General features: G+C 41.3%; 1 protein-coding gene across 1 annotated transcript; it reads left to right on the top strand.

The window, feature by feature from the left end:
• Positions 1-1,932: 1,932 nt before the first annotated feature.
• On the top strand, positions 1,933-38,234 carry SPAG6 (sperm associated antigen 6). The gene is made up of 11 exons (XM_027751747.2): positions 1,933-2,030; positions 2,130-2,225; positions 12,896-13,062; positions 16,565-16,748; positions 23,312-23,517; positions 24,425-24,598; positions 26,964-27,116; positions 28,698-28,889; positions 30,091-30,207; positions 32,964-33,109; positions 35,311-38,234. The coding sequence occupies exons 1-11, from the start codon at positions 2,006-2,008 to the stop codon at positions 35,375-35,377; spliced, it is 1,527 nt and encodes a 508-aa protein (XP_027607548.1). The 5' UTR covers positions 1,933-2,005; the 3' UTR covers positions 35,378-38,234.
• The last annotated feature ends 33,855 nt before the right edge of the window (positions 38,235-72,089 follow it).

The raw sequence follows: 72,089 nt of genomic DNA on the forward strand, positions 1-72,089 counted from the left end.
TTAAGGTATGAGACAAAACTTTATACTGCCTATCAAATAACATGTTTGTATAGTGTCAGCCGTCTGATTTTGTACATTTTGAATTTTGCAGGACAAATTACTAGCCTATGAAATCTTGAAGCCACTGTGCGACCTAGAGTGGCTACAGAAAGGGACATTTTTTTATTGAATATTAACTCTGATTTTCTGTTGTGGATTACAATTTCACTTGGAGCTGCCTGATCGATAGCAGAGGTAACTATTACCTTCGTTCACAAGTATCCCGCGTCTTGGGAATCGCTCTCAAAAGATACTGGACGTGATGTAGAGTCTATTTCTATTCAAACCCTGATAACACTGATTTCATTTTCCTGTCCCACCGTTTGCATTAGTTGCTATACAGACCTCCAAGGTTGTGTTTACTGAGAGATACAACCATGTCTTTGCCGACTGGTTCTGAAGAGGATTATTCCTAATTAGTCCTTATGGCCGGACACCAAGATGGGAAAAGTGGAAGGCAGTGCCCAATTTATCTACCAGAATCATATACTGTTGGAAAAAAATATTTAAAAAATACTGTTATGGTGCAGTACTGTGCTTGGCAGAGTCAGAGGGCTGCTGCCGGACCATCCCTCATCGCTGTGCCCCTTCCCCCCCCGCTCTCTCTGCACGGAGAGAGCGGATGCTGCCCCCGGCCACCCGGGGCTGAGCGTGGCGGGGAGCTGGCGCCGCGCGGATCTTCTGCGCGGGTGGGTGCGCTCGGGCTGATCATTAACCGCGCCGGGTATGGACTGAGAGAAGCCTTCCCTTCCAGCGAGGGACGGCTCTTCTTCCGCCGTACTTCCCCCGCGGCTCCCGGCGGAGGCGGTGGCCGCAGCCCACGGGCTCGCCCTTAGGCGTCCGCGCTGTCCGCACCGCCCCGGCCGCCGATGGACGGGGGCTCCGCGGCCTCCCGTGGGGCAAGTTCATTCCCCGTGCGGCACGAAAACCCCCTGCGTAGGCCAGCGCGGCGGCGTCGGGCAAGAGCGGAGATCCCCGAGGAGCAATCGCATCGGTGGTGAGAAAGGAAAGGAAAAACTAAAATCAAAGTACCCGCCTCCCCGAAGAATAAAGGCGTGGCGGGGTCGAGCAGCTCCGGACTGCTCTCGTTTTTCTTAATTTTCCTTTTATTTCTCCCCCACCCAGGGAGCGGAGTGGAGCGGGAGCCCGACAGTCGGACCCCAGAGGAGCTGCCGGGCGATGCGCTGGACTCCGCTGGAGCGGCGGGGCTCTCCCTGCCTGCCCGCCGGGTCCTTGCCAGGTTGCGCAGCAGCGGAGCGGGACAAGGGACTCGCTCCCGGCGGAGCAGCGCGTCCCACCGGTGCGCACCGGCGGGGCGGCCGTGCCGCCCCTCCCCAGTGTCGGCGGGGGCGGGCAGGCCCCGGCCCGGCCGTCCGACACCCCCCTAAGCCTCCGCCGGGCGGGAACCGGGGCCGCGCCTCGGCTGCGCCCGGACACGTCCAGCGGGCGCTGCGCCTTCCCTGCCCGTGCCCGTCCTTTCCCGGCGCTCCTGGGGCAGCAGCTCCCGGTGAGAGGTGAGCGCACACAGCTCCCGCACACGTTTTTATGTCACGTCGTGTTCGCGCCCCCCACGGGAGCTGTGTGTGTGTGGCACAGCGGCGGTCCTCTCTCCGCGGGGCCGTCGGTCCGCACGGCCCGGGCACCTCCGTAGGTGCCGATACCCGCACCTGTACCGGCACTAGAGCGTGTGACGCGCGTGTGCGATCCGCCACCAGCCGGGCACAGCCCGGGGCCCCGCAGCCCATCCCCTCTCCTCCCGTCACCCCCGGGCTCGGGCCCGGCCGGCGGCACCGCGCGGAGCCCGCGGGGCGGAGCGGGAGCGGGAGCGGCAGCGGGAGCGGCGGGAGGGCGCGGTTGCGTCACGGGCGAGGCCCCGCCCCCCGCGGCTCCGCTTCCGCCCGGTTGCCGGGGAGACGCGTCTACAGCGCGGAAATCCCCGCGGGCGCGGAGCCCGCCCGGCGCCGCCATGAGCCAGCGCCAGGTCCTGCAAGGTAGGCCGGGGCCGGGGCTGGGATCGGGGCCGCGGGGCCGGGGGCCGGCGTGGCCCCCGCCCGGCGGCTGACCCGGCGCCCTGGCGCTGCCGCCCGCAGTGTTCGAGCAGTACCAGCGCGCCCGGACGCAGTTCGTGCAGGGGGTGGCCGACCTCGCCGCCCGCCCGCAGAGCATCGAGACCCTGCGGAGCGCAGGTACGCGGGGGCCAGCGGGGCCGGGCGGGGCGTGGCCGCGGGGGTTTGCGGGGTCCCGCGGGGCCGCCGGGGCCTTTCCTTGGTCTTCTTTTCTTTCTTCCCCTCCTCCTCCGCTGGCCACTCGGTTACCGAGGATTTATTTTCCAGATTTTTTTTTGCCGAGTCTCCCGCGGCGCGAGGGAAGTTGATTGTTCTGGTCAGCGGCGGGCGGGTGCCCCGCAGGTCTGTGCGGAGTGGGGTGTCTCTGGCTGTTATCTCGTGTTTACTTCAAGGAAAATTTCTCAGTATAACCCATTTCTTCATTTACTTCCTCTAGCTTCCAATGTAGCTTTATGTAAAGTACAGAACTTGGATTTCCCGATGAAACCAGCACTGAGTTGCCAAGGAAGTCCTACTTTAGATTAAACTATTTTGATACCGGCTTTAAAAGTTGTTCCTTAATTCTTCGATGCTTTCTGTCAGCAGATTTGTTCAGTTTGGGAGGGATTCGCTTTTGTTATATTGTTGTCGTGGGATGTCGTGAACCAAATTGAACATTTTTAGAAAGACGAGCTGCAGGAGCACTTCTACCAGCTGTTGTGCTGCTGGCATCTGGCAGACCCACTCTGCTCGGCCAAAGTTCCTGAGCTTAAAAGAGGAAAAAGAGGTGCTTGGTAATCGATTATCTGAATGACAGTTTGAAAATGTGGTATAGATCAATTGTTGGTTTGCCATGTGGTTTTCATGAATTGATTATTGTCTAGATTTTGGTTTTAATACTTGTTTCCCAGATCTAGTAAAACTGTCAGTCTTTTCTCAAATACAATGGTATCAAAAAAGCAAACAAAAAATGAAAGCCACTGGTGTAAATATTTACAACTTTCTGTTTTTGTATTTACAACTTTATTAAAATTGTTTTATTGAATATCTGTCACTTTAATTCTTGCTAAAGAAACATTTGTTTTGATTATGGGAGTGGCATGTCGACACCAAGCCTTTTGTATTACCTTGCTGTGGCTCTTGATTTTTTTTGGTTTTGTTTTGTTTGTAATCTCCCAGTGAGTTAATGCCACTGCTATAGTTTACACAAGTGATGCATGTTTACCAAAGGGACATATTGGCTATAGGAATAATTTATGTCTTATTTGTACGAAGAGGTCCCTCTCTGTCCCTTACAGTTCTGGTTTTACCAGCTCACAGAGAGAGATCCCATTTAGGCAGGCTTCTTGCAGCTCAGCATATTTAAAAATGCAGGAAGTTTCTATTTAAAGAAAGCAATCAAAGTGCCAAGCTAACTTCCATTGCATTGCATTTCTTCTTAAAATAATTATTTGATGTAATCTGGTTGGTAACTACTTCAGAACTGATGTCTTACTTGTGCAGAACAATTAATCAGTTCAGAGGCCCAAAACTTCCTTCTGCACATAGCTGGTGTTGGTCTGAAGGTTAATTTTACAGGGATCAGGCTCTGTGGAAATGTGCATTTGTGTAGATTATCCTTCTTGGCTCTTTCTGGTTCTGAGCTGCTTTTCCACAAGCTTTAGTTTTTCAGATGCTAGAAAAGAGGGGAGTGTCTGCAAATATGATGTTTCCTATTACAATTTGTTTGAATGGACCATAAATATTTTACCATCTTTCGCACCTGTGCCTTTAAAAATACTGTGTCGTTATATAGCTGTTAGTTTTCACCTTTTCTGGATGTGCTAGATACAGGTTTTAAAACCTCCTCCTAAATCAAATGTCATTAAGTGTTTTTTTTTTTTTAAACCTCCCACTAAATAAAAGTGATTTGGTCCTTTTATTAAAACCCTTGTACAAATATTTTGAGACATAGCTGTCTAGCACATCACTGATGTACCTTTTATGGTCTTGAGCACTGGAGCAATGATTTAAGAAAGATGTCTGTCTATACGTATATCTCTGTATAAATCCATACATAAAGTGATTGAGGGGCTTGTTTTTTATTCTGGTGAATAGGAATTCTAGCCATTCCTTATGGAGATCACTCTTTTAAGAAGATGAGGAAAGTCTTTGCTGTCATTTTATATTAGCTATAGGAGTTAGGGGCACCTTGCAGGGTTCTTTTGTTGGATCTCAAAAGTTGTCAGTGCTTAGTATTTTGCTGGCTGTCGCAGAGGGCAAGATTACAGTGACTTTTGAATTGGAACAAAATTGAGCCCTTAAGAATTCAGACTGGCAGCAGTGAAAGATCAGTGCTCAAGGAATAAAGCATCTGATCCCATTTTAGAAGTCCTCCTTATAAATACTTAATGTCTTGTAAGAAAAATAAATACTCGTTTGAGACCTTATTCTTTGTGGAGGTGTTCTGGACACCACGTTAACATCAGGAAAGATGGAAGTGTATTGAAAAAGTAATTCTCTACTACGCTATAAGCCCTGCTTCTGTGGTATTAGACCAGGTACAAGCAGTGGTATTGTTGCAAATTTGGAGACTGCAGCCTGGAGGGGAGCAAGTAGCCAGGATCAGAGGCAGGAGTTCCTTACACTGGCTTGGCTGTTGAGAAACCTTAAGGTACTGTTATTGTATGACCTGTAAAGAAAACGGCTGGGAGGCTGGAAAGAAGGTCGGAGAGGGCCGACAGGAAACCCACCTTTTTTCAGGGCATCTCTCTTGTCTCATCAAGTTCTGGAGCTGCTTTTCCCACTGAGCAGAAATCCTCAAAGTTGTTGTAAAGAGGGAACTGGAATCTGTCCCTGGACTTTGACACATTTACATGGCACTGGCTCTGTCCTGGTCAGGAATGTCCTGGGGGTTTAGTGCCTGGGAGCTTAACAGCTTTCTGGTGGCAGGGGTGTTCAAGGAATGATCAGAGAAATTCCTTTGTCTTGGAATTCATTCCAGTATGTTTTCCAACTCTCTGGCTGGCTTTGATAAAGTTGTTTCTTCTTATTAAATCCTACTATGAATAGTAATTACAGGGTTTGTCATTTGAACATTTAATTAGTGGATACTTTGAAAAAAAATCTCCTCCAAAACTTCTAAAACTTTTCCATTTACTAAATATACATGTGAAACAATGACAATCTTGTTTCTGGAGGCCTGTTGACTAATGGGAGAAGCTACTTTGATAGTAGCAGTTTTAAACATACACTTTAAAAATAAATCTATTCATTTGGCAGCTACTGCTCATGAAGTTTGGTACTGGAATGCATTATTCAGCTCCACGCCCCCTCATCCTTCCAAAATTTAAAATCCTAGAAACAGACTATTTTCAATTATAGTGGCAGAACTTGGGAAAATTTGAGTTCTCTTTCTTGCACTGAGATTTAGGCAGCTGTCTGTCTTTTAAAAGATGTAAGAGAAAACCTGAGCTGGTTCTAATATGTTTCTAAGAGTGGTAGTCACCGAGGGTCTAATTCTTCTTTGCCTTTTGAAATGCAGTGAAATCCATTGAAATAGCATTTTGTTTTGATTTTTTTTAGAGGCATTTACAATTAATGTTTAATACTTAGAGTAAGACTTGAATTACATCTGGGTATTCATTTTTGAATTATCTGACAGTACTGTTTTTTATTTATTTATTTTGCATTAGAATATATGGTGATGAGAATGTTGCTTTTAATATGTAAGTTATTTAAGGCCATCATTGTGATTAAGAAACAGTTTAGTCTTGCAATTTAGCCTTTGACTTTAAAGATATTACAAGATCAGCTCTTTAACCCCTTTCTTGGGGCTAATTACATTCTTAAGCATAATGGCTGTGGAAATCATAGGGAAAGCTGAGTATGGAATGTGGAAAAAGAACTCTGAAGCTGTGTGGTACAGCAGCCTGTGTGCTGGGGCCCCACACGCCTGGGTTCCCTTCTCTTTGCTGCTGCGGTGGTTTTATCATCTAGGGCAGATAACTTCAAATGTGGTTCCTCTGCCTTACCTACGTGCTGAGCAGTCTGCAGGGTTCCAAGACAGTTCCAAAATGTCAGTGTAAAGGAAGTTCCTTTCCCAGTGAGTCTCTTCCAGCAGTCCTTCCACTCCATCAGCCCACGACCCTGAGCCGAGGTCTCCTCTTCCTTACGCTTGGTATCAAGCTGCTTCTGAGGCCTTATACTCCAGGACTGAACCCTCTCCTCTCCTTACCTTTGAGCATTTTCTCTTGTATCTGTTCCTCACCATGTTGGCAAGAGGCTATAGCTTGGGGGCAGGGCTCATCTGAGTCAGACTGGGGCTCCACCACAAACCCTTGTGGCATGGCAGATTGTCCCCTACTTTGTGGTCTGTTTTTATGTAAGTAAAGCGTGATTGGCATCGGTGTTAGGTCTCTCACGCCTTCAGAGCTAACTGGTAACAGGTTTTAAGAGCTATATTTCCACGTCTTTGGAGTCATTTTAGGAGCCTTTATTATTGAGGACGGCTGTTCAAATCTATTTCCCCTCCTCCAACTGAGTCTTTCTGCCCATCAACTTTTCTTTCTAGTGTTCGTATCTTAAATGTACCATTTTTGAATGTGATAATTGGACACTTGGCCCTGTATAATTAGGATCAGACTCTGGGAAGCAATTTTAGGATATAGTTCCACATTTTGCATAATGTTAGAGAATGTGCTTTGATAGCACAGTACTTTATAGAAAGCTTACTGGGAACATTTGGACCTTGAAAGTGGATATGCATAACAGACTCCAGTGCCCCCATGTAGCCAGTTTCAACACTGGGGTTTGTGTCCTCTCTTGTGAAGGATGCATACAGGGTTTTTTGTTTGGGTTTTTTTTTGTTTTGTTTGTTTGTTTTGTTTTGGGGGGTTGTTTGTTTGGGTTTTTAAAATTATTTTTATTTGGAGTTAAAAGTTTTGCTGAGCATTGGTGACAGGAGAAGTGGGAGAGGACTATGCAATGTGGCAAGAAAGGCAAAAGGTTGTCTTGGGAGTTGTAGCATATCAGGTGTGGAGAGTGGCTTTCCCCAAGGCTTGATGACATGGTGGTACCTGATGAAAAGAAAAAGGAGGCTGTGTATTAAGGAAAGTACGAGAGAGATGGAAGGAGAAAGTAAATGCAACTGAAGCTGGAGGACGTGGCTTTTTCTGTAACTCAATGAAATGGAAGCTCAACTGCTCCAGGATTCCTCCTCTTCTCAGTCTCTTGTCCTGTTTGGAGATTTGCAAGTAAAATGTCAAAACTGGAATTTGTTAGAAACTTCAGTCTCATCTTAACAAGTGACCATTAAAAAGAAGCAGCTCCTTGTGACCACCTTGGTTTTGGTGTGTCTGTGTAGGATTGTGTGGTGGACACTAATACCCCCTTGAGAGGTTTTTTCAGAAATTCATCCTCTTGGAACAGGATTAGTTATGCTTCATTAATGTAGAAGCAGGGTCCGGCATCTAAGGAGGAGAAACTTACTGCTCCTCAGTCCTTCAGAAATCTCCAGTCATACTGTCAAACTGAATCTGCATTATGTCCCACACCATCTGGTAACTGCTGTACGAATTACTTGATTACCCAGAGTCTCTGTTACCAAACTGTATTCATGTTCCCTTTGATCTTTGAAGGATTGTAGTTGTGCTGTGCATGGAACTGTTGCAGTGAGGAGTCCTTTCTCATGGCGAGTCACACTTGAGGAGTCTGTACTTGAGACATGCATACTGTGTTGTCTCTGGAAGAGGCTGTGTCGAGATGAGTGAGTGTGAAAATTCTCTCTTACTACTCTTCTGAGAAATTTGTTTCAAGGAGGAGACTTAAAACTCACTGCTATGCTGCTTCTAACAAAGGGTAGTTGAAGATAGGGAGTTGGGGTGAGGCAGAAATAAATTTCCATTGTATTTCCTTGTTAAATCAGCTGAATTTGACATGAGGGGCTCTGAAAAATGAAGCTGATATGATAAATGTATGAGTGCCAGTGTTAGCTCAGTAAATGTTCTTAATGTAAGAGGTAGCAAACAAAAGTGATATGTTATCTTTGGTCCAAAACATAAATTAGAAGGACAGAATCTTCAAGACAAGAGGGAGTCCAGAAACAGCAGTAGTGTTGAATGACTTTACTCCACATTTTAAAACAGAAATAAACTTTCCTTCAAGGAAGGAGAATAGGGTAGGAGTGGTCATCTTCAGGTGTAGAAATGGAAAGAATTTCCAATGTAGTGACGTTTCTCTGTTTTGTGATTAGTCAAGTTTGACAAGGATTTGATGGGGATGGGAGGAGGGTAGAAGTATTCTGCATGGATTCCAGGTGATTTTCCCCAAGAAATCAAAATGACCAAGCAAAGATTGCTCTCTCCAGATTAGTGACTATTTGTTTGGCTACAGAAACTTCAAATTAAAAAAATTTGGAACCTGCTGCTGCCCTGAGTGATTTCTTTTTTCCCCAGATAGGCAGCAGCCAGCATTTACTTGCTAAAAGAAAGTACATCAGGCCTGTACATAACAGCTCCACTTGAGAAGTGTGTGATTCAGCTTCTAAAGTGTGTCATTCTTTAAAACAAATCTGAGTGGGAAACTGAGGATAGAAAGAGGAATCGTTCCTTGCCCGAGGTCAGCCAAGGTTCTGTGATGCAAGAGAGAATATTTGGCAGTAATTCTTTGTTACTCAGTTTCTGAGTGCTAGTGGGAACTCTTCCAAAACAAATCTTGTCCAGTGGTCTAAATGCCTTATTTTGTAGTTTACTATGCGTGTGGTTGCCTTTGAATTAGAGTTAATGAATTTTCTACTTCTGTCACAACAGACTTATTTGGAAGAAGACCTAAGAGTTCTAAAGTTTCAGCAGCAAGACACTGTTACTCCCTGATCTGTACGACCTTGTTCACTTGGGTGAATGGTAAAGTAAAAGGAAGTTGTTGGAAGGTTCTTGCCTATTTTCCCACTCTAAGATAATGTTACATACATTTGAATTTAATTAAAAAGGTTGATAGGATTCCTGGCTTGGACCTCTTTGGAGAAGAGGGGTAGACTTTGCTGTAGACAGGATAGTTGACAGGAAGAGATCAAATAGAGGAGCTCACCAAATACAGCTGTCTCTGGGAGAAAGAGCTGGGCTGGGGCCAGTGCTGGAAAGCTTCACCCTGTTTCAGACGCATCTGCCCTTTTCTGCACTATCTTCAAAAGTCATAGAAGGGATGGTGGATATCTTTCCTGTAGATGTTTTAGTGGAGACTATAGAATCTGTGTAGCTGTTTCCATGCTCTCAGAATTAATTCTTTTTTTTCTAAGTGCTGTAAAGAAAGAAATACTAGGTTTGCTAAAGATATAAAAATCATGACAATGATGAAAACTGCTCAAGCCTTTGGTCTTAAAGAGTAGTTGGAGATGATGGATAGCATTTCAACACAGAGGAAGAAAGTGGTTTTAAGAGAAGGTGGAAAGTAAAGGTAAAAGCTTTCAATTGTGTTCAATGTGCAGGCATAATCTAGGCCTATGCACTTCTCTCAGTTCTCAGTTAATCTGATGTCAGTATAAGGCTTGTACAACAACAGGAATTGATTTTTCTTTGTCTTGTTCCTCGAAAATTCTTGCTATGATAATTATTTGTCCACTGTCTCTTCTCACATTCAGACATCATTTTAAGAAAATATAGTCTCCTTGAGGATCAGCACAGTTGCTGTTATTTCTAAACCTGTTTTTTTTCCTAACCTTATTGTAGCCTCTTGTGCTCTTTCTTCAAACAGTAACTCCCATTTCACGTTTCATCTTTTTCCTCACTTTAAGCTGCACCAGCTAAAATAATTCGCAGTAGAACATTTTGTGCTGATGCTTAAATGTTATCACCCAACTTTACAAAGTCTATACTGCCATGAAATGAATGGTATTGGTGATGGGGAGGCATGCTGCATGGAAACATTTCCAGACTCAAGGCTTTTTACCCCGTTCTAAAAGTGAAATCTGTATCAACTAATCTTGAAAATACAAATTATATAAATCTCACATTTGGGACAACTTGAAGCATATGTATGTGTAAACTTTCTTGTATGTGGTTTTACATTTTGCAGTGTGTAGGTATGTCATTAAGACCGGAAACATGTCACATGGTCCGGACCTAGCTCTTGGGTAAAGTGATTCTAGTCTGTTTAAATTTCACTGGATTTCGAGACCATCACCAGAACTGACATTACCAGTTGGACACATCCTGGTTCAATGTCCCAGCCATCAGGCTCTTGGCTTTTTTAGGGTCAAGACACTGCACACTGAAGTGTTCCTTTCTGTCTCCATCAACCACTTCTAACAGTCTCTTTTGTATCAATAAAACGAAATATTTTCCTCCATTTTTTTAATTTATTAAATAATCTTGTTTCATACTATATCAAGTCAGGGGCTCAAATGTAATCTGTGTCCACTAAATGCAAATGAACTACTTCTAACTCTTCCTGCTTTACTGAAATACCTTTAATGTACACAGAGTCAGAACAGCAAGCATGAGGTTCCCTTAGGAATTTCAGCAGCTGTTTGACCATGCAACTGATGTTAGAGGGAAGGACAAGAAATGCCCTCCCACAGAGGGTGCAGATGACTTACGAGAAGGTAATAGATGATATACAGTGTTGGCCCCAACTCGTATGTTTGTTTTTACTTTTAATTTGTCATATAAAGTACTTAGTGCATTTTTTATATGAAGCATAACTTGCTAATGAGACCATACCTGCTATTTGGGGAGTTTGTGAGAAGATGTCAATATGATGACCACATTCTGAAGTAGTGACTTCTGTAAAGTGCTAAATGCATTCATGTTGATCTTACAATACTGGAGGATCTGTCTTTTGTCAGTTGTACACGGGAGGCCTCTTTCAGCTCCCAGTGGCTTTGACAGAAGTGTGAGCAGGTGCCAGCTACATTGCAGACCTGTTCCATAGGTACTACACGTACATGTTCAATTAATGCATATTACAGAGCCCTATTTGGTGCTTCTGTAGTGCTATTAGACATCACAATTTTATTTTACTTTTCTCTTTTTTCTTTTATTGTGTGCCCCCCTGAGACCTGTTTTATTTTGACTTGTGAACATGCTGGGAGGCTGTACCTCTCATGACAGTGCAGCTTTTGTCTGGAATATTGACTTTCCCACAAATTCATTAGTGGGCAGCATGGCCTCCACAGTTAGTTTTTCCACCTCTGCACTCCCAGCTCCTTCAGAGCCATGTATAGATTATTAGGTTATTTTCTTCTTTCTTGGAGCAATTGGCTTTGATGTAAAATAAAGGTGAGAATTATATTGCCGCTCAACTTACTTTTTTTTCCTTCCTTTTCCGTGTCCTTCTATATGGAAGTATGCTATGGGTGTAATTTCTTATAGCCTCCATCCCTTTGGACTATTCCCTGCTCTGAGGTCCTCAGCTTTTCTTTGTCTTGGTGTGCCTGTTGAACACCTGGGTGTTACTTTCCATTAGGCAATGATCCCCTGTTGTGGGACTGTCACACTGAAAGACCTTTGCTCACTGCTAATAACCACAAGAGCCCTTGGGGAGGGAAGTCTTGCTTTCCTCCACAGTCACCCAACTACATCTTTCCTTTTGTTACCAAAAAAATTGTAGTGGAAAGGACTGAGAAAGCTGATATGAAGATAATGCGTGTAGCTCTGAGAGTTCAGTATTCTGTTGTAGCACATCTGCGTTTTCAGAGAGCTCTGCTTTCTGGCTGAGGTATAAAGTTCTAAAGTGTTAATTCATGCAGCTGGCTGGTAGAGGGAGAACACATTTGAAGAATCACAATACAAGGGATTTTCCCTTCCCAGACCTTAGAAATCACATTTTTTATTTAACCAAGTGAATCTCATTTCTATCCTTATTGAAGAGCCTTAGTTTAACTGTAGAAGGAGCTTCCAGATACAGATTGGTCATCTTGGATCATCCTTGTTGCCTTTCACTGAACCTTTTTCAGTTCTGCTCTACTGGAGGGTATTAAATGTAGGATAGTGATGGTCTCTGCTTTGGCCTCTACCCCTTTCCAGATAATCCTGAGCACCCTGTGTACTTCTGTGGGTAAAGTTTCTTCTCTGCTACTGAGCAAGAGCTGGTATCTCCACATGTCTGCTCTCACATTGAGATCTTTCTTCCGGTTGGTAGTAATCTGTTTGGGGTCCATCACTGCATATAAAAGGTTGGGGTTGGGTTTCCTGTTTGAGCTCCATTTCACTTACCATTTTGTTATCCAGTAATTCAGTTTCTAGTTCCTTATAGTTCCCCTTGCTGGTACTTTCATATTCTTTATGCTTAACTGATACACTGTGAACTCATGAGTGGAAACACATCATAAAGATGATAAGAAAATCTTCGGCTCTTCTATCTGGAGTATAATATAGTGTGGATTTTGGTCTCCAAGTCATTGCTTATAACAGATGAAATGTAATTTGGTGCAATTCAATGAGAGGTTCTGCTGGCATGATAAATGAGTGACAAGACAATGTCTTCTCACCAGGACCTCTGGATGGAGTTTCCCATGAATATGTGAACATGTGCATTTTATATATGTTTAAATATACCTTATTTTCTTGTTTAAACTTTAAGACGTATTTTACAGATATTTGGATACAGCTTATTTCTACATATGACTTTTTTATATTTCAGAATTGTTTTGTACCTACGAAAAATGGTCAGAAACAGTCAGCAGTGCTATTCAAGTGCCAACTTCATTTCAGTGGAACACCTGGATTTCCTACATGTTCTTATTACCTGGAAGAGTAGGTTTTTACGAATAAAGGCAAATGTTTAGAAAAATTTCTGCTTACCAAATGGGTTCTTTTCTTCTTGCTGTAACTCAGGTGTAGTGTCTTTGCTGAGACCTCTTTTGCTGGATGTTGTCCCAAGTGTTCGACAGACTGCTGCCTTGGGTCTCGGGAGACTTGCTGATTATAATGTGGACTTGGCAGAGGCGGTTGTGAAGGCAGGCATTCTTCCACAGCTCGTGCGTTCATTGCCTGAGGAGAATGTAAGGCATGATTGTTTTCTTAAGTAATATTTTTTTTTTAACTATTGCACAGGGAAGGGGAAATCTTTCTGTATCAGCATCTGTTGTTATTCTAATATGACATTAAATGTACTGAAGTCAGAGCAGCATGTGTGTTTGAACCTCTGCGAGATCATTGTGTGCCTAAGTTTGACTTGAAATAAACTTGACTTTAAAATATCGTATTACTGTTTAATGCACTATAGGAAATACATTCATTGCACTGAAATGTTTTTAAAATGTTGAGTGATGCTTTGTAAAAGCTCTCTCTTTAAAAATGAGACAATTTGAAAGCTGGGGTGGTAATTGACTAGGATTTGTCAATAATACCAGACAATTGTAAAATACATATAAAAAGCCTGAACTTCTGTAATGAAATATTTGATATCTCCAAACATAGGCTTTTGGAAATCTGTAGCACGAGAAATATCAAACCACTGGCATAGAAAAATATACTAAAAGGCTTTCATTTTCATATTTGTCAAAACCAAACAAAATATAGTCACAATTGCAATGCAAATACATCTGGTGGTCTCTTTTACTCCCTTTTACACATTTTTCTTCAAGCTCCATGTCTCCTCCAGCTTTGATTTTCCAGTGATGCTAACCTAGATTAACAGAAATACTTTCTAGTAAGGTTCCTAAAAACTGGAGAGAGACAGCTGAGAGTTAAGTGCACTGATATCATGGCCATGCTAAGGTTGCACTTTTGATTTAGAAGAAGTAGGTTTTCAATGGAAATACAATTTGGAAAGCTATATATTTTCATTTTCAATCTTTTGAGGAAAACATAGATGTAAGTACTCATTGCATATTTTTTGTGCGTATAGAATCATTAATCATGGGGGAAAAAAACCCTAAAGAATAACTTTGATGGCAAGATACTGGTGTAGTATGGAAAGAAAGTTAAGGTTTTAATTAGACAAGTTTATAAGCATTTTGATTATTTTATTTCTATTTTTAAGGGAAGAAGCAGAACACAACTACTCTCTGTGTTGGTTTGGAAACTATCCCCCCGCTACAACTGAAACCTCTCACTAAATTAGCTGGAGTACCCTGATTTATCTCTTCCATGTTACTGCCCATGCTGTCACTACACTCAGATAGCTGTAATTCAGAATTACTTGGGGCAGCAGCAAGACTAGTTTGAGGTCATGGAAAGCATAATATGCCTTGGTGACTGAGAGCAAGTGAAACTCATTATCCAGTTCATGCAGAGTTTAGCAATGCATACAGTTTGCTACTTCCCATAGGCAAAAGAAAACATTTCCATTCCACTCAATCTTAATGTATCAACATCTATATTTAAGGATGAGGTTCTTGGAGCACACAATGAATACTATTTCTACTGATTTATGGTGAACAGTTACAGGGTCACATCCCAGATCAATGTTTTATCAATTAAACAGAGCAAAATCTGGTTTTACAGTGTGTTTTGACTGTTGCCTGTGAATATGATTTGTTTGTAAATAATGTGTTTTGAATAATAAAAACAAAGAAGTGTTTTTCTTTGCCAGGAGCATAATTAACAGAAATAACATACCCATATTTGCACAGACATAGACTGATATAAAACAACTATAACTCCATTGAGTTCATCAAAACTTGGGGGAGCTTAAATTATCTGGGAATTTCACCATTTTTCTGTTCTGTTTCCCTTAACTTCTGTTCCCCCTAAATGAGGTCTAATGCTTTGCTTGTAAATTATATTTAATGTACCTGCTTGTAGGCCTTAACTTAGAAGACTGGATTTTTGGCATTAAGGAATTGTATCATTACTGGTAAACTAAGGAAGGTAAGGCCATGTGTTTGAGCACTGGAAGATGACTGTGCTTGTTAATCATTAACAGGCTCTCTGATGTGGTTTTAGCCAATGCCAGCCATCAGACTACTCAACAATGCCTGGACATGGTTTAAAGATAACACAAGGCAGGGACAGTTTCCAGTAGCATAGACGAGGCCATTGTGCTTTGAGGAAAGAGGAGTTCAGGTGGATGAATGTGATATGCTGTGTCACCTTCCTTCAGGGCCAGGGAGTGGCCTGGGTCCATTTTGCTTCCTGTGGGGCCATTGCAGGTACTTCTTTGTTGCCATACCTTAGTGCTTTAGATCAGACTTTTGAAGGTGTTTGGGCACCTTACAGGATGTAAAAAAACACTGACGTGGTTCTTTGTTTTTCTGGACTTGATCCAAAAGGGATGTGGGCTTTGCATTGTTTAAATTTTGGGTATACTGACAGTAGGAATCTAGCACTATAAAGTGCCCAGGCTCCCTGTGCAGAGCAGGGGAGAATCGATCGTCTTGGGATGAGATCAAAGCTAGGTGGCATGTGGAGGGAGAGTCCTCTAGAGCTTGTCCATAGGGATGATCTGTCAATGGCCAGGCTGGAGACCATACTCTGGGCACATGGACATAGCAGTAGGTTACTTGTGTCCCTATGAATTTTGCCGTTCACGAGGGAGGAGAGCTGTCTCACAACACAGTTTTCTCTGGCTGGAGTACTTTAACCAGGCTCTAGATTTTGAAACTATAAGGCAGTGGAAGAAACTTAATGTTCGGCTTCCACACCCCAATGAGAGTTATGAAACTGCAAGAGGAGACTGAAATGTGACTTTTGGGGAAAGACTTTACCTGTGCTTTTAGAAGAAACTACAACTACTGCTGCAGTTTACATGGGAACCCCATGATTGTGCAGTGTCATATATTAAATATGCATGCTCAAAACATGTATTTGGTCCAGCACTGAGGAGGATGGACAGAACTGAGACGAGCTTAGACTTGCTTGCACTTATGACAGAGATGCTGAAGTGCTTAGTCCTGTACAAAATGAGCTGTTTCTGCACACATGCAGGAGTAAAATTGCAGGCTGCTTGGTCAAAACGTAGGGTCATTCAGTATTGGGTGTTGGAGGGATGGGTTTTCAGGATCTTAGCTGTGGACTTTAGGCAGTATTTAGGCATTTCAGGATTCAGATCCTAAACCCTTTTATTGGATCTAATGCTTTTAGTTTCCTGTTTGTAAATGTAAACATTGTTTTCTCATAGAGATGTTGTGAGGGTATCTGCATTAGAAATTGTGATACCTTGCTAGTATCACAGATGGGTAGAATTATTTTAGGAGCTTGCCCTGCATAACCTGTGTACTCTGGTTAAATATGTTAAGAGCTATTGTTTTTGCAGCTCTTGTCGTTCACTACTCACTTGAACAAACAGACTTATCTAGACTATTATCTTTTCCCCATATCCTCTTAGCTCTCTCATTTTTTCTGTTTGTTTATGCACTTACTGTAGATTTTAGATCGTGAGCTGTCTCAAAGAACTGTAGGTTTGTTGTTTGTGTGATGTCTAGTGGTCCTGATTTGGATTGGTATGAGATATTGCTGCTACTAAAAAAGTCTAATTTAGGCATGCCTGTACTGTATTATGCTTTGAACTACCTAATGTTAGTGAAAGTTTGTTTGTTTTGTTTTTTCTGATTTGTCTAGCGTTACTACAAGAAAACAGCTGCATTTGTGCTAAGAGCAATTGCTAAACATTCTCCACAGCTAGCTCAGGCAGTAGTTCAGAGTGGAGCACTGGAAACACTGGTGATTTGCTTGGAAGACTTTGACCCTGGAGTCAAAGAAGGTGCATGTTGGGCATTTGATTATATTGCCCGACACAATCCAGGTAACAAGTTTCACATGTTATCTTTCAGCTTAATGTTATATGATAATTACAATAAATTGCATGATTTTGATAAATAGAATAAGATGCTTTTTCTTCTGTTATAAAATTCTAAATTTGGGATGAAACCCTAATGTAACTGTACCATTCCTACAGTGCTGTACCTTTTGTGGGAAACTGGGATACCTGACACCAGGAGTGCCTGGTTGTGAGAAGTGCTCTAAGAGGAGATGTGTTTGGCCTGTGGCCAAGAAAGGACACTGCTTTATTCATCTTCATGAAGAAATTTCTGAATCTTTATGTATTGTGTGAGTGTTACTGCAGAACAAAGGTTCTTTTGCTTGACATTAGTTCTTACTTTCTATACATAGTGGAATGGACAAGCCTAGGGAGAAGCAAGTTTCATTCAGCTTACAGCAGCGTTTGCAGGATAAATAGGCCAAATTCATTGCAGTGACTATATTATCATTAGCTAGTAGACCACACTCCTCTCTGAGAGTCAGGAATAGATCCTAGGAATCCAATATTGAGCAGTTCACTGCTGTCTCACAGGCAGTTGTATAACGCACTGGCGGTGTCATGTTCCTATTTAAAAGCTGATCCACGTGGTTGATAGTTCTTTTACCAGCTATTTATATAGTTCAAGTAAAAGTTTAGAGCTATGAATCAAAGAACTGAGGGAAGAAACTGCTGTCTGGAAGGGGTGGGAGAAATGGCTAGGGTTCATATTGTTTAAAATTAAACTAATTCTAGGATCATAACATTAACTCATGGTTTTATACTTGGCTCTAAAATGTACATAGATTGCGAAAGTGATTTTATTTCTTTAATCAATACAGACTGTTGGACTGCAGAAGGCATGAGGGATTCCCCCTTCCCACTTAGAGGGTTAAAGTGCTGAGACAGTCTCCAAAGTTGTTAGGACCTTTCTAACAGACTGCATTTTCTGGGCAACAGATTAATTCTTGGGGCACCTCTCTGGTAAAGATCTTTTTGTCTTTTGGTCACCAGGATTGAATCCCACCCTTGGTGGAAAATAATTGTTCCTTCCATCTGAAATATTTAAATATCAAAAGTGTTCATTTGTGTAAATGTGTGTAGTGTGTCTGTGTCTGTGTTACTCTTAACATAAACATTTCTGCAGTTTTGTTATGTCAGTAAATCAATATTGACTCACTTCAATTACCCTTCATGCTATTCACTGCATGAATGCTGATGGATCTTTAGGGTGATCCAGTTCACTCTGTGACAGCATTGTTTGCAAAGATGGAGGTGATGTGGGGGTATTGAAGACAACAAATTCTTCGTACAAATTTTTATTCCATGGTTATGAATAATTTATTCACTGATGGTGAATGGGTGCATACCTTATGTCAATTTACGACAGCAATAAGAACAGCATTTTCAGAAATTAGGTTGAAAATGTGCTACCAAGCTGCAAGCATGAGGACATAGACAGATCACTAGATGCAATCAGTGGAAAAAAACCCAAGAAACCAACAAACGAAGCCCCAAAAAACCCCACCGAAAGATCCCTGGAAAAATTGTTCTTCCTCTGCCCAGCTACAGCTAATTTAGAGGATTTATTTATTTTATTTATAACACAGTCACAGGAAGTCTCTAATATGATTATTGAAAGTAGAGGCGTTCTACTGAGAAAAGATCACTCTCTGTATGGTATGTTTCTTACACTCCTACAAGCATGCCTTTGCAACAGGATATTGTTGGAGATGGGATACAGAGATAAGGGAACTTGTTCTTATCAACATCTGGTGTTTACTGTTCAAGAAACTCTGGATTAGACTCAAATGCTTGTGTTGACAAAATTTGGCAGTTATAATTTTTTGTCATTACCTTTCTGTGGACACATAATGCAGCTTAAAATAAAGCTGGGTGTGAAATGGTTTTCCCCACCTATAAAAGGTTTTTCAGTTTCAAAAATTGTTTCAGTTCCAAACTGGGATAATATTGAGACTTTTTTTCTCTCTCTTGAAAAAATTGGGGGATAGGGAGATTTATTTGGCCCAGCAAGAAAAGTTCAATAATTACAACATATCTCTGGGAAGTATGTGAAAGACAGATTAAAGTTCTGATCTGTGTTAGATAGGATGTGAACCTCTGTCTTCCTAAGTGCAATCAAAGGCTCCCAGCATTCAGCGATAACTGTTTGCAGTGGTGAGGGTCTCTCTGCTTTTAATCAGAAATTCCATCCATGATCTGGTAAATCTGCTGTCTAAGAACTACAATATATGTTCCATGAAAAGACTTCCATTTTGAGAAATCAAGGGTTTTCTTCTTTTTTTATTTTTCCTGATGGAAACATTCTCTGCCTAGCAAGTTCTGTACTGACTTCATCCAACAATCTCTTCGTTTCTGTGAACAGATGTCTCCCGAAGGCTTGTGAGATTTTAGGTCAAAACAAATATCTCATGAGATTTCAAGACACGAGAAATCCTGCCAGGTCAGATTCCAGAATTTAGGAACTGCTCTTGCAGTTCTCCTCATTCTTGAAGAGAAGAAGTTCATCTTTGAGATGAATTTCAGATGCTGATCTTAACTGCAAAGTGTACAGATCAGTGTGCTGTAATTTTGCCATTCATTCTTTCTAATATTTGTGTTTAAAAAGAAGTGTAAAGTGTTTGAAATACCATCAAGTCCAGGAAAAATATTTTGTGAACTTTACTTAGACCATACTCAGTTACTTTTAAAATGCAAAATTCTTTTGTTTGAAGTATGCAAATAATTTGACTTTCCATTTTCTTTGCCTACATTATAGGTGTAATTTATTAATTGTCTCACACCTGTTTCAGTATATTGTAAATTGGTAGGAAACCAAACAAACCCCACTATTTATACTCAATCATATTGCTGAGAGCAGAGTTTTGCTCATTTTCTCTCATACAGTGGTACACTTTGGATCATAGTATAGCTCAGCTTGGAAGGGACCTTGGGAGGTCTCCAGTCTAGCTTCCTGCTCTAAGCAGCGTCTGCTACAAGATTAGACCAGGTTGCTCAGCTCATCAGTGATTTGAGCCTAACCTCCATCCTTCTCCTGATGAAAGGTTTTCCCACTGGTTCCAGTGGAATCTTTAGCACTGTGGTTGTAGTGGCCTCCGTAAACTTGTGATTTGGAAGTGCAGCCTTTGGGCTACTTGTGGGGATTAGAGTCTTCCTATGTGGCCATTACATGGTCACACAGTCCTCAGAAAAATACGGTGTTGGTGGTTGATTTGGTTAAAACACGTTGTTTCCTGTGGATACACCTGCTACCACAGCGGGGTCTGTTTGAGAACCCTGATCTGAACTGAAACTTGCACTTGCTCCCAACCAAAGGTTTTGCTGCTGCTCCACTATATGAATGTGATATTGTTCAGAGCCAATTTTCCTTCTCTAGGACTACCTGCACATTCACTTTCTCACCCTCATCTTTTTTCCCTAATATTTTTTGCTTTATCCATACTATTATTGCCAACATATTAGCATTAGTTAAAGTTAGGTTGGTTTTTTTTTTTAACATCTTAAAACAGTTTAGAATAATCCTGTAAGACTTTCCATTGATTTCAGTGGGTATGTAGTTAGGATCTTCACTCCTCTTTGTTAGCTTTCCACTCGTCCTGATCACATAAACTCGTGACGAGGCCTCAACTTACTTTGAATTAATTTCGTAGTCCCTGATGAGTACTTTTGTATTGACACAAATCAGTGCAACCCTAGTACAACTTCTAGTTGAACTGGTGACATCTTAAACTCTAAAGACTGTCTTATCAGTCTTTCTTCTACATCCATTTCAGTCTTGTCTAGAGTGTCTCCATTTGCTAAAATCTTCTTTATTTTGATCTGGGCAAAATATGGTTGGTTTTGAACCTTAATTCTCTTGTTTCTCAGCACTTTCACTCATGGAGGGAGTTGAACTTTATCATCATGTAGTTGGACAGGTTCCTTGAGCTGTACTTCAAAATGAAGTTCCAAGCCTAGGATTTTCAAAACCTTCTGTGGAATTAAATGAGGTTCATACATTAGTTTTTCTCTGCTGCCTTTCTCCTCTTCAAGACTGTCAGTCTTGTCTCTGCCCTTATAATGCAGCCTTGGCATAGTATTTGGAAAAGTATTTTTGTAATTTGTTCCAAATTATAAAAATTTAATTTTTTTTGGCTGAATATTTGTTTTTAAAAATTTCTTGTTGACAACTTTGTTCTCTCCTCTAACTCCTCGGTCTTCATTTTTTTCGCCCACCTCTGTCTGTGTTTGTAATTGGATGGAAAAGTTCAATGAATCCTTTGGTGTATAGTCTGCATTAAAAATGTTCTACCAAGTAGCAAGGTTAATTGAGCCTTTTCTTGAGGAAAAAAAAGAAGAATTACAATTTATAATAGAATCATTAATACTTAGATATGTAATTTTGGGCTGAGTTTGCAGAGAAATGTCACGGGAAGTTCTATATTTTCTTTTTTTCTTTAGCTTTTCTGTTTTTCTGAGTCCATTTACAACCTGTCTGTCTTTTGACACATGGTCCAGCCCTCCATGTGGTAAGTTATTAGCCATGAACCTTATAAACACCACTGGAAGAACAACCATTTAATTACCCATGACCAACAATAACCATCAGTATTTAAATGATATCAGACTTCTAACAGCAACAGCTGATCTAAATTGAATCAGATTTAGTTAGCTCTTTTCAAATAACTTTTATGGCTACTTTTGCATGCCTGGATGTAGCTGTGACCTTAAAGTATTGCTTTTTCTCTCCCTGCTTGAACTTCATGATTTTAGCTCATAAGGCATCAAAGAAACCCATTCTTCTAATTAGCACCATGTCCCTCTTGACCTCATATTCTTGATATTAGCATCTCCTAGCAGACTGTAGGCAACTGAGTTGGTTGGTGTGAAGTTGCTTCTGAGGCACAGTCAGATGGATTAATCTGGACTGTTGGTCAGTAGATCACAATGTATTCCACTTGGTCAGTCTACCAAAACACATCAAAACACAGTCTGAAGAAACTGAGTATGGCTTTTTTCCATGAAAAGCTGACAGTGGCTAGTTTTTAGATTTGTTTTTACGTACATTTCAGGTACATCTCACTTCAAATTTGTAAAACCGAAGATACAACATTTGAGTTTTGTTGAAATCTTAAGGTTTGTATGTATTTTGAGGATGCACGTGCTAAATTTTTAGTCAAATAGTTATTTGAAAAGTGAACCTTTTAGGGTTAATTTTGTATTAGTCTAAAAATTACTGCATTATTTAATATAATGTTGTGATGTAATATTTATATTTTCTTTAAAATATCGTATCATAAAATAACATACATAGTGTAAATATTTGACTTATCACATGTGTTGCAATGTGTGGCTGTAACTCACTAATTGAAAACAAATCCGGTCTGGAATGTTATTTGGATATTAATGTAATGATGACATGACTTACAGATTTCATGAAAAACTATATTAGTCTATGTATATTTAATGAAGTATGCTGTATTTTTCTTAGTATGAAAATCTCTTTATGGATGGACTATAAATCAAAAGCTAAGTTAGAGTCTTGAAATACAACAGCCATATGTTGCCATGGTACTGTAAGTCAAGATAAATGTTAAAGATAATAATGGATATGCGTAATAAGGTGTAGCGAAACTGAATGAAGAACCTAATAGATTATTGAATCCCCTATGATTTTTACCACTTTTTCAACACTATTTTAAAATAGCACAGCTTGGTTATAATATAAATTTTGCTTCTGATATTCAGTAATTCTCATTTTAGGACTGTGATTAATGCTGCATACACAGAGAGAGCTAATGAATTTCTAATAGTGTAATTTTTGTCCATGTCAGCTAATCATATGCTCAGATTTTTTTTCCTTTTTTTTTTTTTTTTTAATATAAGGTGCAGTTAGTTAAGGATATTGTGCTAATCTCAGACACACAATATCTCACTGATGATATTTCTCATTTGTCTAATTGTTTCTGATAACATTTTCATGCCATTAAAGTATAAATTCTGTCTAATCCCATGTATGGTAGCAAAGACTAGTTTGATCAGCAAGTTCCATTTTCCCAATCTTTTATGAAAGATAAATCTTTTATGTATGTTTTTTGTATTTTTGTTTTTGGCATTTGATCTATGCTAATATCTGCTTATCATTTAAAGAGGGTAAAATGCTCTCTAATTAGGTGGTCGGTAAAATTTTGGTACTTTGGCTTTCTGTGTTGTTGTTAGCCATGCATAAAATGCTTTCCTATTGATCAGTGTAGAATAGCCAGGGTTTAAACAGCTGACATCTGCTTACTTTAAAAAAAGAAAAAGAAAACAGAATAACAAACCATTTCAGCCTAATCTACCTCAAATGTGTGCATGTAAATGGGGGTCCATCTATTGACCTGCATTCTTTTCAGTTGTGGATTGGTCCACACGGTTTATGAAACCAGGAGGGCTGATTTGAAATGCAGATGTCGAGACAGTGAACTACACCCTCCCCTTTTTCCTTTGCTGTATCTGTCAGGGTGAAAAATGGCTTGCACAAGGGTCAGTCACCCATACTCACTTAATTACTTTCCTTGGACCTACAGAACTGTCACAAGCTGTGGTGGAGGCAGGCGCTGTTCCTCTTTTAGTGCTCTGTATCCAGGAGCCAGAAATTGCTTTGAAAAGGATTGCTGCTTCAACTCTCAGTGATATTTCAAAGCATTCTCCAGAGTTAGCACAGACAGTAGTGGATGCAGGAGCTATCGCTCACTTAGCTCAGATGATCCCGAACCCTGATGCTAAACTGAAGGTACATTTAATTTTTTTTAAAATCTCCATTATACCAGTCGTTACTCAATACTGAATCAAAGACACTGATGTGCATATTTATTTAGAAGCTCTTGGTTTGGGTGTTAACAAAATGTAAGTACGTAGATGGTGACAAAGAGTTCTGGTCACATTCACAAATTTAGCTACTGGATAAAAACTGCAGCTCCGTAAGGAACAGCTAAACTAGTCTTTAAAGTGAATAGTGTGGGTTTTTTTAGAAATACATAGTATATAAAGAATGCAACAGATACTTTCAATAGATAAAATTTGCACATTTCAGTTACAAAAAAGGTTTTGCATACTTAAGATTATATGATAAAGCAGTTAATAGTAAATGTATTGTATTTTAGAATGTACCATCTAATGTGAATAGTTGTTGTCAAAGGTTTAATCACTAGAGTTTAATGGTTAAAAAAATTGTTTCTCAGTATAAATTTTCTGTCTAACAGAAACAGAAGGCAAAAATGCCACTTCAAACAAATGCCACTTCAAACAAATAGATAAAAAATGCCACTTCAAACAAATAGATAAAAAATCCTTAATATAAGATTTGACAGATTCAACTTTTGCAAATAAAGATATTTTCTGTAGATTTTACTAAATTTTAAATTAAAGTTTTAAATGGCATATATATATATATTTGCTTTTTTAATACATAGCAAGCTTGAATGGAATAAAACAAAAGAGAAACTTTTATTCAGGAACCAGCGAATGTTCTGTGCCATTATATTCGTGCATGAATTGACTCAGTGAATTGTAAAATAGCTGTAATTGTTTTCCCTATCCTGCTTTGTTTTCCTTGATGCAATAGATTTTTGTGTGCAGGGGGAGTGTGTGTTGTCGGATGTTTGTATACTATTGATTTTATAACAATTTTTATTTACTAGCGTCAGGTGCTGTCAGCTCTAAGCCAAATAGCAAAGCATTCAGTGGATCTTGCAGAGTTGGTGGTTGAAGCAGAAATTTTCCCAGTTGTGCTCACATGCCTGAAGGACTCAGATGAATATGTCAAGAAAAATGGTGCAACTTTAATTAGAGAGATAGCAAAGCATTCGCCTGAGGTAAAACCTTGAAAATGCAAATACAAGGTCATATCATTAGATTTTACACTTTAAATAAAATACAGGATTATTCTGTCATTTGCTTTTCGAAAGGGAGGGCAAATAGCTGTTTGGCATGTTCATTGGAAAATATGGAAATGCTTGCTGATATTATGAGATGTGTATTGAATATGAATTGGGTTAGGAAACTGGGAATCATAAAATGTATACCTACCTACTTCATTCTATGAGATATCTGCACAGAGTGGGAGTTCTAGGCTGACAGTATTGTCAGTCCTAGATATTAAAAATATCATGAGAAAAGCCTCACAGAAGTCAGGATACCAGCTAATAAATTGCGTGATCATCCTGTAACAATAATAGATGGTGTGTGTCTTTTTAAAAATCTTCTGGGGTGCTGGGATCACATTTTAATTATTTTTTCAATGACAGTGAAGGTCAAAAATTCTCTCATTTATTATTAAACTGATGGTAGTTTCTGTTATTAGCTTGAGTTTGTAATTTGAGTCTCAGCATTTGCACTGTTTTTGCCAATAGCTGATACAGGAAGGTCGGGATGTTTGGCAAAGTCAATACAAAATAAATAGAAAAACCAAATAATTATAACTATGTTAATCTGTCAGACCATAGAGATAATTAAAAGGCTCTAAATATGACTTTGGAATGAAATACAAGCAGTGTATTTGTAGAACACGCTAATGCTGAACACAGCCATTTCAAAATCATACTAGCTTAACAACTGAGAAGTGTTTAAACATGAATATTGTGCTGTTTCTTCAGCCTGCCACTCTTTAAGCTGGTGATTAAAGGTTACACTCCTGGCACATCTGCTTTCTCTCTGCACCTCATGGGCAATGCAACTTTACTTCCTCAAAAAGTGAAGAAATTATCATTATCAAAGGGGGACACTGGAGTCAGAAGCCAGAGACCAAACTCACAAGACTGCAGGTAGAGTCAGAAGAGCTGCTAGCACTGGATCCTCCATGCAAGGGGAATTGGCCATGCTAGCAGCTCTCCAGAGGAGCTGTAGGAAGTGACTCCCAGTGGAAAGTCACAATCTGTGTTTGACTTCAGAGTGACAGTGACCACTGTCCATCTCTGAGCAACTCTATTCAAGCAACACATGTTGCAGCAGAGGCACACTGGCAAATGATATTTCTAGAGGACTTGGCTGTGTCATTTGAGTCTCGTGGCTTTTGGATCCCAGCTCTCAATCTGCATATGCAGTAAAATTCATGTGAAGGTCATCACTGGGGGGACTTACAGCAAGGGCTGAGGGACAGAGCAGTGGGGAGCGTGCTCTGTGCGTCCAAGTGAACATGGCTGTGTCCAGACGTAAGACTTGGTTGCCACTGGCTGCAGTTCACAATCATGTGAACAGTTTTTCCTAAGTAATAACTGCAAATTTCGTCTGGCTGTTTCATGAATGAAACAATCCCCTTTTAAAGGCTCTGAGGAAAAGGTGAATTTCATGTTTATAGAAATCAGCTGGATTGGAAATTTACGTGCCTCAGTTTTGTTCATTTAATTTTGACTTTTAAGAACATATTTCTTTTGCTTTGGAATCTGTCGGGAAAATGGGATATACTTAACAATATGGAAGAAAATAATCATAATATGAAATAATTTCTATGCATTGTTGATATCATACATACTCTACTGCTGTCCCTCAAGTGATGTGAGAAGTGATACCGTTTGGAAAAAACCAAGGTGCATAGCTTGATTATCATTTATAAGTAAGGCTATATAATTTGGCATTCCGGGGCAGACTCCAATGCCCATCAAGTGTGTTCCCTGGACACTTCCCTCAGAGTACTCTAACATGGCAGAATGGTGCAGCCCAAGTCAGTTTTGCACATCCAGAACAGTTGTCCTTGGCTTCATGCCTCAGTGGGAGGATTCACAAAGGATTTTATGCTGCAGAGAATGCAGGTGAGAGGAAGAGTGGGCCTTTCCGTCTGTTGCTGCACAGAACATATGATGTTAGCTGGGGAATGAGTGGGCACTAATATGGAACTGGGTCAGTAGGTGCATCTTCATGATCATTCATGTATTAGGCTGTCATCTGCACATCTCTTCTGTGTATGATAATGGAGTTGAGAATATGTCATTCATGCTGTACAGCATAACGAATTCAGAATCCTGATTTCCTTGCAGTAAAGTCAATCAAAAACACTGTAGCAAATCAGCTTCATTCCTGAAAACTTCATGCTGCACTTAGTTGCCAACAGTCTGTATGATACATCGCTCTTATTCCAGCTTTATTTTGTAAATTAGGAGCAATACATTAAAAGACTTTTCTAATGTAGTGCTTTATGCCTGTTGATATTTCACAGTATCTAATCTCTTTTGTTTATCTTTTCAGCTTTCACAGCTTATAGTAAATTCAGGCGGAGTTGCTGCTGTGATTGATTGTATTGGCAGCTGCAGAGGGACTGTCAGACTGCCTGGCATCATGATGCTTGGTTATGTAGCAGCTCATTCGGAGAACCTGTCAATGGCAGTGATTGTCTCCAAGGTTAGCTATCACTTTGTTGTCTTTGTATAATTCTTCAGCAGTATTCTGAGGTAGAGATACAAATGAACATTGGCAGAGGATATATTTTGTGACAGAATCATATACTTGCTCTTGACGAATGCACTTTCTCCTAATATTGCCACTTGCTATGACCAAAATTATGTGGTAACCTGATCAAAGTGTGTCCTTATGATGTTGACCCTTTTATAAAATATCCTGGATTAGTTTGTATTACAATGCGTGATTTTTCTGTGTTGCAATTGCATGGGTACAGAAAATAAGTCAGTGAATTTCTATAGTCTGCTTCCTCTTAAAATGAATATTTGTGGCTACATCAAAACCTTTTTTGAATCAAGTATGTTTAATGGCATGTTCTTCATTGCACTAGCATGACTCTGCTAGTACCACTAGAGTATCTTGCAACAGAAATCTTCAAACTTGAAAAGACTTCAGTTTCTAGTGTTTGATTCAGTTGTGCAAGTAACATTTCAAATGAGTTAAGCTATACATTTTCAGGTTTAAATAAAATCTGCTGGGCCATGATATACAAGGGAGAGCATTTGCAATATTTGCAATAGGTGAAATTAGTGCCTGATATATTAGTCTGATGTAAATCATACTAACTAATGACAGAAGGAGGGAGATATTTTCACTAACATTTTTGGCCCATTTTCACACTATGTCAGTAATTTAAAATATACTGTATGAGTGGAAACAACAAAACAAAAATAGAGGAACAGAAATGTCTTCTAGTAGGAATGCAAATTAAAAATTGAAAATTGCTACAACATAACATATAGTATGCAAAAAAAACCCCAACCCAAACCAAATGAAAACCAGAAAAGTGTGCAGAAAACACTAGAAAAGATTCATGGGATGGAGAACAAGGTTTTTACAGTAGAGTTTTGGTAGCCTTGCCTTACCTGAAGTAGCATGAAATGTTTCCTGATGAAGAGTCTTGGCATAAAGTAAGTAGCTGTGGAGAAAGGATAAAGACTGTGATCCAAATCATAAGAACTTTAGTAACAACTGGATGTGCGATGGCATTCTCCATCTCCTGATGTCTTCAAGAGTCGAAACCTTTCTGCAAATGATTGGATGAGTCAAACATGAACTACTGGACTCGAGAAGAGGTTGATAACTTGAAATTTATTGCAGTAGATAATAAAAAAGAAAGACTCAATGATTGAGCCCTTATAGTCTTAAACAACTTTCCTAGAATCATAAGCACTCAACTTATTTTATTTTTAGTTTGACAAAACTGCAACTTTTACTCAGTACAGCCTGAACTGTGTCATGTATTCCTTTTATCCCTTAAATTTGCATGTTTGTTCAAACTGCCTTTTGACTTAGAACATTGAATCTGTTTCTCTTTCTTTAACTATATTCATTAAGATTTATTAAAAATTCTTGCTAGTCTTGATGATATAAAAATATTACACCACTAGCATGCATTATCTTACAGGGTTTTTTACAGGAAGAGTGTAAATAGAGAAACATTTTCTAACCAGCTGTATCGGTTCCACATTGTCCTTCCCTGGTCTACATTTGTAAAGGTTGTGCTTTTGATTAATGCTACAGGGAATACCACCACTGTGTGCCTGCTTGATAGAAGAACATGAAGATCATATTAAGGCAGCAGCTGCTTGGGCCTTGGGACAGATTGGAAGACACACTGCTGAGCATGCACGTCATGTTGCAGGAGCAAACGTGCTACCCACATTGCTTGATATCTATGTGGACACACGCAGTTCAGAAGATCTTAAAATGAAAGCAAGTATATTTGTAGTATTTTCAGGGTGATTAATTAATTGTAATTAAGCGATTTAAGTGCTTAAAAATTACTAAATGCTTTGTGTTTTTATTGATGTTCATCGAGTCACAGATTTCCGGGGTCCAGGGTATCTGAAGGCTGTGTGTCATTTATCAGGACCGGCTGGTTCCTAATGGGTGTGCATATGGTTCATACCAAATCATGTGGTACAGCCACTGCAGTCTAGTCCCTTATTTTTTTCCCAGTTTAGATGAGAGTTGCATATACTTATAAATGCTATAATTTCTTGTGACTTGTTTCTAATTATCTACTTCTTTTTGCAAGTATAAACTCTTGTAGAAAATATTATAGTTGCTGTAGTGGTGTTTCTTACATTTTTATTATTATAATTATAATAAAACTGTAACAGCTAATCAAAGCCCTGCTCTTGAAAATATGCAACTGTTCATGTTTAGGGCCTTCCTCATGTGGTAGCTAGTGGAGCTGTAATTTAGTAGTGTATTTTTGAGCAACAGTAAGTGAACCAACTGAAGAGTATAATACAATGGGATATGCTCTCCCATGTTGCACTATGCTTCTGTACATTCCACTGAAATATTGCATTCCAGATCTGTAAAATAACTTTTCTGTAGTAATTTTCGGTGGTCCCAAAAATACTAAGGCCAAATTAGCTGTACCTGTAATCCTGCCCAAGAAGGTCACTACTGCTTGTAGCAGCCAACATTGAGTCTGTTTTCAGAAACTAAGCACCAATGCACAATTGTTTCACTCTCTCTTTCCCTCCTTGCCTGGACAGTTCTGCACTTTGCTATCCCAGAGCAGCAGCTTCTCATAGTAAGCCACTTCTAAAATACAATCTTTTAAAATGTGTTTTGATTTAACTTTCTTATTATATTACATTACTTCAATTCACTTAAAGGGTCTACTCCAGCTTTTATTATAGTCAAAGGAAAATTGCCATTACTTTGACCGTAGATAACATAATATGATGCACTGTGGGGTTTGAGGCTTAATAAATCTAAGTAGAAAATTGATTCTTCATTAAGTGACCTGATAGATATCATAGTTTTTATTCAGAAAATGCTCATTGAAAATTCTGATCAATTTGCTTTTTTAATCAGACTTCAGTGATATATAACATGAATTCCTGTTGTTTTCATTGATGTCTTACTAGAGAAATTTTATTTTGCATTTCAATAGGCTAAAAAAGCCTTAAAGAACATTCTTCAGAAATGCACGCATCTTCCAGCACTTGAACCATTGCTGCATGATGCCCCTCCCAGTATTATGAAACATATTATTGGGCAGTTTAGTAAGGTAAGAAAAGGCTCTGCTTAATGAGTAATATGTTAATTTTTTCCCATTTAGCAAGGAACCTATCTTTCCAAAGATGAAGTCTCTAAAGTTATCAGTTGTTTTCTTTAACAGTTGTTTTCTTTAAGGATCCTCAAGCATTCCCTTCAAAAGCAGTTTGGAGCATCCTGTTCTTTTGTCTGATACAGCTGGATACTGTTTCATCTGGAATCTGCCATAATTCATTCTAAGAGTGGGAAAACAGTTGCTTATAAGCAAGGTGTTTTTTTCTTCCTTGCCTCTTGAGATTAAGTGGAATATTAACTCATGTGCAAATATTTTCACTGAGCCAATGTATCACATAAATCCCAGTCACATCTGTTTTAGATAAAGAACAAGCTGGCTGTACAGGAGTGACTTAAGTCAGGTATTTTACAATAATATAAAGGCTTCACTACTTTGATCCTCATTGATTTTCAGTCTCAAATAAATGTAAAAATCCCAAATTTTTTCTCATCTCTCTCGAAGTTTGAAAATTAGTTGTTATTACATTGTTGATTTGAATGCAGCATGTAGAAAGTGATACAATTTAATAAAAATATTTAAAATTATCTAAGTAATTGCTAACTAATCAGGAAATTTGCAATGTCTGCCGTGTTCACCAGCTGTTGGGAATCCTGCTCAGCTATACAATATCTTTGTGCAATACTCTGCAGTGTAACATGTTAGCAGAGAGTACCTGCTCAGTTGGTGAGATGTTCTTTCTGGAAATGACCAGGTAAAACATTCTTGATACTCAGTTCTGATTATTACAGATCTAGAAGCACTGCTGTTGGTAGTGCAGATTCCTGATTACATTGCCTTGCCACAGTTAGGTTTGTCCTGTCTTCTTGCTAAGTCTGTATGAAGACTGGAGATTTCCAGAATCCAGTCCTTTTTGCTTCTGCATGCTGACTGGAGCTATTAATGAGCCAAGTGCATAGCAATTGGTTATTCAGGGTATATTTGAATGTTGCTTGCTATTGAAGTGGTTTTGTGCCCTTCATATCAGCAGATGCTTTGTTTTGTTTTTCTTCTTTGTCTGTATGTTATTAAACAAACTATACTTGTTTACTCTTCTGAAGTATACTTTTAAAATCAAGTTCTCTGTAGTAAAAGTATTTTTCTCTCTTGTACCATAGCTTGGGAATTTCCTATTCTTAGAGTTGTGGGGTATTCTGTGGGTTTATTTATAGCACAGTAAAAGCCTTATTTCCAAGCTGTGCTTCAGAGTGGGATGTTATCCATTCTTGGTGCTGGACTGTGTCATTTTAGCATTGGAGTTTCCAGGATCTGTGCTATTCTGTGCTGCCTCGGTTTGGACTGGGGGAAGGGACTGTGTCTCAGAGGTGCTGTCTGTCTTCAGGGCCTCTTCCAAGAGTTTTCTGCTGTCTTATCCAGCCTCGTAGTCACAGTGTGGAGGAGGAAGGCAGGGAAAGGGCCATATCCTGTCTCCTTGCTAGCTCCTCCTTGGCAGTTCTTGTTGTGGAGATATGTGAAAAAAGATGTCTGTTTAGTTCCTACAACAAAAAGATCGTAGTTGTTCCTGACACTTCCATGTAACATATATTAGGGAGAAGTCTCTGTGCTCTCCTGTTTTTTCTTTACTTGTCTGTTGATTTTGTACAGCCCAGAGGGACCATGGAAATGAAGGCTGCTTGCCTGTATGCATGGAAGAAATCTTGTCCTTTTCCTTCATCCTTTTAGGCAATCCCTTCCTCATTTGAGTCTCTTGTTTTACTCTGAAATACAGTCAAATTTATGGCCTAATTTGTCTGACCAGTGTTAAAGCTTACAAGTGCTTTTGCCCTCATAGTCTGTAACTCTCAGAGTTGGTTTTAAACCCATCTGGTTTTGCTGTAGATGCAGCTGCTGTCTTGCATTATCTTTCTGTCTTTCTGTATTTTTTCCCTTTTTTTTTTTTTAATATTATTGCAGCCCTGTGGGGCTATGGACTACATGCTGTCATTCTCCCTTGCCTGGCCCAGCCCCCACCTTCCTCCTTCCCTCCCTCCCTCCAGTCCTCTGGACAGAGCTGCGTATTGGCATCACTCAGGGAGCACAGAATCTTATTATCTGATCATTTCTGCTTCTCATCCCCTTTGGCTGCAGAAACTTCACGTTTTTGCTTTGTGTGTGTGTGTTTGTAAAAGGCTTCCATGACTACACAGTGTGTTAAAGGATTTTAATATCTAGGAGTTTAATAGTAGCATGTAATGCTTCAAGGCTGCATTGTTCACTTGCAACAATTCTCAGTATTGTTTTCATGCACTAATCTATACTAGATCATTATAATGATATAAAATTCTACAATTAAACTGTGGGAATTGACATAAAAGACCTGAATAACTTGGTTTAAGTGGAACAGATGCTGTTGTTATTCCATGTTAGTATTCTGTTTTTATTATCTATTTAATCTCCACGATCTTATTGTCTCTGTAGGAATAATTCAAGAAATATTATTTATGTAAGGATAAATATTCAATTCATTATTTTATATATGTTATGTATTAAAGTACATGTTAAATTATGTTGTAACCATAAAGGGCTGGTTTATGTTTTTTTTTTCCCCGTACAACTGGGTGTTATAATACAGTAGTCATTACAGATGTTGTATCTCTGATTTTCCATTTTCTCTGTCCTCTGAATTAAAAACACATTAGCAATATTTGAGCCTAGTAGCATACAGATTCATTTAAAAGAAAATATTCTTTTTTTTTAATGTACTATTCTGTGTGTAGGTGTTACCACATGACAGTAAAGCACGTCGTCTCTTTGTAACAACCGGTGGACTTAAAAAGGTTCAAGAAATAAAAGCAGATGCTGGGTCACTTCTTCAGGAATATATCAATACTATTAACAATTGCTATCCAGAGGAAATAGTAAGGTAGGGAGAAAGAGATTTAAAAAATTCATACTTATTATTAAATGTTTTTCACAGGAACAACACAAAGGAAGGATTTAAAATAGTAATTTAACTTTTATATGATTTTTTTAAAAATAGAATAGCTTAACATTTGGTTAACTGCCCCAGTGGTAACACAAACCCTAGACACATACATTAGAACACTTTCTCTGTTTGGATTGTATTTGGAATCAAATTTCTTTGTCTGTAAACAAAGCCCAAATAATCAAGCTCTTGCAGGAAAGTGGAAAGAAAACAGTCCTGCACTACCCAGATGAACTCTGAATCCTACTTCAGTACAACCACTCTCATAATAATAAATGTTGTGGGAAGTTTATTTTGGTGACTTATTTATGGATTACTTAGGCTCCAGAATACAGGTATTGGTGAACCTTTGGTTGCATCCTTGACTTTCCTAATTGTGTGTCTGAACTAGTGTATTCAGAGGCTCCTTTGAAACTGCCTCTGATGTACAGAGGGTCCAGAGGCTCTCCTGCACAGTTGGTCTGCCCACAGCTGCCCTTCCTTCCCAGCCTCATCACGAGGCTTAAGTGTTATATAAAAGGACCATACACCAGCTGTCTGCACCAAGTTGAACTTTGCCCTTAATGAATACAGAAACACTATTAAATAGCTTACAGTCAAAATGTCACCATCCTAAATTGTAATAATGAGAGAAATGCCCTCCTAGATTCTAGATATCCATTTACCAGTCGTTCACTCCATCAACACATCAAAAGGATGTTGTACTCGTGCACTCCCTCTACAGGCTCTGAAAATCTGCATCATCAATTTTAATTACAGCAGCAGAATTCTTCAGCGAATAGTCACTACAAACTAAGTCACACAAAATGAAGCCCTGTTTGTCTCCACAAGGAAGAGACAGTGGCTGTCAAATGGGTAAAGGCAAAATCATAAAGAAATTTTATCCTGCAGCTGGTACTTCAGAGGGAAAGAGGCCATTTGCTTATATTTTTCTGGATATAATTAATGTTTCTTTGTTACAGCTATTTTTCCCCCTGTAAATGAAAAAATGTTAGTCATCTAGGCTGGGATATAATTAAGAAAAAGGCCCCTTCAACCATCTCCTGCTTGCCTGTCTGTGCTGCTGCCTGATGCTGGTTGTGCCGCCTGAGGCACAGCAGCTATGATAGACTCCAGCTTTGGGTTTGTCCTGCAGACCTGTCATTTTAGGCTATTTGCAGACTGAATATAGTAATGCATTGGAAAGTTAGCTTTACAATCAGAGAACTCTTATGAGTTTTAAAAAGAGCTAAATTATGTAGAAACCATCCAGAAAATAAAAATCAACAAGGTAAATAAATCTTCCCTCAATGGAAAACACTGGGGATTTTTACTTGAATATATTTTAGGCATGCATTACATGGAGGTGTGTTCATCTGTCTTTATAGCTGAAGCTTTCAGGGCTCAGAGGTGGCAATTTACATGCCTGCAAAACCAGAAATAAACTGAGATGTATGTTTTTAGAATAATACAGTAATAAATTTCAGATACTCTTAACCTGGAAAACAAGAACTAAATGCAACTTTGATGCTTGTGTATTGGAAGCATGTAGTTGGTCCATTGTGGAAAAACAGCTGGATGACAATAGGACAATAATGGCACCATAGAATGGCACTCTAATGAAAACCTTTTGGATAATCTCCACCCTTGAGTTGGCAATAGAGAGAGAAGGTCATTGTGGTAAATTGTTTTGTTCCAGAATCAATGTCTCTCACATACATGGATGTAGACTTCCCATTAGCTTTGGGGTGTGGGCTTATGTTTGATGAAAAGCAGCAGACTATTGTCATCTGGCAGCCTACAGTTCTGTGTAAACTTCTGCTTTTTTATTAAAGATCATAATTTAAAAAGAACTTAACATCTACATTCCTTAGTAAAGACAATGCTTATGGCAGCTGAACCTGTCTAAAACCTAGCCACTTACCTACATGCCCTAAAAGAAGCTAAAACTATTTCTGAAAACCTAACTTCCAAGTATAAATGGTAATGTAAGTTGAAAAGCAGGCTCTTAAAACATTGTGGGGGAGTAACTGTAGAATTCCTTGACCAGTGTTTAATGCTAGGATTTTTTCTTGATCAGTAGAAATATGCAGTGTTTCATTACTTTGCACAGAACATGCCTTGTAGTCTAACACACAAACAAAATGTTTCTCTTTCAGGTATTATTCCCCTGGATATTCTGAGATACTTCTGGAAAGGGTGGAGAGTTACCAACCAGTTTTATAAACTTCAATGTTTTATTAGATCTGCATTTCACATTTATGCCTTTATGACTGTAATACAAATACAGCTGTTGAAACTCTTGCTTGATTCTGAAATCTTCTTCTACTGTTTGAACTACTGAAAGAGCTCAGCAATTCCAGCAAGCTATATTTTGTTCTTTATAAACTTGTTTGTTGCTAAGTTTTTATTTTTGTTTAACATTACTACCAGATATTGCTGTATATATGAATGGAATTTCATGCAGGGGTGATGATTTATCACAGAAGCTTTTTTAGAATCAGTCATTTCCTTTTCCTTCCACAAGAAAGGTTTGTTATTATCTCATTCAAATTTTAGCCTTCTCAGTACTGTTACCATTTTCCCCTTTTGCCTTTGCATATTGTTTAAAGCTTCCCAAGCTTGATGAGGGGGAAAAAGCTGGCCTCTCTGCATTTTCTAATTATGGAATTCTTTCTGCACTGAGATATTTCCTACTGCTACTTTTGAGAAAGTAGTGATATGATTTTGCATCTCCAAACATGTTTGTAGCAGCTAAATAAAGAAATGATCAGATCTGATGATGATGCAAGGGCTGAATGCTGCATAATATGATAGTGTGGGGGTCCTGGCATGGTAGATAATACATCTTCTGCAAAAGTCCCCCTAATTAAGCCAAAATTCACTGTAGAGGAAAGAAGCAATAAACTGTTTGGTGTGTGTGTGTAGTTGTTCCTCCTGAAAAGGACAGAGTAAACTTCTGTGGGCACAAAAGGAAGGACCCTGGGAGCTTCGGCTCTGTGTGGGTCATCAGCACATTTGTGTGGCTCGGAAGAATTGCTTGACTGCAGGAACACTGTTCCAAAGTTCTGAGCACATTCAGAGGAAATATGAGGACACTTGAGTCCCACTGATTTGAGTGATGGGACTAAGATGGCTTAGGATTTATCCTTCAAGAGCTGAAATTGCTGCAGAATTGAGTTGAAACATACTTGGAACTTAGTCTTGAAGCTGCAGATCACATTGACATGGAGGTGTGAGCTCTTGCCTGTCTGTAGAACATCCTGGAACTATTTTTACCTTCTTGTGAAGAGTGAAAAGACTTTTACAGTTTACTTACTCCTCTGGTGTATTGCAGAAGCAGGAGACAGCAAACAGCCCTATAGTCTTCCCTAATATGTAACTGTCATTTACCATTTTTTGTTCTAACCATTTTTTTCCTTGTATACAGCAGTTTTGTGTGTTTTGTCTTTTTTTTTTCTTTCTTTTTTTTCCCCAGAAAGTAATAAACAGTGTTTCTGGAATGGGATGCTGAAATACTGGCAGCCATAAGAAAAGACAGTAAGTGAAAACCTCTGCAGGAGAGAAACTTGTCTACTTTCTTAAACATATAACTGAATGAGTTTATCAAACAGGGATAGTCTCTTCTTGTGCAAGACTTGCCAAGACTTATTTTTCAACTTATTAAGTTGAAAATTATTTACAGTGGCTTTTCTTTGCCAATTTCCAAGTGACTATTTTCTTTTATTCTTGTTAGCATATTTTTCAACGGTTCACAGAAACATTGGTGGGCTATCTGGTGTTAAGGTTTATTTCTACAGAGGGCTGTGTTCCTGCTGTGAGGTACTTGGTGCTCTCAGACTCTGCCCTTCAGGAGGAGCAGGAGATGCACAGTACCTTGCTGTATGGAGCCTAACAGAAAGAAACTGTTGGTGGCATGAGTGCTGGTATAGAAACCACACTAGCTGGGTTCTTTCCTTAGCCCACATCAAGTGAAGAGCCTTGGAACTGACTAGCTTCTATCAAGTGCCTTTTTGTTTTTGGTTGTTATATTCTGACATTATTAACACTAGGACACTAGTAGAAAAACTTAGGTCTCTTAACAAGATTGTCGTAATACTCAATACTCAATAATTGTTGTAATACTCAAACACAAACATTATGGATATTTAAAAATTAAATCTTGTACAATCCCTGAAAGAAAATGTAATAGAAGGGTTTCCAGACAGTCTTGAAGGATCTGAAGCCTTTATTTTCCCTAACAGAGCAGAAATGGTGCAGGGAGCTGAGTGCAGATGGGAGGCAGCAGAGGTATGGAGCTGTGTGTACCCATAGCTGCCTCGTGTGCTCGGGAGCACACCCACAACACACAATGCTAATGTATATGTTTTGTGCAGAGAGAGCAAAGAGGCTTCAGTCCCCTGACAAATGTGCTCCTGCTGTGTCATACTGTGCTACACTGTAAGGATTCCACAGGGTTAAATTTCAATGCCTAAACAATTTGTTCACAGCCTTTTCACAGTCTTTTTCTGATTCCTGACAAAGGAAATGATTGCAAAAGGCAAACCTTCAAAGCAATCTGATTGTGTAGAGCACAGTCTAAATCAGACCTAGCATAAATACATCTTTACACTGGCTGGGCAGTTCTGTCCTAGGCCAGTGGCTGTTTGTCTTCTTGTCACAGGACTCCTGGACAATGCCACATCCCATTAGGTTGTGGCAGTGCAAAGTCCTCTCCTGTGTAGTGTGAAACCCCTTCAGTTGTCCCTTGCTGGCAGGCTGCTTCCCTGCATTGCACATACACTTTGTGGCTGGAGGCTTCCATGGAGGTACACGTCTGCACAAGGCAGATCGAGCTCTTTACAGCAGAATTATTGCTAATTTGTATTTTAGGCTTACTGATGTAACTATGGCAAGAGTTGCTTTTTAGCTGTAGCTAAAAAGCTTTTTAGCTGTTTCTCAAGGTGTTTCTGCAGTGTTTCTCTTCCATTTCTTCATTTGGCTTAATTCATCATCTAAAACTATGTAATAGCTACTCTGGCAGCCTTCAAGTGTGTATAATTTGTCTCAATTTCATATAATAAAATGTAGATTTGCATTTTAATTCGTTCAAATGCTGTCTTCATGGCTAGTTTGTGACTGTGATGCTAAAGATGAACAACAGGCTCATTTTGCAGCTTGGGCCTCACACCCCCTTTGGATGTTTTTCTCAGCTTACCACTCAATGGTGCCTACTTCTGAGCTTAGGACATACAAGCATTTCAAGTAAGAGTCCCTCTCACAGAGGTGGCTTATTAAGACACACAAAGAAAATTAAGCCACTGCTTTGGCAGAAATAAATGTAAGTGGAGACAGCCCTTAAATCATGTTGCCGGTTCCTTTGATTGCAGCGTTGGGACTTTTCAACCCAAGTCTCTAAAGATCTTCTCTGGGGGCCTGAGCAATGATTTTTGTCTACATTATACAGTTATTATTATATCTACAGATGTAAACCAGGGCCTTGAAAGAACATGTGGATGTGTAAAACTTTTACCATATTTCATTCAGTGGATGGATTAACTGGCCTACAAAAGCTCCATTCTTTATCTGAATGACTGGAAACGTAGAGGATCTGAAAAGGGGAAATTCAAGGAGTTCAACTCTTGTGTATATAATATGTTCTGCATTTCCAGAGGGATTTACCAAGGGATTGCTTTGTCTCATCTGAAGCGATCAATCTGCTGGAGATCTGCATCTTAACAAACAAATGAACAAAATGTTGAAGGAGCTGAATGGAACTGGTGGAGGAAGAAATGAATCTCATTTTGTGAAGTAAAGCATAAAGTTACTGTAATTAGGAAGTGGATAGAGTGTGAGTAGATCTTCAATGTTCTTGATTTGGTCTAGGGGGTTGTGAATTAGCTTGGCCAAAGGGGACTTTTAGGCATGGAGGATGCCACAGGATAGCCTTTTACTTTGGTATAAACTGGAGTGCTCTTTTTTTCTGGGTATGTAGGGGTGGTGGACTGTTGTCTCACCAGGTGAGGAATCTATGAAAGCATGCTTGCCTCAATATCTTTCTTAATGGCTACTTGGTTTCCAGTATCGTGGTTGTTGGAGTTTTAGATCTCCCTATGTGGCCAGGGCAGAAAGGAAATATGGAGTAGGACTGGATTGCAAAGCCAGTGGTTCCACTTCTTGCACTGACATAGGATTGCTTTTATGGTCTTGGATAATTATTACAAATCCCTATGATTCATCATCTTCATCTGTGAAGTATCTGTTATACTCCTTTGTTAACTTACAGAAGTGCTGGGAAAATTAAACTCATATGAGAGATCGATGCAGCAGAACTTAAGTTCTTTATAACTAATACCATATTCAGAAAGGAATATTGTTCAAGAACCTAAAAAAAATTACCTAAGAAATCTTGGAGATGCTGATTTTTAGAATTGGAGTTGAACTAAAAGCCAGCGTATTTTGTGATTTTCCTTATCTGACACAATTTAAAGGGATTGTGGAGAAAGAGGAAATTATTATGTCTCCTGACTATACTAAAACTATTGATGTCATTTTTGTATAATACTTAACTGATAATATTGATGCTACTATGCTTTATGCTGCAGCCAGCTCTATAATTTAGCTAGTGAAAATACTAATTACATTATTACTGCTGTACTGTATTTCTACATACAGCACAAAAGACTGAATTAGAAAATACGTATAAGCAATACTAAAGCATATTTTGATGAGAATGCTGTTTAACCAGGAAATGGTTTTGTGCTGCCTTTCACAAGAAGTTCCTCTTACTTGCCTTAAACACATTTCATGGATGTATTCCTTCCCACCCGGAGATCTGATCGCAAGGCTCGCTGAGTGCTCAGTGAAGTGCTGAGGGACCATGATTTGTAGAAGAAACCAGTTGTTGCATCAGCAACCTGTGAAGAGGAACAATGCAAAGGTACTAATGTCATCAGCTTAGAGATTTTGAAAGGCTTGCTTTTTCTTCATAAAAATATGCTTGTTCTTACTTCCAAATTGAGTTGAAGAATAGGTACACAGATTAACATCAGCTATTCTGTATTTTATTCTTTTTCCAGAAATAGTGCGTTAATGTATTTCTTTAAACAAAGTTTTGATTACTTTTTTGTATCCAAATCAGCAGCAAAATTTCATTATCTTGTGACAAGATCTGTGCCCTTTCTCTCAAGGAAAGTTTTGTTTTCAATGATACAGACTAGTGATGAGTTTTATCCCTGTTGTCTTATTTATAAGTAGGTCTGATGGCCTCTGTACGTGTTCATTTTTCAATATGAGGTCAGTGTTAAAGCCATTATCAGCCTAAAAGGTTGGATTGCTACCAGGATCCAGCCTTTGTTGCCCCACAGTGCTATAAATTATATTACAATCTATTGTTAAAAATTAATAATATGCAACATAGAGTCTGATGGAATCATGTTAATGAGAACACTGAAGCTTCATTGACTTGCAATATCATTAGGGCTCCGAGACAGGTTTATAGCCTTGTGCAAAGTATATTTGTGTTGGTTTAGACACACTATTTATTTGGTTACACCCAGCCAAATGTTTCCTTACTAAATTAAAATAAATGTTGGTTAGTTCAATGAACTACAAAGATATATAGTGTAATTTCAGGTTCTCAAGTCACAGAAAATAGGCCTCAACAATGGAAATCAGTCTAGGATCAAAAATTATGGATATACTGGAGTGAATATGAACAAAGAGTGAAGGGAGTTTACCAAGTTGGGCGCAGTTAATTTTTTGTTACTCAAGGAACATATAAAATTTGGAAAGAACAGCTCCCACTTGTAGTCTGCCCTGATCTTTATGTAACCCCTCCATATATAGACATACATACACACTTGCATGAACACACAACCAAAATGTAATCAAAAAAGTCTGCTTTCACAAGACTTGCCTCTGTGAAGTGTCAGTAGGGGCTGGAGGAGAGCAGGTCATTGGCAGCTCCTCTGCTCACTAATGCCAGCTTTATGGCACTAATTTCTGTCAAGGTCAGCAGCACCCCCTGATTTCCATTGAAGTGAGAATCAGGCACTGGATCCGTATCACCTGTGCTCTGAACAGCTCTGCTTCTCGCTAGAAACAAAGCAGAGGTGATAAAAACACTTTCCTGCTTTCTTCTCCAACAGTGCTTCAAATGAGGGAATGGTAGGAAAGTCTTTCTAGAGCTTTTCGGGAATGAATCATGTTCTGTGTTTGAGACCTAGTTCCCAGCCATGCAGGGTGTGGGGTAGAATGGGAGTTTAGAAGAATCAGTAACGTACTGGTATTGCAAGTCTTAACCTGCTTTGGGAAATGGATATTAAGGAAGCTTCCAAGTTTCCCATCTCCTTTCACGGGTAACACCTCCTTGCTGTAGCTGTCTCTGAGTTTGGTCGTGGGGCTGCTTGTCTCTGCCTCCTGTTCTGGGGACACAGTGGCAGTGCTGCTCATGCCAGCCTAGGATTGAATCTTGATTCCTACAGACATTTTTATTTCATGGAAATGGAAAGGAGGATAACTTAAGTGATTCTACATGCAGTTTAACAATATGAAACTTTCTTGCTTTTGGTCACTCCAAAGCAAATCCTCTAACAGTTTATCTGTGAAGGCTATAAGGTATTGGAGCACACGAGAGACAGGGAAATCTGGTGGTAGGAGGCTGGACAGGGTTCAAGGAGAGCAGGCCTTGTACCTGTGCTGCTTGTATGTTGTCACAACCAGAGAGGTGGAGCTGAAATCAGTCTGTCCTTAATTGCATGGATTAAGAAGACCCCATCCTGCCTTGGAAAAGACAGAGTGTACCCATACCCAGAGCATATACCTATAGGGCTGAGAGATTATAGATTCTTCTCCCTGCCTCCATCCCATGTCCTCTTGGCAGCAGTGCACCAACCTTACCTCGCTGGCTCTGGCACAGTGAGGATTTCCACTTCCTCAGGATGTCTCAGGGGTGTTGTTCATTAATGCTTTGAAGTTGAAAACTGCTGTGAGTGCTGTGTTGTTACTGCTCACTAATGCCATCAATGTGTAGCTGACCATAACTCATTTTCCTGTGATAATTCCTGTGGTTAAACTGAAGAAAATGAACTGTCTTGATGACAATGTTTTAAGAAGATGCCATTTCAGAAGCTATAGCTGTGCCTGTGATATATCACCCTGACCAACATCAAGGGAAACCTGGCTTTCCCCCTGAGGTGTGGAGTTCCAGTTTGGACCATCTCCCCTTATTTTTGTATACTTTTTATGTCAGATGACCTACTAGTAGCAAAATCTGGTAAAATTTTTGCCAGGAGTTGAATTATCGTGAGGTCATGAATCACTATATTAGGCCCAGCTCTCCCCCTTCTAAGTTTTTGAAAACCCTGATTTGTGTTTATGCTAATGTAGTTGTGCAATGGGAATGTTTGGTAAAATTGCTGTTTAATTTACAATAGAAGACTGCTTTAGCAGCTGTTTTATAGCAGTTTAACTACTCTGACCTAAATGACTGTTCTTAAGAGATTGAAAAGTAATTGCAAATGTGAAAAAGTCCAGGACTGTCCTCTTTTTTTTTTAAACATCTTTGAAATAGCTTTATAAACAATTTGAATTCCTCTGCAGAATTCAGATGAGAGAAAAAAGAATGTCAGCTTACTGGGAATTTTCTCTGACCACCTGAGAAAAATGAGTTTTTCATCCTCTTGAACATCATCTGGAGTTATAATAAAACATGCTCTCAGCTGGATTCCTTCTGTTTGAAAATAGACAGAGCTACATCATTGTACACCTAAAGGAAGGACACAGAACTACAAAAGCAATCTAAAATCTGGATTTTCCCTTCTTCACAGGGACCACAAGTAATTTTCTGTAATCATAATGAAAATTATTTGCATCTTGAAGGAGGGATATACCTCTCCCTTCCCCTCAATGCGAGCAGTCCAGAGGACCAGGGGTAGAGATCCTTTTATACAGAGCTAAGTCACCTGTTGGGATCATAGGTGTAAAACCCCCTAAGCAATAGCTATTGAAGGGAGTGCAAAAATCCACAAAAGTAAAAGGTAATTGGTGAAAATCCACAAGTCAGCTACTAAAATTTCAGCTGAGTGTTCATACCGATCTGTGGCAGCTGAATGAAATGTGGTGCTAGTGTGTTGGAATCCTGTGGTGATAGACACATGAAGAATAGATAAAAGATGGTTGTTAGTTAACTAGTGCTGCAGACAGGCTGTCCTACTTGTCTGGGGAGCTGGTCCTGAAAACCCTCAGCCAGGCAAAAGCTTTTGTTGATGTGAGAGTGACTGTGCACTGAGGGAAGGTTCCGGGCCTGGGCATATGGCAGTCAGATGACAATGGCACAGCTCCCATGATGTGCTCTGGACTGTGGGATGAGTAGATGACAAAACTCTGCAACTTCACACAAGTGCGGTGTAATTTGAAGCTGTTCTGCAGGGAAACTGTAGGCAGCAAGTACAATTTCTAAGCCTAATATAAATTCCATCCTGTTTAACTGCCACCAGTTCTACTGCTGCAGATGAGCAAACCAAGTGAAAGAACAAAGCAATGGAGAGACTTGATCTGGCTTTGTAATGCAATTGAAAAATTCCCCATTAGAAAAGCATTTGCCATGGCCCCAAGAGCACAGAACTGAGGTCTTTGCTGTCTTCTGTTGGCGTATTGCTGTGCCCTCAGTGGGCAGCTGGTCCATTTCCTTCCTTCCATTTCTTCTGCTGAGCGAAATAGTTGTTCAGTTACTGTCTTCCAGATTTTCTTCACCTTCTCTCTCTCTCTTTCCCCTCCCTTCATTTGTTTTAACTGAAACTCACTGATACACATATCTCCCACATATTTTATCTGTTGGAGAAATGCAGGAATCTCTACTTTAGCTCCGTCCAATGCTTTCCCAGACCTTAGATACTCCCTCTGTTCCTTGATTCCAGGTCATGATGCACTTAAATAATTTCTCCTCTGTTTTTTTTATTTGGCTAATTACTCTTCACATCTCCTTCAGCCCTTCTGAATTACCACTCCACACATTGCTTGCCATAGTTCACACTCCTTTTGTTTGACTTCCCTTTTTCTAAGGCTAGTTACTGAGTCTTGGTAGGATTGTTACAGCATGTCACAAACAGCTGTTTTTTGCTGTGACAATAGACTGATGTGTGCTCCAAACCAAATGCACAGCCTGCATATTAAATACTTATAGTGTTGTGACAAGCACAACCAAGTTTTTAAATATTAAAAAAAAATAAGGTGGAGATTCAAAATATGAAATAATTGAAAAGAAACATTCCCAAACTGAGGAGCAGGCATGCTTGAGATGAGACACACTATATCATCTGTGAAGAAAATCTCTAATAAGATCTCTTGCAGTAAAAGACTTTGAGAGAAAAACACCATGGGCCCCATGATGTCCTGTGCATAGGTAATGCCTACACAGTTCCTGCTGGGCTGTATCCAAGTAAGAGGATCACGAAGCAAATGTAGCCCCACTTACCCAGCAAGACAGGGTGTTCTTATTGTACAGAATTAATTTATTTGTTAAAAAAAAATTTTATCAGACAATTATGTCATGATCACACTGAGGGTGTATTTTAACGACAGCTTTAGTTTAGAGCTGTGTGGAGTACATTGCTGCCTTCATCCTTCTCTCCGTGTCTTTCCTCCACCTTTCCATTACTTTTCCCCATTAATGTTCGATGCACGCTCTAAGGTATGTCTGTCGGTGGGTATTACTTTCACCAGCCTTTCCTTGCAGTAGTATGTCTATAAATGGCAGACAGCATCATTCCTAATTACATGTTGCCCCCAGATGCTCCAAGGGTGATGCTGATGGATTGCTGTGTGGGTGGTGTTGAAGGGACTGGGGGAGGGGAGCTGGGATGCATTTCCTCTAAGTGGTAGCAGAGGTCTCTCTTCGGGCTGGGCTCATCGTCCTCCCTCGGTAAAGGGAGCTCGGGAATCTCCGAGATCGTGCATCTGGGCGTTGGAAAAGGGGACGCAAGGCTTCAGAGTATGGCCCAAACAAACGGGGAAGCGGAAGGAGCTGGGAGAGACAGAATTCACCCTTTAGCTATCGCTGCAGAAGCCACACAGCACGAAGGGCCGACAGAGTACACAAGCTGCTACATCACGCTTCCCTGATCCCGCTTCCCCAGCGCTTGGTTCCACGCCGGGCGCAGGGCTCAGCGCGCAGCGGGAGCGCGACTGCCCCGCTCCACTCCTGTCGTTAGTGGCATCTCTGACAGGGCCGTGCTGCGTGGATTCGGGTATCCCTGGCGTGGTCGAGGGCAGACTGGGCTTTGGAATTGAATCTGGCCGGTTTTGGCTGCCAGAAATGTGACTACTGAACTGATCGAGTCACTTGACTTCTGTCAGTCGCCTGCTCTGCGGCCGGGCTGTAGAGGAAAGGGGCAGAGCTTCAGCAGCCCCTGCCCATACAGAGGACGGCCCTTCCCTCAGTCCAGGGACGGGCATTCCTGCACCAACAGGCTGAACAGGGAAATGGAAAGCCGAGTGATCCTGGATTTTAAAGGGGTGCTCACCAAATCCCAGAGAAATCCAATGAACAGTGAGGAGGTGAAATTAGAGATTTCCAGTCAAGTGTTTGTCACTTTTGCACAGACCTTAACTCTGCAGAGGCTGCTAATTGGGAAGGAGGAAGTGAGAGAGTGCACATGTGTGAAAGCACATCTGCAAGGTCTATTTCCTTCTCTCTTTAACTGTCCCGTGGTCCTTGAAGGGGTTTATATTTAGTGTGCCTAGCAGGTCAGCCTGCCATCTGGGCAGCTACTATGAAAACATGGAGGGAATAGGCAGTATTGGCTTTGAGGACTGAAGCAATGGAACTCCATGGGCTTTTACATCTCAAGCTTAGTGCCAGGCTGGGAATTTGCCACATTACAGCGTGCACTGGGACTGGGAAGTGTCTTAGGATGATGTGCAGAAGCACATTTAAGAACATAAGACACCAACTGGCACATCAGACCAATGGTCCATCCAGCCTGAGTCTGACAGGAGGCAGTGCTCCCTACAGTGAGCAGGTGAGCCTGGTCATGTTCTGCAGCCTGTCCTCTCTCTACTCCCCTAGCATCCCCCGTGGTTGGATTTGAATGTTAGAGGCTAATCCTTCTAGTGTCTGCTTATAGACCCATTGCCAACTCAATTTTATGAAGTCTTTCTAGAGTTTCTTGCCTGAAAGACCTTAGAGTCACATACAAACTTAAGGACTTTACTCAACATTTTCAGTACCTGAACAGGAAGGTGTACAGTGAAGTCAGTCCCACCATCAATCTCACAGTGGGGAGATCTTGCTCATGCCTGTTCTCCAACCTGAAAAGTGGCTGTCAGGACTTATCTTTTGCTTCATGTCCTGCCTCCAATTTTCAATCTGTAAAGAGTCTTTCTTTCCATCCCGTGGTGAGTTAGTTTATCTGATAAGCTTTGGTACAGAACCTTGTCAAAAGGTTTTTCAAAATTGGACTGTTCTGTGTCTGCTGCACCCACTCTCTGTCTTTACTGATGCACTCCAAGGACAGGGTTTCTGTCTGCAGCAGCCACATGCCTCGTTCCCAACTGACCATGTTTATCCTTGTCTGTGGTGACTTTATTTTTTTAGACCCTACTGCCATTAGTAAGGATGGATGGCAAACTTCCTGGTCTGCAATTCCCAGGGCCCCTTCTAAAGTCCTTTTTGTGCCTCTGAGTTGCAATGGCAGCGTGCCAGCCCCTTGGCAGCCTGGTGTTTGCCATGCTGGGCTACCCTCCCCATCCGGGCAGCCGAGACCGAGGAGTGAAGATGAATAATACTCAGGGACAGAGTGGAGCTTTACCCAGGAGTGGAAACCACCATCCAGAGAAATGTCAGTAACTCATTTGTTTTAATTTCAAAACACATTTGCTCAATTTCTGAAATGCGTACTTAGGTACCAGTTATTCTTTCCCTCTCTTCCCTCCACAGGGACAAGGCATTTTACATGGCTCCTCATACCATGGTCAGCAAAATACAGAGAAGATGTATAGAGATTAGGTGATAATACGATTTCTGTCATAGGTCTCATACCTGATATATAATTGCTAATTGGTGGCATATTCCCTACAGTGTGACAGAAATATCTACATTGGCAGTTTATTGGAATAAAGGGGGAAGGGAAAGACTGTAGCTATACTCTGAAATTGTATAGATCAGGATTTAACAGAAGGCATGAGCACAAAAGTGAATAATATAGCTAAATAGACAGTTTGGGCTAGAGAAACACCACAATGAAAAGTTTTTGGCTCAACTATTAAAAAAGATATTTCTTGCATGATGTCTGATGAGGGACAAATGCTGCTAAGGAGTGTCTTAGAGGATCCAGCTCACGAAAGAGACTGCAAGGCAGCAAAGATGTTTCTTGTGCCTGCTCAAAAGCAACACAGTTTTGCAGGCAATGCTCTTTACTGATCATCACCAAGAAAGGAAAATACAAAAGCAAAAAAGAAATAACAAACAGTAAATAAAAACACAGGAGGCAGCAGTAAAATGTCAGTTTTTTGTTGGCCTTGATGTGACTGCTGACGATCTTTGTTCAGGGAAGAGAAAGTGCCACAGCAGGATGGGAATGCTTGGATTGGATGGGCTGTCATATCTGTCATCATTATAAGCATGGACAGATGATGATGATCTCTCCATTCTGTTTCTAGTTTTTCTTAGTCTCCAGAGATGCTCATCCAGCTGTTTTCACCAGAAAATTTATTCAGCTAATTTGTTCACTTGCCTTTTTTGTTTTCTTACAGTGCTTCTTACCTTCATCAAGATGGTAGCATCTTCTCTGTGCCCACTGCTACTTTAAGCCCTTCCTGTTCCTGGAGATGCTGACTACTTACTTTCCAGTGTCTGGAGGTGTGTTAGTCTTCCTCCTTCGCTGGTTTTCAGCTCATCTTTCAGCAACGTGGCATCCCACATTGCTCGAGGAGGGGGCAAGGTGGGGGGAGAAAAACAGGCAGTGACTGGGGGCTGTTTAAGCGAGTCACTTCTCATAGATACAGGCTCTTTCCTCTCCTCTTTTGGCTCCCTCTCTTCTCCCACCCCTTGGGTACTGGCCCCACTTTTATTTCCTTGCCTGCAGCAGCAGTGTGTCTAAAACCAGGCTGCTGACAGCACAGCTTGTGAGCTCAACTACTGCTGTAAGATTTTGAAGACAAGCAGGTTTCACAAGGCTGCACCTTAAGGGAAAGTATTTCTAGAAGCCAGTTCCTCTCTAGAGTTTTCAGAGAAGGTGTGTATGATCACTGATGCTTTCCAGTCTCAGTTTTTGGTAAGTGAGTTGAAGAAAGGTAGTCTGAGTACTTTTTTTTCCCCCAAATGATAACTAGGATATAGCAATCCTTCCTAATTATGTAGCTCTCTTCACCCTGAGCCTGTCACAGCCTGTGTCTGAGGAGGACCACTTCAAATGAGATTTATGTGCATTTGGTATAATTTGAAACAGACTGAAACTTAATGGTAGGGCATTTCATGACATGCAGAGCCTTAAAATTATGATAGAAGTCATCTGGGGACCTGCATTGGCAGCGTACAACCCTTCTCACTGGAGTTGTTCCTACCTGCTTACCACAGCCTGCAAAACAAACAACCACCCATGCAACTGCAGTGCAGACAAAACGCCCCTGTGATGGATGATGTCCAGGTGTGACCTTTCGCCTGTCACGGTAGCCAAAAATCTTTGCGAGAAGAGTGCATGGTGGCAGATTATGGGATAATAAAATAAAACAAGATCAATCAGGTGTAGGATTCTGCTGTTAAGAATGTATTAACTATTTTTTAAATACCCAGCTATCTGACAGGGCGGGTCACACCTGAAAGGGAGACAGGTAAAGCCCCAGTTGGCTGAAGCACCTCAGTCCAAAGCCCAGGCTGGTTGCTGGCGGGTGCAGAGCATATCTTCAGTGAGCTGCTACAAGGGATGCAAGAAACTGAGCACACAATCTATTATCAAATGCATGGTGGAAACTTGGCATTTCAGCAATGTAATGTGCTTGTTTTTCCGGCAGCATGAGACTAATATACTCCTTTTCTGTGCTTGATGCAGCATCATTCACATCTGAGCAAAATAAATGGGGAAGAAGACAATTTTGGTATTTATTTTTGGCATTGCTAATTTTAGTGCCTCTAAGGAGAGGGATTTTTCCCCTCCCCCTCTTTTTTTTTTAAGGAAATATAACTAAACACATGAGTCTTAGAATAAAAATTATTGTGAAGGGCAACATCTCTGCTGTTTCTTTGACACTGGCACTTTGATAGCTGCTGTACATCCCTTATGTTGTCTGGAATGAAAACCAGCTATCCAACTCTGACACAGTAGAGTTATGAAATCTTTCCAGCTTCTCTGAACACCTGAAGGGAACTAGGGCTTGTTTAGAGGAAATAAATATAGAAAGACCATGAATGAAACCCTCTTAGTTCAGCACCATCAGTACCAAAGATTACATCTCTAGTCTGTGTGCAAGAGGTTTTAAATCCTAATTTTTGAATCAGTTTCTCTTTTGCAACTCCTTCTATCATTGTGGTAGTTCATAACAAAACAGATCTGTGTATCCAAGGAAAATGGTGGAGAAAGGCTTGTGCTTGGCCTAGCTTCTTTGAAATGCATGCAGACATATTTATTTCCCCTATGATATAGCTCCTATTATGTGCTTTGCATCTTTAAATGTGTGAAGCATGAGGCAGGACTCTGAGATTCAAGACGAAAGAGAGACAGGCTTTGTTTTCTCTCTCATGGAGATTTTGCTTTTGGTTTTTCTTTACCATTATGTTGGCTTGTGGAGAGAGTTAGTAAAACACCGTGTCATGTTTTCCCAGTTTCTTTACATTTTCTGTGCACAAAATGCAAAATGCGGATTTTCCCCCTGCACAGGGAAATGCCAGGAAAGGAAAATGTACAAAACCTGAGTGTGAGAAGCAGCATCTCCTCCACGGCCGAGCCTTCTTGCAGCAGACAGGCAGGCTGCACACTTGCGTTGGAAACTGCAAAACAAAGAAAATAAACTCGCAGGCACACATTCTGGAGTGCCCAAGGACTATTTCTGCTCCTTGCTAACCTGCTCACAGTCAGGACAATAACAAAGGCACTGCTGTGTGAAGGCCCCATACACATGACTGCATTTTGCACATGAGGCATTTGCCATTCAGATAGTTTCATTTTTCTACCTGGTTCATCCATATTCTAGAATACTACAGAGAATACTGTAAAAGTAATTCTTCATGTGTGGTAGATTACTAGTTAAACTGGATGAGTGCTGATCTGATTTTGTAAGTTGTTCCACATGAGCAAGAGGGGGGACTGCAGCCAGCAAGAATCGAGGCTTGGCTGCACCCAGTGGGGGTGGTTTTCCTGCAGGGTGACAGTTTTGGAGCCTTGAGTCTTTCAAGGATAAGTTTCCTTTCCCCCACTCTTATGTGAGCTTCAGAAGCTGTGTAGTGGCTGCTTTCTGAGAGGAGGTGAGACTGAGGCAAGCCAAAGTGAGGGAAGCCACATTAGCATTCAGGTTTGTTTGTATGGTCAGAGGCTTACCCACGCTGTCAGTCCTCATGAGTTCCCGAAGACCTTACAGCAATTTGTGGGGAGGCCTCCAGGCTTTTGCATGAGGTGTGGACTGACTGTGGTTGGAGCTGCATTCTTTTTTCCCCATGTATAAGTGACCTCCTTGGAAAATAAACCCCAGGACTCATGTCAGAGGAGTATTCTGCATGCCTTAAATAGTGATACAGCTGCGGTGTGTGTAGCTGTGTGTGTACATGAAATAGCAATGTTCATACCAACATCCTCCCTCAAGAATCCTGTTGCAGGAGGACAGTTATAAATAACTCTTTGGCCACTATAATTGTTCTGCCAGTGGAGGCTGCCAGAGAATACATTGACTCAGCACATGCCTGAACAAGGTCCTTTCCCAGGCAGCACCTCCCACCGTATAAAAGTCCCTGCAAAGCCGTGTGGGTGCCTGGTGGAGTAGCAAGCCCCATCTGGCTGCTGCTGCAAGCTGGCATAATCCAGCACTGAATCAAAATTAATGTTTGTAAAACATACTGAAGAAAAAAAAAAAAGCACTGCTTAGGCACTAGTTAATATTTCTCCAATGCCCCCAGTTATAATTCTATTGTTGCAAGAGCTGCAAGTGCCTTTCCCTGCAGTGGTACTCTAGGTGCTTCTTGTGGAGAAATGGATGTTCTTCTGCCACTCACACAGAGCCACACTGGTCTTTACTGAGCCAGGTAAGATGATCTTGTATGTGTTTGCTGACAAGAGGACCAAAATTTTGCCTCGTGCTAATGTTCTTAATGTCTACTTCTCCAATGGTTTTTATGCCCCTTCTACCTGCCACAGTCTTACCAAAGAAAAGTCCCAGGCCCTATACCAGGTAGGAGGCTACAGTACAATTTTTTTGCTGCTGTTACTGAAAGGATATGAATTCTTTTTGATAATTACACAGGAGACTTTTTTTCTTATTTTAAAAATTGCCTTCGAAATAATAATTAGGAAGCTGTCATTGTTCTTTTTTTTTCAAAGCAGGAGTAAAGAACCCAGAGATGTGATTTGCTTTTTACCACTTGGAGCACCGAAATGGCTATAAGTGAATCTAAATGTAATTTTCTTAAGAAAATCATTCCTCTGTTATACACACCCTTTTTGCTATACTTCTCAGGGCCTGTTTTACCTGTGTAATTTGAAATTATTCAGGAAAAAACCCTGACTTTTTTGTTTGTACAAATTTCAATTCTGCATTTCTATTCTGCAAATCCTATCTCTGAGACTGTTTTTTTTACTATTATTAATTCCTACAAGTAATTGTAAAAGACTTATTATCTTCAAAATATAACTCTCTAACTTTTCAAGAACCTATTTGAACATACACAGTGTATTCCCCTAACTACATGGCTCCATTTAAATCAGTTCAATAGCCTGGAGATATGTAGGTATACTAGTGTATTATTCTTACATTGTTGTATCTCTTTCCTGAAATGGTGATGGCCTAACATATACTCATGTATCATACCTTTATGTGAGTAAAATTGCATGTGCAGTAAATGTTTTACCAGTATAACTACTTTGGTAAAATTAGATTATACCCTGCCTAATTATAATGAATGAAAACCAGGGTGTAGACCAAGACTCACTAGTTAATTCTTTATTACAGTATGTTTCCAGCTGCAACAGAGTTTAAATATAATATTTTCTCTTGTGGGTTATTTTCATTTTTCCATAATGTCACAGATTTATTATATCTACACGCAGTGATGACATCAGTTACAATGGGAACATTTTTATCTTTGCCCTGTGTTCTGTAGAGGCAAACCTCTAGAAGTCAAACAGTGAGCTTTCAAAAATGAGCTTATCTCTAAGGTTGAACAAGGTGTGGTAACTCTGACATGGGGCTCTTGCATAAAGAAAATGTCATTTTCCCAGCCCCTAATAGTGGTCCTCATTCTGTAATGTGAAAATAGTTTTATAGATGTGTATTTACATGTTTTTAGTACCATCATATACCATGTTTTAGATGGAGATGTTATATTTAGAAGTTTCTCAAAATGTGGAGCATGTGTTAAGTTTCTTTTGCGTAATCCATCAAGACTAATTTGATTTGAGACTGGTGCCTTTTTTTTCCCCCATCTGTTTGGAAAAGTGCAGTTGTAGAGACATCAGTCATGTAACACTTTCTGTAAAACAGCTTTACTGACAGTTGGGAGTTGTCAGTAACCATGTGGATTTCAAGCTCTCAGTCTGGCTACGATGAGAAAAACCCTCTGACACATAATTTCCACAGAGTCACAGAATTTAAGGCCGGAAAGACCCAGTGTGCTCATCTAGCTGACCTGCTGCCTAGCCAACCCAGGCATAAGTCATGCTTCAGGCCTAATGGCTGAAGAAAACACTAGCTTTTGGGACAAACGTGCACTTAATTTAATAGCATTTGCTCACCAATCACCAGTCATTTATTTCTGTAGTTAACGACCATTATTTATTTCATATATATGTTGGGTACATAACTGTGGCTTGTTTCTTGTTTCAGCTGATCTAGCTTCAACTTCCGACGCTTGGCAAAGCTTTAAGAGATGCTGGATTTGTGTTCCTTGTCTAAATATGCAGAGACCATACTCTGTGTTGTGTAAGGGCAGAACAGGCAGATGGACCAGGAAGCAGCAAAACAGTTCTGCAGAAGGAAAACCATGTCCCTGATGCCCATGTCCACAGTCCCACTTTCAGTTTGCCACCTAGTGCTGGGGCAGAGGCAGAAGCAGGGGTTTGCAGGGCTTGGTACAGGCTTGGTGGGTTTCACATGGGCTTGTAGGGCTCTGCCTTTGTGCAGGAGGTGGAGGAAAACACGTGTAAAAAAAAAAGGTACCTGTAAAAGCTCTTTTTCTTTCAAATAGGAAGCAGCAAAACTCGAGTTTTGCCCCTGTGTTGCTGAGAAATGTAGAACTGTCTCTTCAAACCAGTACAGAAATCCCCAGTATGTTCACCTTTGGAAAGCTAACATACTGAAATGTTTCCATCTCTCACTGTAAGACATTTTGTACCCTCAAGAATCTCTCCAGTTCATATATATTCCACTCAGGAGGTGGCCAGCAGAACAGCCCATGGAGGCCGATGTCAGAGGTGACGTAACCTACTGCATCATACTTGGCATTTCCTTTTATCCATGCACCCATCTTTGTATATTAGCTCCTTTTGTGACAGCAATATGTTCTGCAAATTCAGATTCATTTACTGTATTCTGCAAGTCTTTTCCCTAACCTTTGCTCGTCAGCATGGGTTCTTTTCTGCTGTTAATCTTTTGTCCTTCTATATGTCTGAGCTTGCTTTTGGCAGCATCGGAAAGCTTATGGTTTCAGTGTCCCCATGCAAATGATCAAGTTGACTCTTTGGGGTACAATCTTTCCTCCTTGTTACTGGTTTTGGAGTTTTTTTAAACATTACTAAGGAATGCATAGTTGCTTCTGGTGCAGTGCAAAAACATGAAATAGTGGATATTCAGCTACCTTTTGTAAATTGGAAATTAATACACTTGATCTTATTTATAATCATATTTTGTTGTAATTTCATACAGTTGTAATTTTAATTAGTTGCTTGTAGAATCAAGGGACCTCTGGAGTTTATCTAGTCCAACATCCTACTTGAAATGGGGCTGTGATCAACAGTGGAAGAGGTCAGTGACACTCCAGCTAAATCTTGAAACACCTGCAGAAGCAGAAGTTCCACACCTCTCTGGGCAACCTGTTTCAGAGTTACACTGTTCTCCTGGTCAACATGTCTTCTCATGTCCAGACCTCAGTGTGTGGCTACTTTTACAGCCTTTAGCACTGAGAAGACAAGTTTGACTCTTTCCTGTATACCACCCTTCAAAGAGGTGTGGGCAGATGTTCCAGCAGCCCTTAGCCTCCTCTTGATCAGATTAAACAGGCACAGCTCCCTCAACCTCTCTCACATTGCTCTAGGCCTCATGTCTCAGCAGTGCTTCACTGGACCCTTTCCAGTTTGACACATTTGGCCTTGTGTCCTCTCTAATTCCCAACTCCTTTAACCAGGATGACTCCTCAGTGAGGTGCTTCCCAGCCTGGAACAGATCATGTTTCCTTGCTGAACCTCATGAGGTGTCTGTTGGCCCAGATCTGAAGTGTACAAAGGAGCCTCTGCGTTGAAGCTTTGCCATTTGTCAGTCCAGACGAATTAAGTAATCAACAAATCTGATTGTGTCACCATCAAGGGATCTGATGAAGATACTGCACAGTGTGGATCTCAGTACTGACCCCTTGGTTCACCTCTGGTTTCTGGTGACGTGCCAGACATGACCAGCCAGTTTTCAGCCCCTCATACAATCTGTCTTTCTAGCCCACACTCTCTAGGCTTCCAAGTGATGTTATGTGGGTTGGTGTCAAAGCCTTACTAATGTCAGGGTACATTACATCCAGCACTTTATAATTTCCACACATTCAGTAATTTCATCTTTAGAAAGCAGGCTGTTTGGTAAAAATTTGGTTTGCCATCAGAAAATCCATATTACCTGTTCCCAAATACCTTCTTGTCCTTTATGGCCTTAGAACTGGACCCCAAAAGGGACACACTCCCTGATCTAGTGGCTGAGACAATCAGCAGATAGTTCCTCAGTTTCCCTTCTTGCCTTTTTAAAAATAGATGACGTGTCAGACTTTTTCCAGCCATCAGGGACTTCCTCAGTCACTACAGCTGTCAGAGACAGCAGTCTTACAATCCCACTGGCCAGTTCTTTCTGGAAATGGGTACTGTTCCTCATGTCCATCTCTCCTACACTCCCTTTTTGCATCTGTTTTCATCAAGAAGATGCTTCTATAGCCAATTAAGTATTCTGCTGAAATTCCATCTTCCTGCACAACAGGATTGTTTTTTGCTGAGCTCTCAGTAAGTTGTCTTTAAAAATCATTTGGATCTTCTGGGCACATTTCCACTTTGTGGTTGCATCTCAAGGGATTTTATTTAGCAACTCTGTGAGTAAACTGAAGTTTCTTCTGATATTCAGAGTCACAACTCTGGAGCTTACCTTCCTAGCTTTCTTCTGGATTCTGAATTTAATTATGGTGACAGAAGATAAACCCAGGCTGATAATGTGACCACATTCACCATTGGAAGTCAAGTCAAGAGTAACCCCCAGCTGTCTCCTTCAACGTTCACATGATGTAATATCACTCGTTCAGTATGAAGAGCTCCTGGATTGGCTGCTCAGTGCTGTGTTGCCCTTTGAGCAGATGTCTGGATGGTTGAAATGCTCCATAAGGATCAGGGCAGGTTAGAAGGACGCTTCTGCCAGTTGCCTATAAGAAGCTCTGTTTACAGGCTCCTCCTGGCTGGGTGTACTGTGAAAGGCTGCCTTGTTTTCAGCAGATCTATCCCCTCTGCTCACCCAGACTTCCCCCTGGTCTTGTCCTTCCTGCTGGAGCTTGGTAGTCAGGGAAATTCTTAACACAGAGCACAACTCATATTGTTCATGTTCAATTCACTGTGATTCACATCATCTTTATTAATTTTGAATCTCTTAATTCATATCATCCTTGTTTCCTAATCAAGATGTCACTGATCTCTAACCTTACAGTCAAATGCAGTCGAAGATAAATCTAATTCCTTTTCTTATTATCTGGGCTTGGTATAGAACTGTAATAATAATAATTACATATATTTCTTTATCCTCAAGCTCTTTGAACCTGACCTGCACAGAATTTAGTGTTCTCCAAGTCAAGCCATCCGCACATGATGACATCAGAAGATGAAGTTCTATTTGCCACAGAGAACTGCATTTGCACCCTAGTAAGCTATAGCTGTGAAGGTGGTAGGTATGAGAGGGGCGTGTGAGCAAATCTTCGTGCTGATGAAAGTACTGCACCAACATTAACATCGGGCTGAACAAGCAGAATTTTTTTCTCTATTGGTTAATACCCTAAAGCCCCAAACAATCATGCAAAGAATAGACTCTTTTGAATGAAAGTCACACATTAACTTCATGTTTTATATTTTGCTTCCACACTAGTTGAGTGGGTTTTTTGCGTCTTCTCCCATTCATTCATTTGATCAGGTTTTGGTGTAAAAGAACAGAAGTGAAGTTTGGGGTTTGTAGTGGGTTTTTTTCATTTGTTTGTTTTTGGTTGGTTGGTTGGTTTTTTTGTTGGTTTTTTTGTTTTTTTTTAGCAGAAAGCTTGATGCAGAACTTGGGCTGTTCCTGTAGCCAGAAGGTGCAGCAGCCTGGCTGCATGGTGACTCATGGCCCTGTGCCACATCGCAAATAATGCTCTTATTAATCTCTCCAGGCTTTGTTCTGGCCCCCCTCCTACTGGTGTCTGATTTCATGGTGTGGAGTAGCCAAAGGTCAGATAAACTACATGATGGCCAGAGTTGCTACTGCAGAAGGAAATCGGAAATGCCTCTTCCAGTGGTTTCAGCAATGCGAATGGAGAGAAAAATAATTTTTTACTACTAACCTGCCTGATGCGTCATCTCATGTTGCTGTTTCAGTAGAGGAAAGCTGTGGTATAGCAGTAACCCAGGGAAGAAGCCAAGCCCGGCTGTGTTGCAAACGCTTCAGGATCTGCCTGGCTCAGTACATTTTCCAGCAAAAATGTTCGTTCTTTAGGTGTTTGTTCATTTTCAACAAATGACAATCCCAAGCTGAAAGAGATGCTGAGCTTTGTCTCTAACTGAGCTGGTGTCATTCACTGATTCATTAGTTACCCACTTTTCCCCAGATTTGATTCAACATACCATTCACAAAGAGATAACCAGTCACAAATTAGTCAAGCTGAAGTTTGATGTGCTTAGCTACAGGGACATTTTTTTGTTACCAGTTTCAGATGAGTGATTACTCATGTGAAACTAGCAAGCGCTTCTTGCGAGTCGTTTCCTTTCCTCCGTGGCTACCCAAAGTGTTTTTATTCAAATGAAATAGAGCCCATACACAGTGGGCTGGGGCGCTTTGTGAGCAGCTAGCATGGCCAGATCAAACATGTATGCTTACTGTAAGCGTCGCGTGGTTTTCCTCGCTCTCCTTTGAACCAAGATGTCTGTGGTTTCTGGTGACTGCTGCCTCCGTGCTATAGGCTCCAGCTAACACTGACATATAGAGGACTTATCTGGAAAAAGAGAGGGGAGCAGAAGACAGCATCACTTCCTGCACACGCAGTCCTGGCCATTTCTATCAAAGGTTGAGACCTTGCCAAAACTCCTTCCATGAGAAGCTTCCTGGGTCATATTGTAATGATTTGGGGTAATGACAGAACCTGCCTTTAGCTAGACAGTTGAGGAGAACAGTAAGATTGTTCTTCTAAAGCCTCATAATTTCATGGACAGGCATTGCAATTCCAGCCTCATATTATGACCTTCAAAATCACATTTGGGCAAGTCTGCAGCATGTGGGGCTCCATTTTTGCTGTCATGAAGAGACGTGCCAGCCCTGCTCTCCATCGCTGTGAGAGGGCTTTCCCTTGCAGCAGTGCTCCCACCATCCCTGTAGGCACAGGGCTGCTGTTGGCTGGATCCAGCAGTCATATGTTCCCACCTGGAGCAAATGGCAGTAATTGCGTAGAGTACAGAAAAGGAGAGAGACGGATCCAAGTGGTCTGTGTTAAACCTGGCCTACATGATGGTCAGGGCCAGGTGAGGCTGTGCACTGAGCAGATTTTGGGTTTGTCAGTCTGTTGGCTGCTTCTGAGAGGAACAGCTCCCAACTCGTCGCCCTGTTTTCCAGCTGCCAGCAGCTGCCCTGGGCTGAGGCCCTGTTTCTGCACCTCAGCTCACTTGCTGCATCACAAACCATGGCAGGGACTGGGGAGGTGACAGCCAGGGCCAGCCCTCCTGCCTCAGCCCCCAGTGTCCCCTTTGTCACTGCCTGTCCCTGCCCAGTCTCCCATTAAAACGATGGCTGGCTGGTGGCAAATTGTGCAGGAGCCCTGCCCTCTTTGGCTCGCTTAGCCAGGGGGGTTTATTTTGTGGAGCGTGGTTATTATTGCTCTGCTTTTGTTCTTTGTCATCAGTCCTGCCTTATTTTTATGTGCATTAACTGTTGATAATAATGTGAAGCGTTAAGCTTTGGCAACCAGCTGAGCTCTGCACAAATCCGAGGACAACACGGCTGCTGGCACAAGGCTGCTCGGTGCCACGGCGGGCGGCCGGACACACGGAGGGCTCGGTTTGGCGGCCGACAAGAACGGACGCCTTCCGATGAGGCAGCAGGGGAGGTGGGAAGGGCAGCCGAGCACACAACGGCACTGGCCTGGCTCCTCTTCAGCCTGGGCTTCTCACAGCATTGCCCTTTGAGCTCCTTCCCACTCTCCCCGGCTCCTCATCATCCCTCGGGAAGGCGGCGGGAGGAGGGAGGAGCCGAGGGATGAGAGCTGGCTTTCCTCGTAGATGCTGCTGCTGCAGAGGGAGGCACCACGGCGGGAATGTAGACGGACAGGCAGAGGTGATTAATAGTGATACATATTATTTTAATTGAGTCATGTTTGGCCTCTCGCTTTGTCAGTACTCAATTTTTTGCTATTGTTGCAGTGTGAATTTGGAATTAATCTAAAGTATAATAAGAATCCCTCAGCTGGCAAAAGCAGGCAAGACTGAAAATTAAAATGCTATGTAAGTCTCACAAGATTAGGGCACAAACTGCAGCAGGCAGTGGAATGGCTGAAGCTTCAAGATGCTGGAAAAGCCCCTCTCCACATTATTCCAGATAATACAAAATCAATTTACATTGAATGCATTTTTTCCAAACAACCATCCACCACATGCTATTTGATATTACTAATGAATGCAGAAATTGGATCTTAATACATTCCAGGGAAATATTATGCAGAGGTCTTATTAGTTCTAAAAATACTTTGTGGCATCGCAGTACTCAGTCATTAAAATTGCCAGGTTTTGTGATACAGATACTGTGGAATTGTAATTAAAATGCTGAGGCACTGGCAGTGGCAGCATTTTGTTTTGAAACCCCAGATCCTTTCGAGGGCTTTTGAAGCACCGTTTATGAGATGCTGCCACCCTCCTGCTTTCAACTCTGCCATAGCTGGGAGCACGGCAGCAGGCAGCAGTAAGGCAGGAGGGGAATAGTGCACAGGGACAAGGAACGTGTCAGCCAGACTCATGGACAGCACTGAACTCATACACACAGCTCAGCCTCGGGGCTGCCTTGTCCTTCCCTGATGCCCCTGAAGAAAAGGCAACAACAAACAATTAAATGAGTTTCTCTCAGTTGGGATGCAGTGAAGGCGCAGGGCTGTGCCACAGGGTCCCACCATGGCAGAATCCGTTCATCTCGTGCTTTGGGTGCTGCAGGGGCAGCAGGTGCTGACTGGGGCTGCTTCTCCCACGAATTCCAGCAAACTCCATTGAAACGAAGGCATCTAGCATGTGGAAAGCAGGAAATCCCTAAGACCCGCACAGGGAGGTAAGACCTCCAGCCCTGCTGCACACCCTGGGCTCACTACTGCTGTGATCACCTGGATGGCTGCTGAGATTCCCAGGTGCTGGCAGTGCGGCTGGATGGCACAGAGCCTCGGGAAATCAATGCCGAGCCCTCTGTGTGTAGGGCACCGGCTTCGATTTGCCTCCGGTTAGGAGGAGGTGGAAGTCCCCGTGCCTTGGCCGTTGCTTGGAGCTCCATCTGCAGCACTGATGAGGAAAGTATCATTCCTCCTGCACGGAAGCCATTAATTCCCAGCTGCAGGAGACTGATCCGGCATGGAGCAGAATCCAAGTCACTGCCCGGCAAGAAAGTGCTGAGGAGAGCGAACCTGGGGCTCCCGGCAGGTCTGTGTCACCACATTCCATTTCTGACCTGCCCAAAAGTGCTGCTTATCTCTGCAGATTAAGGCCAGCCCGAGCGTGGGGCTCCCCTGGAAGCAGGCCGCTCCATGGGGCTGGGGCGGACAGGCAGCACCCCTCCCCTCCCCTGACTCAGCTTCCTCACCTCGGGGATCAGGATAATAATAACTGCCCGTGAGAGCTTCATCACTTACAGCCAGTGGCTAAAATTGTCAAATCAAATGAGATAAAAGGGACGTGCACTGTTAGGCTTCCCATCAAGATTTGGGTTTTTTTCTACTTTTTATTGATAAAAAACTAAGTGAACTGAAAATGAGACACCTGGAAAAGAAAAAGAACCCCACAGGATCTAAATAAGACTCTATTTGTGTGAGGCTTCCCAGTAACTTTAACTGTTCTGTTTTGCATACAGGCAACAACCCAGCTCTGGCCCAGAGGAAGATGAAGACCCCCAAAATGAAGGCTGTCAGTCGCAAATTGGAAAGATGAGTTACGACAGCAGCATTAATACTTTTTTCACATCCTTTTCAGCTGTGGTTACAGTTCCCATTTATTCTGCTACTGATTAATTTGATCAAACATTGTGAACAAATAATTTGTATTAAAAATCCTGCGAGTTCCACCCTTCATGTAGTTGGCTTCAGGCAGGTATTTATTGGATAGCATAGTCTCAGACTAGTGAATGTTGACATTTAATTAATATGGAAGCTTAGCATTGTGAATATGAAGAACAGAAAAAGGCCCAAGAAAATCCTGTGATAATGAAAGGAGATGACAACCAGGTTCTGGTAGTCAGATATTTCTGTTGACACTGAAGGGTCAAATGTAGATATCTGGTGAAGGGCTGCAAATAACACACTGTGGGTCAGGGTTTGCATGTACAAATAGTTCTATATGATGCCTGACTTATACCTGCTCCAGCTGCTTGTGCTTACATTGGCAGTGCAATGGTGGATATTTTTGTCATGACTAGACTAGGAAGATGCTACCAAAATAGGGAGTGTGGCGTAACATACCAGTGAAGCACTACAGCTGTTAGTGCCCACCACCAGCTACGGGATTGCAATCCACAGACCACAGAGGTTTAAAAAAAAAGCAAAATTAGGCTAGTAAAATTGCATCTATGTTAGGGGATTAGGTACTGTGACCAAAAAAAGCAAAATCAGGCTAGTAAAACTGCATTTATATTAGGGGATTAGCCACCATGACCTACATGCCTACGCCAGCAGAACTCTGGAGTATCTCAGAAGTACTTGTGTCCTGTCTAACTTGTGACGGGTAATATCCACACCCACAAAAAGCAAACAAACTGCAAAGAAATTGATTGTAATAAAAAGAGAGCATTTTATCATAGAAATATATGGGAACTGTTTCTCTCGACATGCATAAATCAGGAGCATGAGGTTGCCTGAATTTTCCATTCCATTAACTCCGCAGTTTTTGAGTTGAGATGAAAATGGTTTTGGAGAGAGGAAACATTCTGTGCTGTACACTGAGAATATCACAAGACATGTTAAATTGCCCAGTTACTTTGTTGGGCATTAACCTACCACTGACTTCTGTTTATTTTGTGGTTTACCTTACAAAGTAATTGTGCTCAAAATCTTGTTTATTGCATGTGCAGGAAGGACACTATTTTATCCTTACATTAGTGAGCTTTATAACTAAACCCCTATACTTTCATCTACTTCATTCTGAAATCTGACAAAAAAAAATAAAATAGGTGAGAGTCTGTCTTTGTTTCATGTTTATATTCAACAGAGAGGTTTCTACTTAGTGGAAACAGATATTCCATTAAAAGTCCACTGCTGCTGTATAATTTAAGTGCTTTTTCAACACCACAAACTACCTCAAGCCAAACAGCTGGTGTTGACTAAGAACGGTGTTTCAGCCTGTTACATGCTGTGATTATTACTTCCCAAACAAGAGTTTATACTTCATTTTCAGTGAAGATTAAATTAATTAGGGGAGCAATGTGATACGAGAATAAGAAAGCGAGTGAAATTAACAGTTTTCATCTACTCTGAGGTTTGTTTAATTAACTATTTTCATTTGGAAGTGGTGGTCTGTGACTGTATTCTAGCAGTAATACTTCTTTTTGGGCAAATAGTACACTTTGCAGGTCATGCAGAAAAACACAAGCTCATCAGAAAGCTCATCAGAAAATACTTCCATTTTGACTATGAATGATATACTAAAAAAAAAAATCCTATTGAACAGATTTAAAAATCTACCTTTTCATAGAATTTATTGAAAATTAGTAGTATCCTCCCAATAAGTAGGAAGAATTGTAATGTGTGAAGAAATTGGAATCTGATCTTTTGTTATATTTGAAGAAATTACTTTCTTATGTTGCTGGAAAATTGTCACACTAGAGAAAGCTACTAATTCCTCTTCTCTGCAGTTAAATTCACTAAAATGTAGTGAACGTTCTCCTAAATCATCAATATTATTGTCATACTCTCTCTTCACAGATGGGGGATTATTCCTCCATCATCAGTAATAAAGTTTAGTGTTTAAAATCCTAGCTCTGCATTCATAATGCATTGTTGTTATATATAAAAAAAAATCTTCACTATTCTTACAGTTGTCTCAGGATTTCATAAGTCATTTAAAAAGAAATAAAAATGAAAAACATTTGATTTAGAGACCAATCCCTAAGAATGTGGTTCTACAAAAACGCTGGTTGCCCTCACATGCCCCTAATGACCACTTATTGACAGTAACATAACTTAAGGTTTTAATTGATGTTTTAGCCAGGCTCTTGACTTCACTGTAGTATTTGTAAAGATTCTAATTATCATGATACAGTAGAAATTAGAAGGCAATTTGTAAATGTTTAGATCAGTGTGATTAAAACAGTAAAACTAGAGCAGCCTCAACGTGTATACTGCTTTACTTAGAGAAGCAGTGCGCACTTTAAAAAATATCTAAAAATAACTGCAGATTCAGGTCTTAAGAGATAAAACACCGTCAGTCTGACCAGGTTTTCATTCCCACAGAAATGTAGTATGTAGTACAACTTGTATTCCATTAATCCCATAAATATAATTTGAATTCCATCAATTATATAAACAAAATTAACTCTTTTCCTATTTGAATTTCAACTGTGAATGCATATTGAAAAATCTGAATATATTTGTTATTTTAAAATGTATAAGCAAGTAAATCTTAGAGTACAGTTTCTTTGTACGTTTCTGACAAGCATGTAGATATCTGAGTATTTTGACTGGACCTCAAGGAATGTTTCTTTCCATGAAACACAGCCCTGGAAACCTGAATTTCCACCATGCACTTCAGTAAATTCCAGATTCCTCTGCTATGAATATTGTCTCATTTTTTGTTAAAAATGGCTATCTGTGACAGTCTCACCAAAACTGGACAGTATTTTGTCCCTCTGAAGCACATTTGAAAACACTGGATACAAAAGGAATGCAAACAAACTGAAAGCAAATTAATTAAAGAGCTACTGTTTTGTAGTATCATTCTAAGGCATTCTCAGCCTTCTGCCTTAACAGTCACCATTTAAGAACAATTTAGAGGTTGCATTTGGTGTTCCAAACAAGTGAGAAAAACTTAGCTGTGCATTACTTACTGTTGTACAGTTCCTTAAAAAACCCAATCACTTAACATTTCCAGACCATAGCATTTTTACTCATCTGCCAATCTGTGCTCTTTGCATGCAAAAGTCATCAGGGTTTAAACACACTTCCCCCTACAATTCTTTTAAAAATTAATTTTCTTTCATAATTTTGATACAACCTGAGACACCTTTATTCCATAGAGGCAGAGAGGACAGAAGCAGTTTGTTTCTAGGCAGCACAGAGTACCTGTTTTGAGTTAGCTCTTGCTTGTCTGAATCCCCTGAATGATTCTATTGATTTCAAGGGGTCCACTTGCATGAGAAAAGTGAGCAGCAGAGACTGGATGCTCGTTTTATTGTTTCATCCAACACAGATTCATTTTCTAGGATCAGTTATTCTGCGTGATGAATGGGAAGTGCAACTAAAAAATTGAGCCTAGAAACCTAATGTTAGCAGAGAGCGTATGAAAGTCTGATTGTGAAATATGATCCAGAACACATTTACTAACAGACAAAACTCAAGACTCATTTCTCACACAGGCAAGACTGTTAAAGTCAGTAATACTTTGCTTTTCCATTACAGCCAACAGGATTTCTGCTGCACAAAGGCTAAGCAAAGCAAAGATGGAAAGATCTGGTGCTTGGAGCAGTAATACTTTCATTTACTAAGACCTCATGCATGCAGAAGGTAGAATTAATTTAATTGCAAATAAATGTCAAGAAATAGATTAATGAAATAGTACTAAATTTTGCAACAAGAATATGTTATGGCTAAGATATTCTTTTGTGTCAGTCTTCCTAAAGAGAGGGAGACAAAGGAAAATGGGTAGGGGAAAAAAAGGCTGTACTGAAAGCACATACAGAAATCAAACACAGGAAAACTGTTGGGGACTTAATAGTGCTAGAGGTAAATTGGCCACTATTCTTTCTATCAGAAAGAGACCAGAGTATTTGATTAAGTTAAACAGGAGCCATTTCTTTGTTCCTGAGAATAGAGAAAGCGGCATTTCAACCAGACAACTGAGACAGAGAACCCGGGGAAAAAAAAAATCTATTAAAGAGATAACAAAGGAGAAAAGCACTTATACTAATTCTGTCAAAACTCATGAAGCATCCTGAGAGATTTATAAAGATGATATTCTTCTAAGGCACGTAGACATGGCTATAGTAGAATATTTGAGGTAGGTCAAAAGGACTGGTGATTTCTTTACAAGTTAAAGGCCCAGAAATGCCTACGAAATAAGGTAAAATTCTAAAACTGTGAGGGCCAATGAAACAGCACAGCTTTGTGGCTTAGAAATTAAATGTCAGAAAGACAAAAGCACTTAACCTTTTTAACACTGAAATTATTTCAAGAGGCTCCATAGAAAGGCAGACCAGCAGATTTGATGAATATTTTACTTGTTTCACCTAGAATAGGCAGCTCTCATGTTCTGAAGAAGGGGCTGACACTAGTATTGCTATAAATAAGGGGGCAAAACCCTGTGATTTCTTGGTCATGTCAAATCAGTATCCTTTTATCTCTATGATAATGTATAATATTTACCAGAGCATAAGATAAAACAAACCCCTCACCTGCACTCTTATTCACTTAAATAACTGTTCACCCTCAAGCAAAGAATAGTTCTAGGCGTCTACTGTTATGTATTCGTTGGATTTTCAGATGTGAAGAAATAATCAGTTATCGGGGGAAAAAAAGCCAAATTCTCCTATTTCCGATAAATTCACACAGAATGTATTTTACAACAGTTTGTATACTGAACACGTTTTGTGCAAATACCAAGATATTTTAATAGGGCTAACTTAGGGTAAATACTGATTTGAGAGCAAAATATGGCCCATCAGCTTCCATATTTAGGTTAATGCAAAGATTTATTAGTCCTCTAGGTAAACATTGACCTTGGCTTCACCTTGGTCAATATTTACTTCTCAAGTTAATAAATCTTTATATTAACTGCAATTGAAGTCACTCTCTGCTTAAAAGATAAAGACCAAACAGGTCCTCATATGAGGACAGCATTCATCAGATAAACTCTGCAGCTTGATTTATCTTCTTGCCCACTTGTCTTAAAAAAATGGTAATCCATAGATGGTGAAAGATATTCCTCTCTGAAGGGGAAGGGGTTGGTTTTTATTTTAAACCCATAGTTTTGTGCATATTATACTTAAATTTTAAGGTTATGACACAGCTTTTTGTTTCATGTACTTCTGAATCATCAGAGTTTCCAGGATGTTATTCCAAAGAATGTGACATCCCTACACAGTCTATTTACCTATGGGCAAGCCTGGAGACTATTTTACTCAGTGAACAGCCCTCTCAGTCACTGAGTTGGTTGCTATTTGGTTTCAAGAATGTGACAGGTCTAACTTTTTGGAATTCATAGTTATTTTGGAAAAAGGTGCTGACTAGGGGTGTTGAGAATGGCACTGCAATCAAACACCAATAAACAAATCAACTAACATGTGAGGACCTTTGAAAAACAGGAAATTTACCAGAAGAGACATCAAAGACTAGTCTTAATCCAGCTACCAGGAATGGGAATCTGCATTACTGTAAAAGATATTGTCTTGAAGAACATCTGGATTAGTAGAGGTTGAAGTACAATTAGAGATTTCCTTGAAATTACCAGTGAAAAGAAAAAACAGACAAGAACAGATTTATGCATCTCCTCTTTCCATAATTTCAAACATTATTGCAGCAATTAAAACCTCACCATGCTGTTTTCTCCATATTTAAGTTGTGCTTTTGAGAGCCAAAACAATCGATATATGTTTTGTCCATGGGTCTCTTTGGTTGAGCCCAGACTAGATTATACCCTACTTCACTTTTAAGTGGATTCTGAACAATATGAAGTCTTTCTGCTTGACAGTTGTCCAAAAATTGGGGACTTGCTGAGAAATACTCTTGCTACAGAGAAATCAAAAACTGAACCTTCAGAGAAACAGAATCAAATCAGCATTAACCTTAGAAACTAAATGGCAAAGCTGTTCAATTTTTTAAAAACATATTTAAGATCTCACTGAAATAAACATCAACCACTTCACTCATGCAGGCATTTCCTTTGAAGTCAATGGGATTAGCCATGGATAGAATTCATCCTAAATTCTATGTAGATAGACAGGTACAAAGTCACTGAATCACTTAAATCCCACAGATTTTCAGCATTAGGCTTAAAAGCTGCAAAGGTTTCTGTTAGTCCTTTGGACTGGAGTGTTTCAAAATCTGGAAACCTGTGGGGCAGGATTTGTTCTCACTGAAAGATGCTTTAAGTCTCTCCAGTTAGATTCCTCTCTCCCATCGAGTTACAGTTTCAGCATCTTCTTGTTTGTCTCCATGAAGTGTTGATGAGTTTACAATGATGTGATGCCTTTCTGCAGGCAGTGCAGGGAAATGTCATGAAAACCCCATTAATAAATCATCCTATTGATATAAACTGTTTGAATGGCACAGACAGCTCTACAATCAAGACAATGTATTTGCATGGTTGTGTGTGTACAAAAGTATATATACTCATGTTCCAATCCCCCAAAAACCTGATCTGCATTTCCTTTTTTTTTATCCCCTTCGTTGAAAACAGCAGCTTAGTCAGTAAATGACGAGGCATACAAAGGGATACAAGTTGTATAAAGCCAGTGGTGACTGGTATAATGCACCTCTGACTCTCATCGTAAATGATGTAACTATTCAGAGCTGTACTTTACACTGTCATTCTTATTTCTAGTTCATGAAAATAAAACACAGAATCTCAATATGGTTACCAAATCTGCCAGGATTTTTAAAGAATTTTTTAAAAGGATAAATATAAGTAAATAAAGATGGTTTCATTTGATTGGCACGTGAACAGTGTAGCTGTTTAAAGGCTATACTGCGAGCAAGTGGCAGCCCTCAGAGAGGGAAAACCAAACAAATTATGGCTGCTGACTCCCAATATTCCACTTTAATTGGTGGGGGTTGTCCTAGGGAAAGACACATGAGCCTTTCCCGGCGGCAACAGGAATTTGACATTTATAAATACAGGGGACCATTTGCGTTTGAGTCATTCACGCGTCCGCACCAGGCGTTCGCGCTGGGGGTGGCCCGTGCGCCCGGCGGTGCCGCTCACGCTGCGGTGCCCACGGCAGCGGACGCGGTACCTCAGCGCTCAGAGCCACGTCTCGGGACGCGGAACCACCCCCGCAGCAGGGGCGTTTTGCCGCGGCTGTACCGACACCCACAGCCCGCCCCGCCGGGGCGGTTCCGTGCGCGGCCCACGGAGGCTGCGATGCGGGAGCTGCGCGGGGCGCTCCCCTCTCGCCTCCCGCCCGGGTGGCCCGGCGGGCGCGGTGCGGGCTCGCCCGCCCGGTTGCCATGGGACCGGCACTGGTCGCCATCGGGGCCGCCGCTCCGCTCCGCGCCGGGCACCGCGGGAGGCTGCGCCCGCCGCGGGCCGCCCTCCTGCGGGGAGGGGAGCGGGCTTTCGGGGCGCTCCCGCTAATTTTAGCAGCCTTCTGCCTTTTCTCTCCCCGAAATCAGGCGGCCGAAATTATCAGGGAAGCGCCCCCGCCCCCGCGCCGGGGCTCTCGCCTTTGTTGTGCTGAGCCCGGCACAGGCGAAGGCGCCGCTAAATGAATGGCAAATTGTCTTTAAAACGCGCTGGCGGGCGATGCCCGGTCCCTGGCGAGCCGCCGGCGGGGGGCGGCCAGCGCCTGGCACTGGGACACCAGAGGTGCGATGGGGAGGTTTCAAACACCTTTCTTTCCCCATTTCATCCCCTTCCCACCCTGTCGTGGCTGCTTCCCCGACACACGGCGTGCCGAGCGAGCCGGACACACAGAGTAGACAAGGGCGCATGTGTGTAATTAATAAAGTAAATTAAAGGGTTTAAAAAATTAATTCTACTCATTTAGTCACCAATCTGTTAATGAGGCATGGAAAGCCCCCGGGATCGATAGTCGGGAGTAAAAACGAAGTAGGTGAAGGAGGTGCCTGCTGAATGATAAAAGGTTTATAGAGGAAGTATCCATATCTCAGGCGATATAAATATATATTAAAGGATGCGTATAAATCTTTGCTTGCTCTGGCGAGGTCTGGATTCCATCGGCGCGATGGAGGCAGCCGCCGTCTCCGTAGTTTATGGGGCTCCGAACTTTACCTCTCCCGGTACCGCGGGGCTTCAACCTTTGCCCTGCAGCATCCTCCCTGCCAAAGGAGCCTCTGGCTCCTACCATAAATATTAATACTCTGCGCTAGTGCGAGGCATAATTATCTCCCCTTAATTGCAAATTCAACCAAAAATTGAGCCTGCTGTCATTCAGGCACCTCTAAATTATTGTAATTAGGGCTTTTTTTATGTCAAGTGAATCCCCGGGCTGAATGTTAGTCCTTGTATGTAGTAGTGCAACATGTAAACCATATGCTGTGCCGCGCTGCTCGGGAAGCCCCACCGCCGGGACAGGCCGCTCTCCGTCCCCGATCCCGGGAAAGGGCTCGGCTGGAGGCAGGGAGTCCGTGAGGAGCCTGGCAGCCCTCGGAGAGCCCCGCCGGGTCTGCCGGCCGGGAGAGCGGAGTCCAGAAGCGGGGGCGATGCGGGGCCTCGGCCCCCCGGCCGCTCCGCACCGGCCCCGGCCCCGTGTACCCCACAGCCGTCGGGAAATACCCTCGGAGCACCGACCTCCCGATGAGCCCGCTCCCGCTGCCCGCCCCGAGAGCCTTTGTTCGGGGCTCGGAGGGGCGCCCCGGCCGTGCTCAGGCCCCGCGGGGCCCGGGGTGGGGTCTCCGAGCCAGGCAGGACGGGCTGGGACAGCGCCAGTTCCTCAGCTGGGTGTTGAACCAGGGCCAGCTTCCAGAGCCGGTGCTGGGGCTGCCGTCTGCAGGTGCTGCCCAGACTCGAGTCTGTTCCCATTATCTTTAGGGAGTGAGAGAATGAGCCGATCTCCATCAGAAATCCCTTGAGTGGCCTGGCACTGTGTCGCAGAGACAGAGGTGAGGCTACCGGAGGGCACAGCGCAGCGCCGACGTGTGCACATACGGCGTTGTAGTCCTGCCTCTTCCCTCAACGTGCCACCTGAGCAGTGGGGTGAGTGCTCAGAGTGCTGCAGCCCTTGCCAAGGAACTGGCATCTACGTCCTTTTTCAGTCTCATGAGATAAGCTCGTCTTTCACCCCAGTTTGGTGGTAGCTGAGGGCATTATTCCTGCTGAAGGACGGGCATCATTCTGGGTGAAGCTGTGGTGCTGTGCGGAAAGGAATACCAGGTTTGGTGGGCCAGTAAGACAGCAAGTAAGAAGGGAGCCCAAAGTCTGTGCCGAGGACCTTCTGCCAGGATGGAGGGAGCCTGAGTCTCTGTCCCCTGTGAGCTTTATGCACTTCATGCAGTAATGCTCATACAAAATGCATAATCAGCCTTTATGTTAGATGCTAGAGTTGTCCACTTGCATGTGGTCTGCCAGTGCTACCGTTTGAGAGTCTTAAATCCTGCCTTCCAAGCTGAAAGGGTGGTAACTAATAATTAAACATGGCATCAAGCTGTCAGAAAACTGCTTAAAACCACGAGTTTGTAAATTAGCGCTCGTGAAGTGCTCTACCACAGCATTAGGTACGTGAGCCATGTGAGTGTGCCGTGTCATCAGCCAGACAGGAGATGCCTCTGGCTCTGGTTGTGCTCTCACATTTGGTGCCAAGGCTGTGTAAGGTGCTCTTCCCCTCTTATCTCCGGTTTATTCTTTCCTGCCCTTGTGCTGCCTGTTGTGGGGGCTTGCAGAGCTATTTGTGTGGCCCTGAGTGATGAAGACTGAAGAATTGTTATGGCTATTTTTTATTTCCCCCTCCCCCTTCCACTCTAATAATTTTACTGGGAAATTGTGCATCTCTCTTCCCTAAGCACTCTCCTACACTGTGCCTTCATTATCACAAGTCACACAGGACTCACCTGTAGTTTCTGATTTCCCAGGCCAGGTGGTGAAGTGAAGGATAGTTGAAATTACAATGAATGAAAAATTTAATTTTCATGGTGCTTAGTCTTCTCAGTGGGAGTTGGGTTTTTTTTTTTGTTTATTTGTTTTTTCTGAGTAAGAAATTCACACCATAAAATACCATCAAAAGAAAAAGTACATGAAGTGGAGGAAATGACAGAATTAAACTTTTCCCTGTAAGTTAATGTGGCCTTACTGTAAAGGGCTTTTAGTCCATCTAAATTTTGAGATTTTACATCATCTTTGCTTCAAGACTCTCTCATTTAATGCAGAAGATGCCTCATGCCCTGAAAGTGAGTCTGAATTGGTTTTCAATCCCTGTCCTTCCCTGGCTGTGGTGTTGTGCGGGCAGCAGGACCAGCCAGTGCATGAGGGGAAACCCTGCAGGCAGCGGCTTTGCCTCTGATGAGACAACTCATCTGTCACCTGGGCTGGCCCCTGCCACAAAGTTTTCTGATTCTCAAAGAGCAGCTGAGACCTGAGCTGATTCGGGAAAAGCTTCTGTTCAAGTTGTTGAGACCTACGCTGTGAATCCGTGAAGTGCTACAAAACATGAAGATACCACAAGACCCAGCTCCCAGAGTTTCTAGAGATCCAAAACTGAGGGCACTAACATGTCTCACTGTGCCAGCCCAGCCTCACCTGGGGCCTTCACAACCCTGCCCACAGCCCAGGACCCCGTGTCAGCCCAGCTCATGGCTGTCAGTCTCTGCCCCAGTGATGCTGTAGGACAATGTAGCCCCTGCCCTGCCGGCCCTAAGGGACCAGCAAGCCCTTGTTACTCCCTGACAAGAACTGTTCAAGAGATCTAACATTTCAGCTGTAATTTTTGAATTTTGTCTTTCAAGGTCTTGCATATATACAACTAAGAGAATAATGCCACCTTGCCTCACATTGATGTAGTGCAAATAAATTAGTGTTTCTAATGAAAGGAGCTGGCAAAGTGGGAAGGCCAGAGAAAGCCTCACAGAGAAACTGCTGGCAAAGTGAGAGGCTGGAGAGCCCCCACTGGAACATGGCAACAGCAGCTCCTATTTTAAAGCAACCACATGGGAGTGAAGAACTGGATATTCATTTTACTCTGTGTTGTCTGGAGCAGCTAAATAGCTTAAAAATTAAAAAGTCCTTTGAAA

This window comes from Pipra filicauda, unplaced genomic scaffold (genome assembly GCF_003945595.2).
Source record: "Pipra filicauda isolate LSUMZ 115617 unplaced genomic scaffold, ASM394559v2 scaffold187_size1440530_pilon, whole genome shotgun sequence".
NCBI classification, from domain to species: Eukaryota; Metazoa; Chordata; class Aves; order Passeriformes; family Pipridae; genus Pipra; species Pipra filicauda.

Coding starts and splice junctions, on each gene's coding strand:
- SPAG6 (XM_027751747.2), top strand. CDS start 2,006: ATGAGCCAGCGCCAGGTCCTGCAAG. Junction 27,117..28,697: donor TGGCAGTGATTGTCTCCAAG/GTTAGCTATCAC, acceptor TTAATGCTACAG/GGAATACCACCACTGTGTGC. Junction 30,208..32,963: donor TTATTGGGCAGTTTAGTAAG/GTAAGAAAAGGC, acceptor TTCTGTGTGTAG/GTGTTACCACATGACAGTAA.